Below are 71,661 nucleotides of genomic sequence, written 5' to 3' on the forward strand. Positions count from 1 at the left end.
AGGATTCTTAAGGGCGACCGGCAGTCACCCTACCCACAGACGATGGAGCCCCCGCCAAAGGACAGCAAGTTCCCAAAATACCACTAACCTCCCCTCTCACCCACATACAACCCACCCCTTTATCCCCAGTCGACTCTTTGTAATGTTCGGTATTCCAGCGTGGTTGCTTTGATCTACGACTGAAGAGTCACTTGCGGACCACCCGAGCACCCTGGCATTCAGTTCCTAATTGTCTTCACGCAAGGCAGATGGTCTTGACGGGCGGGGTCTTGACCTTCTAGCAGCATCTCATCCCTCTTCATCTCACTCTCTTCTTCCTCTCAACCCCAACTTGGAGCTGCTCCTCACTCCAGATTCCCTCACTCACCCTGCCGGCAGCCTAGAACGCTCACCCCCAACCGTCAGCTAAACTACAGCAATCCCCATATTCAAATCCCTCCTTAAACCTCACCTCCTCCAACAAACTATCCCTGTTTAATTTCCCAGCATACTGAGCTGGGTCATCCCTTCATCATCATCAATGGTATTTTTTGAGTGCTTACTGTGTGCAGAGGACTGTACTAAGCATTTGGGAGAATACAACCGAGCTGGTAGATACAATCCCTTCGGACAACTCTAGCATTTATGAATTTCTATGTGCCCTCCCTATCACTCCTGCATGTCTGCTTTATTTCTTTTTGATCCCCCTACTAGAAAATATTTGTATGTTCATCTCCCCTGTTTGAATGCAAGCTCTCGTGGGCAGGGAATGTGTTACTTCAATTATTCATACAGTGGATGGCACCAAGTGGGTACTCGATAGATGCTAGGACTACTACCAATCCAATAGATAGTAGCTCTCCCCTCCTTCAAAATCCTTCTTAAAATCCCACCTCTTCCAACAAACTTTCCCGGGATTAACTCAACACCCCAAGACACATCAACCACCTCTACCACTTATGTATTTATTTATACCCTGCACCCAAGCACTTAGGTATATAAGATTGATCAGTCAATTTATTCTGACTCCCCTATTTGCATATATATATATATATATATAGAGGGAGAGAGAGAGAGAGAGAGAGAGAGAGAGAGGGAGGGAGTTTTTCTTAAGCATTTACTATGTGCCAGACACTGTACTAAGTGCTGGGGTAGATACAAATTGGACAGAATCCATGTCCCACATAATAATAATAAGAATAATAATAATAATAATAATAATAATGGCATTTATTAAGTGTTTACTATGTGCAAAGCACTGTTCTAAGCACTGATGGGGCTCGCAGGACTGGGATTAGAATCCAGCTCCTTCTGACTCCCCTAGGCCATGCTGCTTCTCATTTCCAGGTTTTTTCCCCTTTAGAATGTAAGCTCCTTGTGGACAGGGAATCTGTATCATGCTTCTGGTGTACTTTCCCAAGTTTAGTAGAGTGTAATGCAGCCAGTGCGTGCTCCATAAATATCTTCAGTATTCCTGCCACTTCGGGGAATCCCAACTCTAACCGGATCCCGCTTCTCATGGCAACATGACTTCGGCAGATGTTGGCAGTGGCTGTGCGTAATATACAGAGTTTCAGGGTCTCTAGCTTGTTGGGCTGAGACTTATTGACATTTATTCCTTTATTGTCCTCTTAGAGAAAGGGCAATTTTCTTCCCCATACACACTCCCGCCGCTGAGCAGTTTACAGTGCATGAACGGTATTATCAATATTTCAAGGCTTTTAGCTTCCCTTCTGGAGTCTTCCTGGCTTTCTTCCACTGCATCCTACCTCTCTATGGGAAACAGATTATTTTTTAGTGCTGAGCCACATCATGTGAAACAATTCCCTATTTAACTATAAAACGTTATCCACGAACGGCATTTACCGAGCGCCGACTATTTGAAGAGCACTGGACTAAGCACTGATGAGAATACGATAGAGCTAGTAGACAGGATCCCTGCCCTCGAGGAGCTATAATGTAGCAGCACTGACAGTCACTCAAATAACTTACACCTAAGATATATGTTGCCAACTGGTACTTCCCAAGCGCTTAGTACAGAGCTCTGCACACGGTAAGCACTCAATAAATACGATTGAATGAAAGGAAAGAGAAATTGCATGTGTTAATGCTTAAACTACTGGAGAGGCAGTTGCTGAATTGTACTCTCCCAAGCGCTCAGTACAGTGCTCTGCACACAGTAAGCGCTCAATAAATACAACTGAATGAATGAATGATATGAACCTGAGTTCTACGGGAGGTTGTGATTGCACAAGTGCTTAGATGGCTCAGAAGTGCTGGAGTGGCAGTCAAAGGGAACAGAAATTGATTGAGGGAGGCCTTCTGGAAGAAAGGTGGTTTCAGGAGGGTTATGAAGATGTGGGGAGCTTCAGAAATTTTTAAAGGGATAAAAAGTTAGAGGGAAGAGGCATTAAATTTCAAATACTTTGCTTTCCCCCTTGGCCGAGGATGCTGAACTACCCCCATTCTCGCTCCCCTCCCCTCAAATAGCTTTGCGGTTCATTTTTAAAAATCATGAGCCTCACGGGGATTCTATTTATTAATAATAATAATAATGGCATTTGTTAAGCGCTTACTACGTGCAAAGCACTGTTCTAAGCGCTGGGGTAGATACAAGGTGATCAGGTTGTCCCACGTGGGGCTCACAGTCTTAATCCCCATGAGGTAACTGAGGCCCAGAGAAGTGAAGTGACTTGTCCAAGGTCACCCAGCTGACAATCGGCAGAGCCGGGATTAGAACCCATGACCTCTGACTCCCAAGCCCTGGCTCTTTCCATTGAGCCCCGCTGCTTCTCGGTCCACAATATTTGGTCCACAGTATTGACCCTGGCCCACTTCACATTTCCTAGTTGCCACATCCTCCACTGAACTGCACTCTCAGACCTGTCCCAAAGTGGACTGCAAATCCTGAAGAGCAGTGAGCCAAGCCCGAGCCAGAGAAGGGCAGCTAGACACCATCATTTTAGGCTTCTGTCCGGGAGAAGGGTGTCACTGTCTGAAGCGCTTCTGTGTGGGTGCAAAAAAATGTGCATTATGTGTACAGATTCGGAGTACGAGCCCCAACAACCCAGAGGCACAAAGATACACGCGTGACCACGGCCCCGCTGCTGGGAGAGAATCCGTTTTCGAGTCCTGGGACTCCGGCTCCCGTAGAGCCTATCCGACTAGACCTCCCAGTATTGCTCTGGTCTAGATCCTCATCCCTAAGGCTGCGCCTGAACTTCTGCAGCTGAGGAAGCAAGATGATATTCACCCAGGAGCACTATTTTTCATCTTTTCACAAGTCTAAATAACTCTGGGTTAAACACACTATAATAATATTTTTGTATAAAATATATATTATATATATGTATAATATATTATACATATATTATATTATATATATTATATATATTATAATATATTATATATATGTATAAAATATATTTGTACATATTTATTACTCTATTTATTTATTTTATTTGTACATATCTATTCTATTTATTTTATTTTGTTAGTATGTTTGGTTTTGTTCTCTGTCTCCCCCTTTTAGACTGTGAGCCCACTGTTGGGTAGGGACTGTCTCTATATGTTGCCAATTTGTACTTCCCAAGCGCTTAGTACAGTGCTCTGCACATAGCAAGCGCTCAATAAATACGATTGATGATGATGATGATGATGATAATAATAATAATAATGGCATTTATTAAGCACTTACTATGTGCAAAGCACTGTTCTAAGCATTGGGGAAGTTACAAGGTGATCAAGTTGTCCCCCGTGGGGCTCACAGTCTTAATCCCCATTTTACAGATGAGGTAACTGAGGCACAGAGAAGTGAAGCGACTTGCCCAAAGTCACCCAGCTGACAACTGGCGGAGCCGGAATTTGAACCCATGACCCCTGACTCCAAAGCCCAGGTTCTTTCCACTGAGCCACGCTGCTTCTCCATTTCAGTTGCAGGGAAAATTAATATCACTAAGTCATGGTTACTTATATCGAGTTGAAAAATCTTCTCTTCTAACAATACTTAAATGGAATTATTTGTAGTTTATGGGCAAGAGAGGTTTTATGTGAGGACAAAAAAATGGATAGTTGATGTTGTCATTAGGAGAAAAATCTGGTGCAAGATTTCCCCAAAGTAAGAGGTTCTGGGCTGGGCGAGAGAGGGGGTTTCAGTTTAGAACAGAACTACTGCAGAGGCAAGTACCTCTCCTTACCCTCTCCTCCTTTCTTTCTCTCCCTCTGCCCCTTACCCTCCTCCCTCCCCTAGTCCAAACCTGAAAATGGAGCCGCAAGCCCAGATGCTCTGGTCAGGGGCACCAAGCATCTAATCATCAGTTCTGTTCACAGGTGGGGAAAGTGAGGCACAGAGCGGTAAAGTGACACTCGAAAGGTCAGCCAGAAAGTCCGTTTTATGTGGTTTTGGGGTATGCGGTGGGACCCGAATCTAGACTGTAAGCCCGCTGTTGGGTAGGGACCGTCTCTATATGTTGCCAACTTGTCCTTCCCAAGCGCTCAGTACGGTGCTCTGCACACAGTAAGCGCTCAATAAATACGATTGAATGAATGAACCATTATAACGGGGCAGGACCACAAGGCCGTCTCGCTGCCCACCCCTTCCCCATGTCTTCCTCTGGCCTGGAACTTCCTCCCCCTTCATATTCATTCATTCAATCGTATTTATTGAGCGCTTACTGTGTGCAGAGCACTGGACTAAGCGCTTGGGAAGTACAGGTCGGCAACATATCTGTCAAGGCACCACTCTCTCCATCTTCAACACCCTCCTAAAATCACATCTCCTCCAAGAGGCCTTTCCCAACTAAGCAGCATCACTTATACGCTTGGGACCGTACCCCTTAAGCACTTTTATGATGGCATTTGTTAAGCGCTTACTATGATGTTCACCCCACTCCCAGACCTTAGTTACAGACCCTTATACTCTATTTCCCCTACCTGGGGTTTATTTGACGTCTCCCGCTCTAGGCCGCAGGCCCCTTGCGGGCAGGGAACGCGTCTACCCACACTGTCATAATGTACCCTCCCAAGCACTTCGTACAGCGTTCTGCCCATGGTAAGCTCTCGATAAATACAACCGACTGACCAACCCCAGCGGTGTTTCCGCGGGAGGCAAAATGGCATAGAGCGGTCGAGGTCTGTTGGTGAACAAAATCAAACCCCTTTATTTCAAACAGGCGCAAATTGTAAACCGTCAGTTCACAGGGGAAGAAAAGTCCAGTCCTGGATTCCCCACGCACAGACCAGCAATGTCTAACAAGACATCATATTATGTGGCACACCTTGAGGTGACGCAAGAAAAGAACCAACATTGCAAACAACACAGGTACACTGGTTATAGTAACTGTAGAGTTCCAATACCGCTCGTTCCAAAGGTCAGAAATAGAATCGGCAATCCGGGTCGAATAACCTATAAGAAAAAACAGTTTTCAGTTCGGCTCACAAAGCAGGGGACGATCGACATCGGCTGAGAAAGTAAAGGCTTCCTTCCACCGGGGTTTTCGTTTCTTGTCGAGCCCCCAGCTCCCAGGTTAGTAGTTTGGGCTACAGTACGAGATGGGACAACAACAGCTCGACGTGAAGGAGAAGCCTAAAAAAAGCAAATTACAAGCTTAAACGGGCATCCCGAGCAACGCCAGATTTGTTTTCTAGAACGCCTCCCTTTTCACTCCCCAAAGTCCTTGAATCGAATAGTACAAAGCATATCGAGAAGAATCAAACTCTCCGTTCCCCCTTCTCAATAAAAGGTTAAGCTTTTAATTATAAGACCTCCGACTATCATTTAGCGCAATTAGCAATTCAGTCTAATCCTTGCTGAGGGAAAGCAGACCCAGCTATTTCCCTCCTCTCTAGCAGCCTGGGTTATCCCAGTCATTTTCTCTTCCAGGGAAGAAAAACCACATGTGCGCACACATAAGCAGCCGAAGAAACTTTATTTTTAGTCCACCGGTCTTTCAAAGCTCCAACTTTGGCAGGCACCTTCCTCCCCAAGGGGGTCTTCTCCCCTTCTTCTCCCCCCATCCCGGGGGAAGAGGAGAGTGAGGATGAGCTTTGCACCTAGTAAGCGCTTAATAAATGCCATTATTATTATCAGTATTATTATTATGAGCGACCTATCGTCCTCGGGGCCCTCTGCGGGAGGGGAGAGGCCGGCAGCTGGGGAATGCCTGCTGACCCCTGGAAGCGGCGGGTCAAAAGCGGGCATCACCGGCTGGGAAGCGCCGGGAATTAGGCGCAGGTTCCCTGGATCAGGAAATTAGGGAGGGGGGGGATTAGGAAGACGCGAGCCAACCGGCGATTCCCGAGGGGCCTCCGGGCCCAGCCCCGGCCTCCACCGCAACCCCCCGCAACGCGGACCGGCGCGTATAAGAAGAAGAGGCCGGTGGGTGAGGGGGGGAGCCTTTTGCAGGCCCCTTACCTTCCTCCAAGCTGCCGGCTTCTCCTCCCTTTTTCTTTTTTCTCCTCCCCCTTTCTAGGCCGCTACTCCACTCTCGGCTTCTGTTCTTTCCCCTCCCTCCCTCCCGTCCTCTGCATCGCCCGCATTATTTGCAGCCCCTGCTTGCACCCAGCTGCAGCGGGGCCGGGGGGAGGGGTTGTGCAAGTGGGTGGTTAAAAAAAGCCGGGCTTTCTCCTCCTCCTCCCCTCTCTCTCCGCCCCCTTTTTTTTCCGAAAAAGCTGCTAAGTGGCGTGGAGGGAACGGCGGCTCCGGCGCTATGGGCTCGTCCTCGCTGGGGGGACTCCGGTTGCTGGTGGCTTTCTACTGCCTGGTTGTCCACGGTAAGTGGGAAGGCTATTTGGTGGCCACGCGTGGGGCTTCTCGTCCTTTTTTTTTTTTTTCCTCCCCCCCTGCCGCCTGTCAGCACCGAGGGGAAGGGAGGAGGAGGAGACAGCGGGGATTGCGTGGTCCTCAACGACCCTCCCCACCTGAATCCTCCCTCTCCTTCGTCCCAGCTGAAGCGATAATGGTCTCCCTGTTGCCCAGCAGGTTAGCCAAGGCGGGCGGGGGCTAGAGGAGCAGCTTGGCTAGGAGGGGAGCACGATAAACTAGTCTCTTCTCCATCTCCCTTTCCCCTTGCAAATCCTGTGGGAGGTGCGATTGGATCCCGGAGGATTGCCAAGGGCGAACGTCTTCCCAACTTCTTCCCCCCGAACGAGAATATTCCCAGCTATTTGGAAGGCCCTGTGTCCGACCTCCCCCGAAGTCCCTCTGGCTGGAGCTTTTCACACCTAGGGCTCGACCGGTTGAGCGGCAACCACCAGGCCGGTGAAATGTGCCAGTTGAAAGATCTGGCTTCTTCCCCCCTCAAGAACTGCAGAATAGATGGGAGGCTAACGCACCCTCATTGTCCAGGCGGGGAGGGGCAGGGAGAATTGCCTTGGCTGGGCATGTTGCTTCCATTACTCGTGTGTAGCTCTGCACGCCAGCCAAGCTGCCTGCTTCTAGTCACGTGCGAAATGGATACTATCACAGACTGGTGGAGTCACCCCTCTCCTCTCTGTAGATCTCGGAAGGGAATACACGCAAGTACCTGTGTCAAGACTCAGTTCCACCAGTGGGAAGGGAATATGCACAAGTACCTGTGTCAAGACTCAGTTCCACCAGTGGGAAGGGAATACGCACAAGTACCTGTGTCAAGACCCAGTTCCACCAGTGGGAAGGGAATAGGCACAAGTACCTGTGTCAAGACTCAGTTCCACCAGTGGGAAGGGAATAGGCACAAGTACCTGTGTCAAGACTCAGTTCCACCAGTGGGAAGGGAATAGGCACAAGTACCTGTGTCAAGACTCCGTTCCACCAGTGGGAAGGGAATAGGCACAAGTACCTGTGTCAAGACTCAGTTCCACCAGTGGGAAGGGAATAGGCACAAGTACCTGTGTCAAGACTCCGTTCCACCAGTAGGAAGGGAATAAACGCAAGTAACTCTGTCAAGACTCAGTTCCACCAGTAGTGACACTTCTGTGCCATGGTACCAAGCCCCATCTGTGGCCCCGCCTTTAAGTGGTCACTCAGCTGACTGTGTTTTGGGCAGCTCCTAAATCAGTGGTGATGGACTAGCCAAATGGGCAGAGGGCCTGATGGTTATGGAGACCAGCGGGGTTTCTTGGCCTCAGTGCTGCGAGGGAATCGATGCCTTTGAGTCTTCTCTGTCTGCAGATGGGATCACAGTCATTCAGTCATATTTACTGAGAGCTTACTGTGTGCAGAGCACTGTACTAAGCGCTTGGAAAGTACATTTCAGCAATAGACCATCCCTGCCCACAGTGGAAACTGTGGTGATCCTATATTCTTTCAGAAACCCTTAAAATAGTTTAGGTCAGCTAAGCTAGTGATCCTATATCCTTTCAGAAACCTTTAAAATAGTTTAGGTCAGCTAAGCTAATGATCCTATATCCTTTCAGAAACCTTTAAAATAGTTTAGGTCAGCTAAGCTAATGATCCTATATCCTTTCAGAAACCTTTAAAATAGTTTAGGTCAGCTAAGCTAGTGATCCCATATCCTTTCAGAAACCTTTAAAATAGTTTAGGTCAGCTAAGCTAGTGATCCTATATCCTTTCAGGAAACTAAAATAGTTTGGGTCAGCTAAGTTAGTGATCCTGTATCCTTTCAGAAACCTTTAAAATAGTTTAGGTCAGCTAAGCTAGTGATCCTGTATCCTTTCAGAAACCTTTAAAATAGTTTAGGTCAGCTAAGCTAGTGATCCTATATCCTTTCAGAAACCTTTAAAATAATTTAGGTCAGCTAAGCTAGTGTTTCTTCACCAAGGGACAAGACAGTAGTGGCACCTGGAACTGCTCTCCTTGGATATGAAGAATGCAGTCAAGTTCTCAGGATTCACATTCTGGTGTTATGAAAGCCTCCTTGGCCTCTTCTCTTCTCATTCTCCTTTCAAACTCTTTTTCCCCCCCCCCAATCTGGCTGCTAAAGCGTGCACTCAGTAAATCAAAGCCACTTTTTGATAATACTCCTCAGGGCTGTTTTGAGGAACTTCTGTGGAAGTTTTTAGCTAATGTTGAAACTGGTTTGAATAACACTAATCTATGTGAGATACTGCTCTTTCAGTCTAACAGGATAGCTAACTTGGAGTAACACCACTCTATGGGTAGATACGCTCAACTACTACGAACCCAGTAAACCGAGAGTGCTTGCGGGCGCTGACTCTTACGAAGGCACTTTTCTACAAATTCCTAGCATATTAGGCTTGTCTTAAAAAGCCAAACTGCTTATTGGAACACCTGAATGCCAAGTTGATGGAGCCTCTGAAAAGGAAACAGTTGGAGTTAACATCTGGAATTACTACTCATAGCTTCCATAACTTCATGGAACCAATCTTCCCTATACGTGGAAGCAACACTACTTCAAATGAGGGTTTTTTTTTTTTTTAACCTTTTTCTGAAAATCCGTAAAGATGTCTCTGAGGCTGGCGAAGCTGAGAAGTGCCAAACTGCTCCTAAGTGTCACTTTATAGACTTTATTCAAGTCACATTCAAATTATAGCTTTGTGGGCCATGCCTATCATAAGCAAGTACTGTGTCTTTTAATTTGGGGTGAAGGGATTTGTAGCAAATAATTCCAACTCTCCAATGTTCAATACATTGGCTATAACTATCTTCCGGGAATATTAGCTCTGTTGTGAGGTCTTCTCCCCCGCACCCCATAGACTAGATTTAAGAAATGTTACAGAACCTACTTGTGTGCTTCATGCTATGTTAAACATCACCAAGACAGGAAATCTTAAAGTAATTCAGAGCGTCACATGAAACTCCCAAGAGCTTAGTATGGTGCCCTGCCTAAGGTATACACTTGATAAACTCGATTGATTAGGAGCTGCAATCTGAGGCTGCCACAGAAGCCAAAGCTTTCTGCTAACTGGTGGTTATCTTTCAACTTTAGTGAGAAAGTAACCCAGCTGGAGTCAATGAGCCCCCTTTTCTGTTAATGATCTTCTGGCAGGCTCCCTCATGAATACGTCTGAATTCTATCCAATCCTCAATTTTATAAATTGATCCACTTACACTGGTACAAGACTCACTAACTGCCAAATTTTAGCTAGTGATGGAGAGACCACAAGTTCACCTGCTTCAGCATCTTGCAGTGTTGCATTGGATTGTCTATTGCATGTCAATTCATGTGGAACATACAATGCACCAATCCTTTGTAAATGAACTTCTGTCCCCAATTCACCTTTGTTGCTTCCCTGTTTAGGGGACTGTCCTATGTCTCAAACCTGGCCAATTGTGGATAAGGCTTTCAAGATACGCTGTTTAATCTCCACCCAGGTGGGGAGGAGACAGGGAGGGACTCACTAACCTGGAGACATGATCGATATTGCCCGATGCTTTACCCTTCCTAACCTCACTCTTCTTGCACAGCAATCCAGTCCACCCTTCAACCTAACACAAACCTACTTATTGTGCTTCTGTCTCATCTCTCTTGCCAGTAACCCTTTGCTCACATCCTCCCTCCTTCCCCCTTCATATGACAACCACCACTCTTCCCATCTTCAAAGCCCCACTTATATCTTGTCTTCAAGAAGCCTTCTTTGACTAACCGCTCATCTTCCCTCCCTTCTGCATCACCTATGCAATCTCACCCCTTAAGCAGTTATTTACTCACCCCAGCCACCCAGCACTTATATTCTGTTGCTTCCCTTACCTGTAATCTGAATGTTTTCCTGACTAAATTGTGAACTCCTTCAGGGCAGGGATCATGACTGTCAACTGCATCTCACAGGGCTCTGCACAAAGTAAGCAATCAGATACCAACCGTGGTGTGCTGGCATCGACTGATACTGGTGGCTGTAGTCTGGGGTAGGTAATAATAATAATAATGGCATTTATTAAGCACTTACTTTGTGCTAAGCACTGGGGAGGCTACAAGGTGATCAGGTTGTCCCATGGGTCGCTCACAGTCTTAATCCCCATTTTACAGATGATGTAACTGAGGCCCAGAGAAGTTAAGTGACTTGCCCAAAGTCACACAGCTGACAAGTGGCGGAGCTGGAATTTGAACCCATGACCTCTGACTCCAAAGCCCGGGCTCTTTCCACTGAGCCACGCTGCTTCTCTATGTAGTTTAACTACACTTGGGTCATACCGGTCAGTAGTGTTTTGTGTGGTGTTTTGCTTTGTTTTTGTAAATCAGTAGTTCTAAATGAGAAAAGATTGAATGGCTTAAAAACAAACAAAAAAATAGGTCCTTCTGAGACCCTCATACTTGGCTTTCCAGAAAGCTTAAATAGTCAACTGTCCAAATGTTCTTCAGTCCCTTAACTAGAGCTCATCTTAGCAACTTAATTGCTACAGCAGTAGAACCGATTACATTACTGCAGAAGAAATCCACCAAGCAGTCCAAAGAATTACTTTTTAGACCCTACAACTAACCTGGCTCACTAGCTTGTCACCCCTATAGATTGACAGCCCTGCCCATTCTGACGCTGTAAACTGCCTGCCCACTTCTAAATTCAGACTTACTGATCTTGTCGGCCTCCACGCCCTATCAAAGAGTTCTGGATCAAGTCACAGTGGTATTTATAGATTACCGCACTAAATGCTTGGGACAGTGTAATAGGGTAGGTGGACACGATCCCTCACCTCAGAAAGCTTGAAAGTGCTGTATGTGGTCCCAAGCTGTCTCTGGCATAAACCCCAATTAGTTTGATCAGTGCTCTGCACCCAGTAAGTGCTCAAATACCATTGATTGATTGTGTAAGTCGGGCTTGCACAAATACTGAACAGCATTTGAGTATCAAGTCCTTCAAACTGGATTGATAAATAACAGGGTGCAAGGCCAATGCATTTCAAAACCCAACTTCTTTCCTGAGAAAAGGAAAAAGCTTTGTGGAAGGTAAGTATTAAATATGAAGTAGTGGCCATGCTTACCATGGTGCCTTCTACAGACAGAGATTTTGCTCCAGAGGAAAGCCTTTTATCAAAACATTTTCTGGTCATTCTGAAATTCATTGGCACCCCTATATTTGAATTTCTTAAGCTATACTTGTTAAAGGGTTAATGGGTACTAAACTTCAGTACCCTACCTGAATTGCTTTAAGCAGCACCACTAGTCCTGAAAAGAATATTCAAGTCCTTAATGGTATTTGAGTACTTACTGGGTACAAAGCACTGTACTAAATGCTAGGGAGAGTACAATGCAACGGAAGGAGCCTTCCTTCTAGGGGAGGAGACAGACATTAAAACAAATTAGATATGTTCACAAGTGTTTAAAGGGTACAAATACAAGGGTGACACAGAAGAGAGAAGCAGTATGGTCTAGTGGAAAGAGCACGAGCTTGGGAGTCAGAGTTCCTGGGGTCTATTTCTAACTCCATCACTTTTCTGCTGTGTGACCTTGGGCAAGTTGCTTAACTTCTCTGTGCTTCAGGTCTCATCTGTAAAATGTGAATTCAGACTGAGAGACCCCTGTGTGGGACATGGACTGTATCCAACCCAATTAGCTTGTTTCTACCCTCCCTCTTCATATCCAACAGACAACTACTCTTCTCCCCCCCACCAACCACCCCCCAACCATTATTGAAGGCACATCTCCAAGAGGCCTCCTCTAAGCTCTCATTTCCTTTTTTCCCCACTCCTTTCTGTCACCCTTTGCTCCCTTTATTCACCACACCCCACAGCACTTACGTGTGTATCTGTAACACACACATATATATATTTATGTCTGTGTGCCCCTCTAGAATGTAAGCTTGTTGTGGGTGGGGATCGTGTCTAACAAGTGTTTATATCATACTCTCCCAAGCACTTAATGCAGTGCTCTGCATAGAGTAAATGCTCAAATATGATTGTTTTTGTATTTTAAGAGGAGGGAGAAATGAGGACTTTGTCTGAGAAGGCCTCTTGGAGATGGGGTTTTTTTTTTTTGTTTGTTTGGTTTCATTTTTTGTAAGGTTTTGAAGATGGTGAGAGTGGTGATCTGTCTTTTGAAGGGGAAGGGAGTTCCAGGCCATAGGGAGGGTATGGGCAAGGATTTGGTGGCTAATCAAGGTTCAGTGGGTAGTTTGGTGTTAGAGTGATGTGTAAAGGCTGCTTTGTAGTAGGAAATCAGTGAGGACAGGTGAGAGGGACAGCTGATTGAGTATTTACAGTGTGCAGAGCACTGTACCAAGTGCTTGGGAGAGTACAATGAAATAGAATATTATAAGGAATTTGTGGAGATAGGCAACCACCAGAGGTTCTTGAGGAGTGGGAAACATGGGCCTGGTCACTTTTCTGAGGAAGCATTCTGGCAGCAGAGAGAAGAGTGGGGTGAGGCAGGGAGGGCAGTCATGAGGTCGCAGTAGTCAAGACAACCTCTAAGTGCTTGGATTACTGCAGTAGTTGGGAGAGGAAAGGGTGGATTTTAGAGATGTCACGGTAGAACTGACAGACTGAATATGTGGGTTGAATGAGATGAGGTTAAGGGCTTAATTGCTTAATGCAGGAAATACCTAGTTCTGGTTGATATTAGCCATAGCGCTTCAAGAAGGCTTTTAACCTGTAGGCACTTGCTTATGGAAGAAAACACAGTACTTAATTGCCAGTATTTTTTTGTCTTTTGAAATCTCCAGATTTGTGAGGGGAAATAAGGCAACAGGGAGCAGGAGTAGGATGGAAAAGAGGGGAGGAGGAAGGGGAAGTAAGAGGACATTTTAAGACTCTGTTTACCAAGTGCTGCATATGATAGGAACTCATGAGAGCTTTAGTGTTTACCCTTCCTTCCTACCTGTTGTGCAGTGTTATCACTGCCTAGAGTAACCAGTGTGTGGTACAGAAGACTGCCAGTTCTTTAAAAATGGGAAGGAAAGTTCCGCAAGTAAAAAAGGTAGTTGGCTTCCACTTCAGAGAAGATATGATCTAGATGTTTATTGCAAGTCTCTATCCTGGACTCTGAGTGCTATACTTCCATTGCCGTCCATCCCTACTTGCGTGATGGTGGCTCAGTCCCTCTACCAAAACATTGAATGCAAACCGATGTAATCGGTCGACTCTTGCTATGTTCTGATCCGCTCCGCTATCTCATAGTCTTCTCCGGTACTCTTGAATGCTGTTTTCTGGGTTCAAGCGAGCATCCTAATCTCCATTTCATCTATGCGGAAAGCTGGGCGCCTAGCAAGTTGTAGAACCTACAAGACTAAAGAGAAAGTGTCCTTGTTTGATGCAAGAGCCAAAACAAACCTGCTGAGATGTCTCCACTGCCTTAGAGTATAAACTAATCAGGAAGCAGATAAGGGAGCGTAAAGTTTTCTATACTAGGTCACTGTGTCATCTTTGCCTTTAAAGTGTGACCTCTTGCTTACATGCAATGCAGCAGCTGTCCTGAACCTGACAGCAAATTCTAAAAGCTGTACTAGTTAGGCATAATATGAAGGATAATAGCTCTTAAACTTTCTGGCATAATCCGAAATCTTTTTATAAGTGAACAACTCAGTGAAACACTGGCAGTTGTGAAATGGACTGCAACTTCAGCCAAATTCACCTGTATCCAGTTCCAAGCTAATTGCTGAAAGCATAATTTAATCTCTTCAGTTCTACAGTTTTGATTTTTTTTTTTTCCAATTTCACTATAGTGCTTGCCATAATGCATATTCTTCAGTGAGCGGCATCACACTTTTAAGAGTCTGGGGAGGGAGGTTGTCCACAGTGCTATGAAAATGGAGCATTTTAAAAGCCGCTCATTATGGGATTCGCTCCAAGTATAAGTAGTCAGAGTATCCTAGGGAACCAACCTGCATGGCTTCAGGATTTCTTACCTCTGTTCTTTGCCGCTTTCTCTCTTCACCCCACTGCCCGCCAAACTCAGTCCCCTTGAAACCTTAATTAAGAAGCAGCGTGGCTCAGTGGAAAGAGCATGGGCTCTGGAGTCAGAGGTTGTGGGTTTGAATCCCGGCTCTGCCGGTTGTCAGCTGTGTGACTTTGGGCAAGTCGCTTCATTTCTGTGCCTCAGTTCCCTCTTCTGTAAAATGGGGATGAAGACTGTGAGCCCTACGTGGGACAACCTGATGGCCTTGTAACCTCCCCAACGCTTAGAACAGTGCTTTGTACATGTAAGAGCTTAATAAATGCCATTATTATTACTATTCAGCCTCACCACTTCAGCTGTGGAAGCAGTAATCTACTATGATCATTATTGGGTAATATGCAATAATAAGATTAACATTCCTCTAAACTTAAAGGTATGTTAGGCATCTTGTGGAAGCAAGACCTAGTCCCCATAATTAGCCACATCTACCACAGGTATTCTCAGCTTCCTCTACAGGCTGTTGCACCATACGTGATGACCAAGTATGAGTGTGCAGTGAGTTAAGATGAGGAAACCAGGATTCTTATGTTGTGGTGATAGGTGCCAAAGCCCTGTCTAGGTTTGAAATAACCTGATTTCTCTGTCCAAGGACCAATCTCCAATTTAAGTGAGGAGCGGCTCTGGGGAAAACAGAATCATCAGAGCCTGGCTTAAGTCTGACAACTCGTCCTGTAGACTGTAAACTCAGTGTGGGCAGGAAATGTCTACCAACTCTGCCGTATTGGATTCTCCCAAGTGCTTAGTATGGCGATCTGCACGCAGCAAGCGCTCAAATACCATCGATAATGGCAGCCTTACAGGTGTGCCGCTTATGGGAACAATGCCTCCGGTCTCCCAGAAACACTATTTGGGAGCTCTCTAAAGTCCTGTAACTAAAAATGCGATACTTGTCAAGGACAAATTGCAGTGAAGTGAGAGTGGGGCACTCAAAATTAAGATGCTAATGTTGAGCTAAATGATCAGGTGTAGAAATCACTTTACCTGTTTGGGTAGTGAAGCAGAGAGCTTCCAGAGAATGAGCCTAACTATAGATGCAGCACTCTTCCCAGTTTGTGGTACTTGGCAATTAAACAGCTGACACTACAACTTCAAACTTTAGGTAAACTAAGATGGCCAGACATTCCTGACACTCAGGGTTTTCCCTATTTCCTTTCACTGCCTTATTACATTTCCTGGAAGAGAATACCCGATTTGTCTCATGATGAACACAAGCCCTACCTCTCTAGGAGTAATAAAAATGCTGATGTTTGTTAAGCGCTTACTATGTGCAAAGCACTGTTCTAAGCACTGGGGAGGTTACAAGGTGATCAGGTTGTCCCACGGGGGCTCACAGTCTTAATCCTCATTTTACAGATGAGGGAACTGAGGCACAGAGAAGTGAAGTGACTTGCCCAAAGTCACACAGCTGACAAGCGGCAGAGCCGGGATGTCAGAGTAGTGAAGTAGGTGAAGCCAAGCCAGACTACACCCTGTGTCTGTTTTCAACTGTTATATTGTGATATCTAGTACCTTGAAGAACTCAATATTTTACCATAATTAACCTCAAATCCATCATTAGTAGCTGAGCGCTTTCTGGGTGCAGAGCACAGCCCTTGGGAGAGAACAATAGATTTGGTAGACACTTGGTTTCTTCAGGGAGCTTGGGGGAGATGGGCGTTAAAATAACAGATAAGGGGAGGCAATCAAGTGCTAGGATATATATATATATATATATATATATATATATATATATATATATATACCTAAGTCAGTCGGTGAAGGACTAGAGAGAGAAGGGAGGGGAATAAGAGCCTAGGAAAGGCTTCTCTAGGGGTTAGTGCAGACACCTATGTGAAAAAGGTATGGCACTGGAAAGAGAAATCTCCATTCTAGAGTATCTACTCTCCCAGTTGAGTGTCGGAGTACCCAGATTATATTTACATCTGGATTTCAAGGAAAGCCCTCTTAATTAATGATCCTGGCTCTCAGCTGGCACTCTTCCAAATAAAATGCCACCTTATCAGTGACATCTCTGACCCAGTGTTGTAGTGGTAGTAATAGCATTTAATGAGCACACAGAGTCCAATTGCACTCAAAGAACAGAACAAGTGACACATTTCCTCTCTTCCAGCAATCAAGGGTATGGGGTAATTAGTGGGTGCAGAGCACTGTACTAAGCACTTGCATGCTAATTGGGGGGGAGGAAGACAGGCAAAAGTTTGAAATGGTAATCAAAACAAATGATTGAGTGCATAATTTCGAGCTCATACAAGTACTAGAGATGGCTAAGTAATGTGGAGGAAGATATTAAATTCTAATTCTTAGAGACGAAAGGAATACCTACTTGAAGGGGAAGCTATTAAATTCTGATTCAATCGTATTGAGTGCTTACTGTGTGCAGAGCACTGTACTAAGCGCTTGGGAAGTACCAGTTGGTAACATATAGAGACAGTCCCTACCCAACAGCGGGCTCACAGTCTTAGAGATGAAAGAAATACCTACTTGAAGCACTCTAGGCATATAAAGATAGAAACTTTCTTCATTCTGTAACAGAGTGGATTTCGTGGTTCAGTGCAAATTTGTCTTCCAAGGCCTAGGAATTGCACCTGAAGCTGACAAAGCACTTTGCACCTGCTGAGTAGCTGATATTTATAATGTACATTCAGTGCTAGAGTGTGTATGCCTCTCACTAGTGCATTTTGGTACTTAAATATGTACCATAGCTGCAGATACTAGTACTTTTTTTCAGTTCTTGTTTAAAATGCATAACTTGGAAGCACTCCTGGAAAATCTAGCCACATAGTAGTGGGAAGAACACCGGCCAGAGGACTTGGGTTTTAATCCTGGCTCTGCCACTTGCCAGCTGGATGACCTTGGGTAAGTTACTCAGTGCCTTGGTTTCCTCATATGTAAAACAGGGTAGGGACCTGTTCTCCCGCCCCCTTAGCCTGTGCGTCACTTTCTGTGGGATAGGGCCTGGGTCCAAAATGCCTATATTGTATGTACCCTAGCTCTTAGTACAGTAGTTGGCCCACAGTAAGCACATACCAAATACCGTGAATATCAGATCAGATCTGTTCCATAAACCCCAATCTCCTCCCTCAAGTGTATCAAGCCCATGATCCAACCTGGGAGACCTCCTAGGGAAGGAGGAGGTGGCAGTGGTCTCCTAAGATTGGGTCTCAACAGTGCTTCTCTCCTGCCCTTCTTTTCCTCTCCCACCCTCCCCTCTACTCCCAATCTGTAGCCTAAAGACCCGTAAAATATGCATGCAACTGTTAAAGATTGGTAGACACTTTTGCAGCCCACAAGGAGCAGTTAAAGACTTCTTGGGGGTGGCTCAGTGCAACCTGAATTTGCATAATTGGTTGCTATAAAATAACTTCGGCTTCAGTGCATATCACCTCTCTGATCTTGTGAACTGCGGCCACTTCAAGCCCCATCAGCTATTAGGCAACTCATCACCAATGTTTAAATTAGGCTCAGTTTTTCAGGTCTCTCAAGCTTGGTAACCAGTTATGATTGCTTTATGCACCTGTAACTTGGCTTCTCTTGCCCATTAACTTTACAAAACTGCAGCAAGTGGTATCAGCCAAACTGCTGTCCGTCTTGAGGTTTGGACACCTAATGCAGAGGTGGAGGGGGTGGGTGGGAAAGATATGCGGCATTAGTCCAACTTGGAGCCTAGGTATATATCTAAATTCCATTTAAAGAAGGCCACCTTAAGTCAGATAAGTGTTTAGCTCTAAACTTACATACTACATGAGGGATCTTGCTAAAATGATCTTGATTTTTTTTTATATGAACTCCATTAGTGAAATCGTCAAGACTTTAGTTTGTCGACCCTCGTTAGATAAATGAAATCCCCCACCCAAGCCGTACTCAAATGTATCAGACTAATACATGGGTACACTCATGATTTCTTGATTCAGCTGTCTAATCTATCCAGTGTTATGCTTCTCTTTCTCACCCTAGGAGCAAGGGAAAAGTGTGAAGTCTCTCAGTTCCAGTGTAGTAATGGTCGCTGTATTACTCTGTTATGGAAGTGTGATGGAGACGAAGATTGTTCTGATGGGAGTGATGAAAGCTCTTGTGGTAAGTACCCTTGACTATCTCCACTGAAACGTTTCCACCTTAAATTTCAGGAAGTACTTCGCTGAAGCCTGACTCTGGTTGTTTTGGTTTGGTTTTTTTTAAACTAATGGCTCCTGTAAATTCATTAAGTGCGTGGGATGGGATGCTATCAGTGCCTTCCTGAGCAAGTCAGAGAGGCCACCATTCTAGAGAAAGTAGCTGTGGACAGATTGGTCTGGGATCAGTGGAGGCAAATGACCTCCAGACTAAATGGCAACAGGGGCAAACACTGAACAACTAACCCTCTCTCCCCCTCTCTCCCCCTCTCTCCCCCTCTCTCCCCCTCTCTCTCCCCCTCTCTCCCCCTCTCTCCCCCCTCTCTCCCCCCTCTCTCCCCCTCTCTCCCCCCTCTCTCCCCCCCTCTCTCCCCTTCTCTCCCCCCTCTCTCCCCCTCTCTCCCGCCGGTGGGGTGGGAAAAAGGGAAAGATTCATATTAAAAATACACCAGCAGTTTATTGAGCTCCTGCTGTGTGCAGAGCACTGTACTGGCTCTCTACTCCTTCTTTAAGGGAAAGCTGCCAAGCCACTTCCCACCTCCCTAAGGTGTTTCCTACCTAATCCCACATCATCCTAGTCGTGTCACTCCATCAGCGCCTTTGGCGCTCACACACCTCCTTATTTGCCTACTTTTTCACTTTTATATATCCATCTAGTCTCAAATGCTCACAACTCTTAGACCGTAAACTCCCCAGGGGCAAGGACTGTATCTCTTCTAGTCTATATTCCCAGTACAGTGCTCTGCCCATAGTAGACACTCAAATACCATTCTATAAGGAATTGATCGAAGGGATCCAAAAAAGTTTCGGGGCAAGGAGAAACTTACTGTGTAGATGCTTGTGTCCTACCACTCTAGCAGGAACTGAAACATGGCAAGAATATATCTGCCTTCACATCCTCAAATGGCTGGTCCCGTGCTCACCAGTATTTCACCTACCCAGGGACATACCTTTCTATGTCCCTGAAGGGGAGTGACAAATTGAGTCTAGTTCATCACCTGCTTGGAATCACTGTCTCTCTCTGTTGCAGAATTGTACTTTGAAGCATTTAGTACAGTGCTCTGCACATAGTAAGCGCTCAATAAATGCAACTGAATGAATTCCAGAGTGACAGTTCTCTATCTCCAATCCCCATACCAGGAGATTTCCCAGCCTAGAGTTCCCTAATGCTTAAATCACTGCAATGAAGTCCATTCCTTCTCTGATATGATATGACCTAGGACTCACTATCACCCATGCAATTTTCTTCTGCCAAATTGTGGTATAGTACCCAAAGGTTGAAGATGGTGGAAAAAGCGTTCTAGGTTATTAGAATGCTTTCCTTTCAAGCCCCAGTTCCCACTCGGCAAACTACAGTCCAGAACCACCACGGTATGCCACTTGCTGCTTTTCCTGGCGTAGCAAAGTCCTTTATGGTAGAAATTAATACCTAATGATTCTTTCTATTATTATGAATTATAAGCTCTTTCATTAGCCTACTATAAATATAGTATTACTCTATTGGCATTCCATTTCTACCAAGACTAATCATGTGAAGCAGCGTGGCTCAATGGAAAGAGCATGGGCTTGGGAGTCGGAGGTCATGGGTTCAAATCCCAGCTCTGCCAACTGTCAGCTGTGTGACTTTGGGCAAGTCACTTAACTTCTCTGTGCCGGTTACCTCATCTGTAAAATGGGGATTAAGACTGTGAGCCCCACGGGGGACGACCTGATCACCTTGTATCCTCCCCAGTGCTTCGAACAGTGCTTTGCACATAGTAAGTGCTTAACAAATGCCATAATTATTTTTATTATTATTGTTATGTGCTGGCTAATCCCGAACTAAATGCTGTAAACTTGAATGTTAGACTGAGGTTTACTCCACAGACTTGGTTAAATTTATTTGTGAAGAGGGCTCTACTAAATGCCAGTGTTTCACCACAGTGGGGTGGCATTCAAGTAGCTCAAGACTAAGCATTTAAGATGTCTCCAACCACTTGCTGTGATAGGATCAAGGAATATAGCTTTAGGGTATTAGTCTATCAACTAAGATAAAATCCTTGGGGAGGGGGTAGAGGGAGAAGGGAAAGTTAAAATTCAGTTCATTCATTCAATCATATTTATTGAGCATTTACTGTGTGCAGAGCACTGTACTAAGCGCTTGGGAAGTACAAGTCAGCAACATATAGAGACGGTCCCTACCCAACAACAGGCTCACAGTCTAGAAGGGGATTGAGAGCGATGCTCTCCTCCCCTCACAATCTTATCACCATAATAAAAACTGTAGTATGCATTAAGTGCTTACTATGTGCCAGGCACTGTACTAAACACCGGGGGCAAATACAAGCAAATTGGGTTGGATACAGTCCCTATCCCACGTGGGGCTCGTGGTCTCAATCCCCATTTTCCAGATGAGGTAACTGAGGTCCGGTGAAGTGACTTGCCCAGCGTCACAGAGTAGACAAGTGGCAGAGCTGGAATTAGAACCGGTGACCTTCTGACTCTTCGGCCCGTGTTCTGCCCACTACACCCTGCTGCTCTTCTCATCATGTGACGCTATTGCTTGATCCCAGAAAGGAGTTGTCGCTCAGTATCTAGAAACTGAGATTCATTCAATCGTATTTACTGATCGCTTACTGTGTGCAGAGCACTGGACTAAGCGCTTGGGAAGTACAAGTTGGCAACGTATAGAGACGGTCCCTACCCAACAGGGGGAGATAAGATTATTAAAACCACTCAATCTGATCATCTATTACTCCTTCGATCATGGGCCAGAGTAAGTTAGTAGTCTTCTCTACAGTGGGTCAGTAGTGGGTCCAATTTTCCCTGCCTCGTGAGCTGGGTGACTCATTTGCCAAACTCCTCAGACAGACTACTGCTGGTCCACTGACAGGTCCCTATTGCCTCCTCCAACATTTAGCATCATCATCATCAATTGTATTTATTGAGTGCTTACTATGTGCAGAGCACTGTACTAAGCACTTGGGAAGTACAAATTGGCAACATATAAAGTCCCTACCCAACAGTGGGCTCACAGTCTAAAAGACATAACTCTGGCTGCTAAATCATAGCTTCCCCCTACACATCTTAGAGCTAGGCTCCCAGATCTCTGACCAGACTGGAGAGCTTTCAAGGCTGAAGGACACAAAATGGTGCCTTTCTAGCCTGTTAAGCATTTGAAGCCTACCTCTCCCTAACCCCCTTAATTCCTGTGCTCAAAATTAAAATTTGGTCCCTATGCATTGAAGTCACTTAAAGAATAAAGAGATTGTACCCTTAACGCTTCAAAAGGTTCCTGGGGAGTAATCTCAAAGCTGAACCCCAAGAGGAAGAATTCTGTTCCCATGGGAATGAAACTGTAATTCAGCTCACTAAATCAGACTTGTAAAAGCATTGAAAAGACTTCAATAAATCGAAGTCTTAAACAAGTAAGTTCAGCCAGCAATTGCAGGAATCCAAGTTGCTCTAAGACAACTGTTTTCCAGAGCTGCATCTGCTTTGGGCCTTGAAGTCAGATCCAGAGCCTAAAATCAGAGTTCCAATTGCCTTTACTACCTCTGAATGGTTTGGCATCTAGGCAAGTTAACTTTTTTTTTTTTTTTCTTAACCTGGCTCACTTTCAAACCCTCCATATTTTCAGGCTTCATATAGAAATCACCTGCAAAACTTTTGGGAAGTAATTTCAACTAAGGCCAGAACCTTGTTTTGGAGGCTTGTTTTGTTGTTTGGGGTTTTTTTTAAGTTAACTTTACTCCTAAATTTCCTTTATAGTGAAGAAGACCTGCGCTGAGTCTGACTTTGTCTGCAACAATGGTCAATGTGTACCGAACAGGTGGCAGTGTGATGGGGACCCAGATTGTGAAGACGGTTCGGACGAGAGCCCAGAACAATGCCGTAAGTCACTCCTCTATCCAAACTGGACTCAAATTTGGACTCCGATTTATTTTACCGTTAGCTCACAGACCGTGAGTAGGACACGGATATCATCACAGAGTTGCGGGATGTAATGTTTAAACGCTATAGTAGGGACTCTGTATTTTCCTGAGATCTCTTTGCTACCCAGGAATCACTTTTACAAAGGTGTAGTAATCACTTTCTCAAACTGTTTGATATGATAGGTGATATCTTAGCTGGTGCAGTTGTATCTGGAATTGGCCGTATCTCTCTAAGACCCTGCTGTCTCAAAACTGTGCCTGTTTTGAATTGCTCAACAAGGGAGCCAAGAGTACCACTGTCCCCGTAAAATGTGGTAAACTCATCTATTTTGTGGAGTGGCACCAGCTGATGTTTGTGCCACAGGCTACTCCAGTGACTTGAAGCCCCCTCGGTTAGCACTAGACACTTGGCTACAAAGACTTACTTGCTCTTGTCCGGTTGTAGAGGAGGACTACCAAACCTAGCATCCCCTTACAGGGCCATCTCTAGAACCGGTTTTAAGTAGGAGCACTTAAAACAGTTACTAAAAGATGAATGAGATGCCTTAGGGTTCTGACACCCTTCCAGCTGCCAGTCCAAAAGTTCTGCATCTACAGCTCTCGATCTCTGGCTCCTGCAGGTAGGGGAAGCTTCTCTGGGGTTCAAGGAGGCCCCTGCAAAGCCCAGAGCACGTGGTACAGTGGTGGCTCTGACTTAAGTGCCCCAGATGCATAGAGCATAGTGATAATGCTCTTAAACCTGTGCTTGATATTTCAAGTTGCATCTCTGGCCATTTAATGCTTTGATTTACAAGCAGTTGGAAGACATTTCTAGAATATGCTTTAATTTGGAAGCCAAAGTGTTTCTCCTTCATGCCCAAGGGTGCAAGAAACTTTAAATCAACAGCTAGCACTGCAGATCTTATTTTTCTAACATTTCTTCTAGAGTTGAGCCTGTCTTTCCAGTTCATTCATTCATTCAATCGTATTTATTGAGCACTTACTATGTGCAGAGCACTGTACTAAGCACTTGGGAACTACAAGTTGGCAACAACCTAGAAACCCACACTACTACGTAGTTCCTATTTTAAAATGAACTTTGCTCTCTTCAGATGTAATGGTCCCCACCCTGAGTCTTACATCTTCTGGGTCCGTGTATCCTTAACAGATATGAGAACGTGCCGAATTAACGAAATTAGCTGTGGTGCTGGCTCCACTCAGTGTATCCCTGTGTCCTGGAAGTGTGATGGTGAGAGTGACTGTGACAGTGAAGAAGATGAAGAAAACTGTGGTAAGGTGTTGGGGAAGGGGAAACAAAAGTGAATTACTTATAGCAAGAGCTTCCTAGGGGTAATTGGTGCAATGCTGGGACCAGTAAAACAGTAATGGTGGCTTTAAAGGAAGGAAAAAAAATCACTAAAATAGTGGGGCGAATGCTCTTTTGTTCAGAAGTAGACAGCTTGCATTGACATCTCTCCAATTCCAAAGGTGGGAGGGACAAATTTATCTCTAAGCCACTTTCCCGCTTATCCAACCAGATTAGATGCTTTTCATATCCTAGCCAACTCAGTGCCTGAGACAGGTAGGCAATAACTCTGACATCTGCATTTTAATGAATGTCATTTTGACAGGCAGCCCTTCAATGAAAGGTTTTCTAACTTTGTGGTAGCCTCTACTCCCCTTCCCTTAAAGCCTGTTCAGTACACACCACCATATGCTATGTACCTCCTGGGAAGAGTGAAATGCTTCATCTAAAAGAGTGCTGTCAAGTTAGCAGTCTTACCTTTCTTCTCTTCTCTGCCTCTTTCTCTCCCCCCACCCCCCAACGCGCACACACACGCACTCTTTGTTCACTAATCTAGGCCCTTCTGTCTCACTCCAGCCCCTGAAAATGTAGTGCAATGTTGTGTATTTAAGGTGAGGCACTAAATAAACATTACCACCCTTAAGCAGACACTCACTTTAGAGGCCTTATAAAATTGTGCAGCTCTAACAACAAATCTGTCAAGCCCTTTGATGCATAACAGGCAAACATGTTTTAGGCACTCCAAACCAAAAATGAAAAGTGTTTCTCCTTCATGCCCAAGGATGCAAGAAGTTTTAAATCAACAGCTAGCACTGCGGATCTTATTTTTTTTAACATTTGTTGTAGAGTGGAGCTTGTCTATCCAGTGATGCTTCACTTTGCACTGACAACCCAGAAACCCACACTATTACCTAGTTTCTATTTTAAACTGAACTTTGCTCTCTTCAGATGCAATGTTCCCCACCCTGAGTCTTACAGTTGCATAAATACACGTGAGGATGTTCTTTTTGTGCAAATCGTTTCCTCCTACATGAGCTAGTCACTATTAGGATTGGCAGTGAATTAAGATCAGGATATAATCCCAGTCTTAACATTGAGTTTCTCTTGGGACTTGCAGAGTCTCTCCTTGCTTCCTGGCCTGTAAATTAAGGTTAGTAATATGGCCTTAATTTTACAAGATCATCCAGTATGCTCCCACTTGCCCTCAAGCATCACTACTCCCTTCCCACCCTTTCTTCCTCAGTCTCTACCCTGGCTTCAGATGGGGTAGCCATCAGTCTCAAGCTCACCAGTGATTCTGCATCCCCTCCCACTGAAACTGTAGGAGTGACTGCATTCTAATATTAACACTCACTGGAATAATAGAATCCAAATCTCTCTTGCTGCAGCCTAAGCAAACAGCCGCAAAATGAAAAGGTTGAAACATACAGATTTAAGATCATAGTCTTGCCTATGTTATTTTCTTATCTAGGCTAAACTTCTTCTCTCGCCTTTTACCTCCCATTCTTTGCCTTCTCCAACTTTTCCCCTCAACTCCCCCTGGCCCGCAACCTTTCTTGTCATCTTACCCACTAATTTTTTTCTTTTTTAAGCTCTCCCCTGTACCTCCTTTTCTATATCCCTTTAGTTGTAGCCAATTCGTGGTTCCACCCTTTTGGCAGAAAGGAATGACTAAATGGCTGGAAGGTACTCAGGAGCTGAGATCAATAAATGGTATGGCTTTGGAACAAATAGTGACTTCTACAGGGAGGAGTCACAGAGAGATGGAAACAACTAGCTAGTCTCATTCCATGCAATAAAATAGGGAGCCTAGCTTTTCCCATTCATTCAATTGTATTTGAGCACTTACTGTGTGCAGAGCACTGTACTAAAGTGCTTGGGATTGTTCAGTGTAACAGTAAGCAGACACATTCCCTTCTCAGGTTGCTCTTCTACTGAAAAAGGATTTGGCACACTCTCCTATCTATAGATTTAGGTGTTTGTAAAATGTGTGTGTGTGTGTGTGTAATGGCATTTATTAAGCGCTTACTATGTGCAAAGCACTGTTCTAAGTGCTGAGGAGGTTACAAGGCGATCAGGTTGTCCCATGGGGGGCTCACAGTCTTCATCCCCATTTTCCAGATGAGGTAACTGAAGCCCAGAGAAGTGAAGTGACTTGCCCAAAGTCACACAGCTGACAATTGATGGAGCTGGGATTTGAACCCATGACCTCTGACTCCAAAGCCCGGGCTCTTTTCCACTGAGCCACGCTGCTTCAATATATCGATATTTAAAAACTTGAGAGAAGCCAAAATGTTGCCTTTATCCTGGTGTTTCTTTTCAATCAGGTAATATAACTTGTAGCACAGAAGAATTCACCTGCTTCAGTGGGCACTGCATCTCCAAGAATTTTGTGTGCAATGGCCACGAAGACTGTAGCGACGGCAGTGATGAACTGGACTGTGCTCCCCCGACCTGCGGTGCCCACGAGTTTCAGTGCAGCACCTCCTCCTGCATCCCCTCCAGCTGGGTGTGCGACAACGATGCCGACTGCTCTGACCAGTCGGACGAATCCCTTGAGCGCTGTGGCCGCCAGCCCGCCCCGCACGCGAAATGCCCATCTAGCGAGATCCAGTGTGACTCGGGGGAGTGTATCCACAAGAAATGGCGCTGTGATGGGGACTCTGACTGCAAGGATGGAAGCGATGAGATAAACTGCCGTAAGTCACTCTCAACCCGTCTGCCTCTGTTGGGTCTGTTGGGCAATGCTGTGGAGAAACAGGACTAGCGCTGGAACCTTTTGGTGACACCAAATGGTTTTTCTCCTGCTAGCTTCTCTCACTTGCCGACCCGACCAGTTCAAGTGTGAAGATGGTAACTGCATCCATGGCAGCAGGCAATGTAATGGCGTGCGAGACTGTGTAGATGGATCCGACGAAGTCAACTGCAAAAACGGTAAGATCTCACTTTTCTCGGAGCCTGAAAGAGTGCAACGCTTTTGTTCCCTGTGCTAATGGCTTTCTTTTACTTTGCTTGGGGTCATCTCTCTCTAGCCAATCAGTGTTCAGGACCTGGAAAATTCAAGTGCAGAAGTGGAGAGTGTATAGATATAAGCAAAGTATGTAACCAGCAGCAAGATTGCAAGGACTGGAGTGATGAACCCCTGAAAGAATGCAGTAAGTGAGAGTGGAGAGACTTTACGAAGCTGAGTGTTGCGTATGACATCTCTCCTATTGGCTATTTTGCTGGCCCTGAGTTAACTAGTCTTCTAGTATTTGGTTAAATCAAAATCATATAAAGTGCAGATCAGATCTTATTTCTCTTGAAACCTAGTTACTGAATGTTAAACTGAGTCAGTGTTCATTGAATTGTATTCCCTGTAGTGTATGTAGCTTCGTCGGTGTCTGTTGTAGCAATGCCACAAAACTGCAGCAAATCTTATACTATAGCAGCTGTTGGTGGGCAAGGCAGACTAGAATTAGCTAAGTTTTTTTAAATTTTTTTTTTCTTTTTGGTGTAAGCAAAATGCTGCCACTGTGAATGAGTGTAATGAAATATAAAATCTGATATAGTGTAAGACTAATCACTGAGTGAAATTCAGGCTAACATGTTAATCATTTGATGTAAAAGCTTTGAAGAATAGCAAAATAGGAATATATTGACTTTCCTATTTGCTGGTGGTGGTGGGGGAAATAATCTCTAATATTAAATCTTTCAGATGTAAACGAATGCTTGCTTAACAATGGTGGATGTTCACATATCTGCAAAGACCTAGTTATAGGTTACGAATGTGACTGTGCAGCGGGGTTTGAACTGATAGATAGGAAGACATGTGGAGGTAAGACTCTAAATTATGTTTTTTTGGGGAGTGGGGAATGAATGGTATTTTTATTTTTTTTTATTACGGTATTAAGCACTTATGTGATGGGCACTGTTCTGAGTGCTGGGGTAGATACGAGTTTATCAGGTCGGACACAGTCCCTGTCTCACGTGGGGCTCACAGTCTAAGTAGGAGGGAGTAAGATTAATTCCTGTTTTACAGTTGTGGAAACTAAGGCATAGAAGTGAAGTGATTTTTGTCCAAGGTCACACCACAAGCAATTGGCAGAGCCATGATTAGAACCCAGGTCCTCCGACTCCCACGGTCATGCTCTTTCCACTAGGCCACACTGCTTCTCTGGTATTGAGTGCTTACTGTGTGCGGAGCACTGTACTTAAATACTTGAGTACAAAAGAACAGACACAATTCCTATCCTCAGGGAGCTTACTATACAGTGGGGAAGGGAGGATGACTACTGGGATTAGTAAAACTAATTCTAATTTCCCTCGTAGATATTGATGAGTGCCAAAACCCTGGAATCTGCAGTCAAATTTGTATCAACTTAAAAGGTGGCTACAAGTGTGAATGTAGTCGTGGCTATCAAATGGATCTTGCTACTGGAGTGTGCAAGGCCATAGGTAATAGCTTACAAGAGTGCTTTCCCAAATTTGATATAATATAGGAATAGCAAACATGAAACTGCAGCAGTACATGAATAATGTAGTAGCTAGAGCTTCTAACTTATGTGCTTTTATTGATGTATCTTAAAGTACGTTTTACAGATCTAGGTGGTCCATCCCATTTTTAAGAGGACTTACTATAAAGCCTGTCTTAGCTCTTTGCAAATTTCATATTGGGAAATCAACACTTGTGCATCCAACTCCCACTCCTAAACTTTTTTTATTTCCAAGCCCTGAGGAAAGCAAGTGACTTCACATCAGCTGGTCCAAATACCTATTCATTTGGGTAACTTGCATGGTGCTGCTAGTAAACCAGAGCCGCTTGATAGTGGGGTGGGGGGGATGGAGACTGGTTTTTTCGTACACTGAAAACACGCAGAGGGTACTGTTTTTAACAGGGTCTTTGCCTGAAACTCTGTGGTAAGAAGATGGTCTCGTTGTGAAGAGGCACGTGTCACCAAGTAAACCCTGAATCTCTGTTTGCAGGAAAAGAGCCAAGCCTAATCTTCACTAATCGAAGGGACATCAGGAAGATTGGCCTAGAAAGGAAAGAGTACATCCAACTGGTAGAACAGCTAAGAAATACTGTAGCTCTGGATGCTGACATAACTGCCCAGAAACTATTTTGGGCTGACCTAAGCCAAAAGGCCATCTTCAGGTAAATGGCCCTACACTTCACTTTAGGGCATGTCAGCAATAAGCTTTACTTCCACTTTTGGTGTTGGGTCAGAGTTTTCTGTCCCCTTTTGACTTGACTCTCTCAAGGAGTCATGAGCACCCTACTATGTATTGTTACAATAGTTGGCTTCTCTGCTCCATTTTCTCATTTGTCACCCTTCTGTTCTGTCACTCAAGCACTTTGATGGTCATTGATATTTGTCAGATGCCTTAGCAGAAAGGAGAAGCTTATAAACCTCCAGTTTTTAATTTAGTAAGAGGCTTGGTGTAGGGATGGTTCAAACACTCAACCCCTAACCTAATTTAACTTTGGGTGGACTTCATTTTACCCCTACTTTTTCCCTGCCCACCTTCTCTTCTCTGGGAGAGGTGAGGATTGAGTTGTGCTCGCTCTGTCTCTGCAGCTCTACGAATCCCAGTAGTGTTTCACGGTGTCAAATTTAAGCTAGAGCTGTTTTTTTTTTTTTTTAGAATTAGAGTAGCATTGAAAAATATAGAGAACCTGTATTAGCAACTGAGCTGAAGCTCTAATCATTAGTCCAGGGCTGGCAGTGGCCAAAAACTGACCTGGCTAGTAATCACGCTAGAAAAACGGAAAAATCTATTACTAGTTCAGAACTCTTCATAGTTTGAAGGCTTAAGTGTGACATTCTGGAGAGCCAACGATCTATCGCTGAAATTCTTAAACCTCACCCATGACCTGTTCTGTTTCAGTGCCTCAATTGATGCCCGGGACAAAGTTGGTAGACATGTTAAAATGATCGACAATGTCTATAATCCTGCAGCCATTGCTGTTGATTGGATCTACAAGAACATCTACTGGACTGATGTGGCTTCCAAGACCATTTCAGTGGCTAGCCTAGATGGAACCAAGCGGAAGATCCTAATTAATTCTGACTTGCGGGAGCCAACTTCCATAGCGGTGGACCCGCTCTCTGGGTTAGTTCCTAGTATTGTCTACTCCATAGGCGAGTGAGCTCGCTGAGTGTTCTCCTGAGTATCCTTGAGAGGGGTGATTCGTAAAAAGCCGCAATAGCTATACATGCTCAAGCTCTGACCGCGCAATTCCTAAGTAGCTTAGAAAAAGGTTCAGGCTGAGTTGATGCAACAGCAGGTAGGATGTACTTTACTGGCTTGGCTCGTGGGCTTCAGTCTATTTTTTCAGCCTGACCAGCTGGCTCAGTTGGGCAGACACTGAAGTAAGAATATAAATGCTGCTTCTGAGTCAGTCCGCTATTCTGCCTCTGACTGAGACGGCAGCATACTCGGAGGAGCTGTGATTTGCCCCTCTTGTCATCCGTTCTGTTTGAGATGTTGAATGAATGGCCTGACTTCCTCTCTAAGAACCAGTTACGTACCATTTGCTCAGGAACTTATTCTAATCTTCCTTGAACCTGTACAACTTGCTGTGGTAGTGAATTTCATCTGCTTGCCACCCTCTGTAAAGTCCCCTTCGTACACGGGCGTGCGGACTCCTGAAGCCATGCGACTCCACCTCCCACCGGGGAACTTGGGCTGCAGTTCGCCCCACGCTTCCACCTAGTTCGCCGTCATTTTAAGAAGGTGAGCTGCTAGCCGTACAGAAGGCTGACAAAGGGCCACTGCGCCTCTTCTTGCACCGTGTGCGCGTTCAAAAAAAACCCCGAGGACCTGGTTCTGTTTTGAGCCTGTCGCTTGGGGGTCCTGAGAGCTGCAAAAGTTCAGCTTGAAGAGAGTAACTCTCCTGACTTCTGCACATCGGGGCTGACCTGTCTAGTGGAGAGGTCCTCCAACAGATCACTATCACCCTGTTGGAGACTGTGCTGAGCTGTCTCTAAATCCTTGCTCCCCTTGCAGCTGCTTAAGTAGCCCGATGTCATCCATTCAACCCACACGCTTCACCCAGTGGAGCTGTGTTTGGTGTGTGCCTTGCTTCGGTGCTGGTGAGTTTGACTGCGTTCCTGGACAACTGTTGGTCCTCTTGGCTGCCGCTGGAGTTTTGAGTGCTCAAAAATCTAGATAAGTCTTCTCTTGTAGGCCTGTGCCTTGCAGCCGTATGGGAGGTTGGACGCCACGGCAACATTTTAAACCTTCAGCGTGGCACGAAGCTCGATACCCCGTTGTCACCGCTAGCGTCAACCTGTCAAAAGCCATGTGGGCTTTTTTGGTCGTCTTCTGCTGTCGCAGCATCTCTGGCTAATGGTTTGCCTGGATGGAATCTAAGGCAGCCACCAAGTTCTACTGTGTGGCAAGTGGTTGTGAGTGAGAAGTGGCCAGTCTCAGCTGATCCAGATTTAATCACTGGCAAGTCTGTAGGATTCTGAGTTCCCACTATCTCTCTAGAGAGAGACTTGTGTGCGCATCATAACCTCTCCCAAACCGTTGAGCGCAATATAGAAAATACTGCCCGAACACGATCACTTTTTAATCTTATTTTATTTTTTTAATTACGCTAAACACACTACTGATCTGGAAAGTCGTCTCCAAGCCCCTGCCGAACTCTGTGAGCTGTGCTAGATGGGCGATGGGAAGTCACTTCACAGTCACAATGTTCTGGTTGATTTGGGCTTAGTGCGAGGCAAGTGTCCATCACTTGGTAGCCAATTTTTAAATGGTTTGAAACAAAGTAATCCTCTGGACTATTTGTGTGAACTCTTGTGCTATAACTTGGCATTCTTTCTTCCCAGCAGCCTATAATTTAATGTTACTGATTGTGTTGGAAAATATTTGCCCCCTTAGAGCGAAGGCTTCCCAGGCTTTGGCATCCGATATGTAGATCATCGGTCGCTAGACAAATCTTAGGACGGTTCCTTACCTGAAAGGCCTACAGGTCATACTAAAAATTAGTGTTTTATTATCATTAAAATGGGAATTTTTCAGTTGGTCACCTATGCAAAGAGACCCAAGTATTCTAACTTTGGGCAACAAAAATGACTTTCAGATGTTATATTGGGTAGAAGCTTGGAGGTAGCATGAATTTCTGCTTAGTTTCACTTTTTTTAAATGCCTGCTATAACCCCACCTAGCATCCTGATGATGCTGAAGCAGAAGTTGCTTTAAGATTAAGCATGTAATCCTGACTCTCTCTTGGGAGGAAAGTAAAGGCCTGCATCTGAGCTGTTCTCAATCTGACACCAGTTAAAATGCTGAGACCCTGACTTCACAAGTAGTGGCTTTGGATTATGCTGAAGTAAAGTGGATGTTGGCATGTGTTTTAAGGCGTTGGGAGGAGGATAGAGCTCCCAAAGCAGTATACCTGTAGACGCACACTAGTTATAAGGGTTTACAGAAACTCTACAGTTCTATAACGCCTGGCATTCTATGTATAACATGCTTGGTAGAACTAAAACTTGAGCTGCACTCAATGGCTTGGTTTTGTAATGCAGACATAGGCACCGTAACATGCTGGCTTCCGGGCATTTCCAAGGTTTGGCTAATTCAATCTCAAAGCAGTGTGCAGATCTGTCCTAAAGCACGAGTCTCGCCACAATATGAAACCACCACACCTGAACTACTCCAACTATGGTTTGTATTTTAAGGTCAAAACTGTAGTTCAGAGCGAGGCAACTAAAATAGTGAGGAAAATGAGGTGGCTTTTGCACACGACGAAGTCCTGAAACTGCTCCAGTGCTCTGATTTCTTTCTAGAAAGAGGATGGTGGAGAGGACTTGGTTGACAGTCACAAGGAAGGTGTGGACAGGGTAAACCTACTGGTGTTTCACTCAATATCAGAACTAAGGCGCCTCTCCTAAAATATGAAGGTGGTGAATTGCGAGTTGAAGCTATAAACCTATGGAATTCATTACCACTGAAAGTTGTGCAAAGAAAAAATAGCAATAGGTTCAAGAAGGATGTTGATCTGTGGATGGGCGCTTTCAAAGCTAGGAATGTTAAAAGGCTCATTCATTAGGGTGGATGGCAAGTATCCTCAAGTGCCACTAAAATGGGCAGGCAGAATATTGGCTAGATGGCTCTTTTGACCTGACCCATGGCGCTTGTAGAATGCATCAACTGAAGTAACACTTTCTCTTGAAGAGCCACAGTGAGGCTCAAAATTGTGGCTCGGATCCTTAATCACTTAGTTTGGGCCACTGCCGTTTAGTGGATGCTAACTGGCCCCAAACTAAACTCTGGCTAACAAATTCTGAATCTTTGCAGCTTTGCTTACTGGTCCGACTGGGGAGAACCAGCCAAGATAGAAAAAGCAGGAATGAATGGATTTGACAGACGACAACTGGTGACAACAGACATCCAGTGGCCCAACGGAATTACACTTGGTATGCCCTCTCACCTCTGCATAGGACTAATTTAAAACGAAATGAAGAAAAATTTTTTTAAAAAAACCTCACTGCAGCAAATCCGAAGCTGATGTACTCCAAGTACATCTCTCAACCTGGGTGGAAATACCCCAAGACCTAAGGGAGCCCCATCTGCCATTCTTCAGAGCTCCATTTTCCCCCAAAGTATACTAGCCAAGTCCCCACCACAAATCTGTCGAGGTGCTGCAGTGAAGCTCTAGATCTGGGTCTCAAAATATGCATTTGAAGTTCAACTCTATACCTGAGACCAAGTTTCTAAAACATCCTGCTCTCCTCCCTTACCACGGTTCACATTTGCTGCTGTTTGGTGGGAGGAGACCTTTGACAGACATGTTGCACATATCCATTCTGAAATATACTTTGTCATAATGGCCAAACAAGCAAGTCTGAGGTACAGCAGGTAACCCCTAGTTCTCAGGTAGGGAAGATAGAAGCACTTGAACCTCTAGTCAAAGTGAGAATAGTAGCCTTCTCCCTTGGGTATCTCTCTTAATTAAATTTTCATGTGGCTTCTCTTGGGCTGGGATAATGGTATGTGATGTCAGTGGTAACTAAACTTTTTTTTCCCTTCTTCTAGACCTTGTAAAAAGCCGCCTCTATTGGCTCGATTCTAAGTTACATATGCTATCCAGTGTGGATTTGAATGGCCAGGATCGACGAATTGTACTCAAGTCGCTGGAATTCCTTGCTCATCCTCTTGCTGTCACTATATTTGAGGTAAGATTAAAACCCATAAGACTCGCTCAAACTGTTTTTGTGTGTTTCCCCCACCTCTTCTCCCTCCCTCCCACGACATAAACCTAAAAACCTCCCAGTACAATGAACTTGAGAAGCAGCATGATCTAGTGTCAAGAGCGTGGTGGACCTGGGAACCAGAAGACCTGAGTTCTAATGCTGGTTCTGTTATTTATCTGCTGTGTCCTTGGCCAAGTCACTCAACTTCTCTCTGCCTCAGTTGCCTTATCTGTAAAATGGGGATTAAGACCGTGAGCCCCATGTACAGGAGGGACTGTGTCCAACATGACTATCTTTTATCTACTGCTGTGCTTAGAATGGTGTCTGGCACATAGTAAGTGCTTAAATACCATTTTTTTTTTTTAAAACTGAACTCTGCAGATAGGACCATTAGGCTGCTCCTCACATTGAAGTAGACACACTTGTCTTGCTGCCTCTGCTTTAGACATTCAAGACTACCAGTTCACTTCTTAAAAGCTGCAGAACTAAGTACTCAACATTTTTTCCTCAGTGCTAACTTCACTGTTCTTGTAAAGACAAGCTCTGAGCAATATTCAATCAAACGTGTAAAACAAGCTGCATTGGATGTGGCAACGCAGAAGTCTTTAGACATACTGCTCAATGTTGGTCTCCTTTCTAGGATCGTGTCTATTGGATCGATGGGGAGAATGAAGCTGTTTATGGTGCAAACAAATTCACTGGATCGGAACTAGCTACTCTGGTGAACAACCTTAATGATGCACAGGACATTATTGTTTACCATGAACTAGTACAGCCATCAGGTAAACCACATTGAGCCTGAAGTTGTTATAGCACCATGACTACTCTTATTGAAGATCTATCTTGTGGGACGGCCAGAAACCTGCCTCCTGCTTAGAGCTGGGTAACTTCCAGATGGGCAATCTAGGCTGCCCTTGGGCTTAAAGCCCACCTGTAAGGCGAGGAAAATGATTTTTCTATCAATGACCGGTAACTCTGGAATATGTCTGCGGTTCTCTAAAGTCACACTTGTCTAAACTAAGTAGGGTTAAATGATCAGTGACTGTCAAAGTGGAACAACATCTGAAGCAGTGTAACTCTTCGCCCCTGCCCCAGGTAAAAATTGGTGTGATGAAGATACCCCGAATGGAGGCTGTGAGTATCTGTGTCTACCAGCTCCTCAGATAAATGATCACTCTCCAAAGTATACCTGCTCTTGTCCCAGTGGGTATAACCTCGAAGATGGCGGCCAAGGATGCAGAAGTAAGAACACCTTTATTTGAAAATGGGTATGCTTAGCAAAGGCCACCTGGTCTTACCTACCATAGGTGAGAATCTGACTTGTCTACAGGTGACAGACCAGAATGACACTTAAAAGAATCCAAATGTAATCTCAGTGTGTTAGGTCCCGCCTATTGGCTTAGATGTTTCTAGCCTCTCCTTACCCAAGACCTCTAAACTCTTAAACTGTGGTGTGACCATGTCCGAGTAGCTTCTGAAGCTTAAATCCTGCATTGTATGAAGCTTTACCAGGGTGCTGAATCGTGACTGCATTATCCAGTTGTCCAAAGTCACTTGTCATAGCTAACCCCTTGGTATCTATCAGCTGTAGAGCTATTGCCTGAGATGGGCAATACAGAGGGTGTGTAGTTGTATAACTGACCTACTAGCAATTCTCATGAGTGAAGGTGAACTTTCACTTTTCTGAAGCTGAAAGCTCTCAGTTCCTCCTACATCATACAAGACTTCTGGCTTGGTAGTCCTTTCAACGTGACACAACTGCTTGCTTCCCCAACTTACTGATCTTAAATCCGGATTTAACGTCTCCCCTCAGTGTTCTGGAAAGCTAACTTCCGGCATGATTAGCAGCTATTAAAACCTCTAGCTCAAAAGTAGGCATTTCAGAACCTCAGGAATAACTGGGTTCTTGATTTACAATTTAGGTACTGCAACTGTGGTTTATGAAACACGAGATACCAGCACCACAGAAAAATCACCAACTGTTGGACTAATTGCTGGAGGTATTGGTCCCAATGACTCAAAGCTCTTCCTCCTAAACCATAGCAAATTCTTAACACTGAAACTAGGCAATACTTTCTTGCCCTGTCTAAAAACTGAGCAGTAAAGTGGAAACAGCAGGTAACTCCTACTATATAGTTCGGCTTAAACTTTTAAGATTAACCGAAGAGCCCATTCATTAGTTCATTCAATCGCATTGATTTGCAGAGCACTGTACTAAATGCCTCTGACTAGCCACCTCACGCCATTAGACGGCCTTTGCGTGGATTCTGACTCTACGCAACAGTAAAGACTATGATCCTAGCATACCGTGAATTGAAGCACTTTGTGTCAGGGTTGTCTGAGACACTGACTTGGAAGAATTGAACTTGGGTGTAAAGCAAGCTGTGTGCAGGGGTGATCCCTTATGGACTACGAGACACAGGGTTTTATTGCTCAGACTCTGACAGACAGGAGATGTTTCCTTGTCCCTCTACCTCTTCTCCTCACTAACACCCCCACGACCACTATTCTTGGGAAGGGTGTTCTCTTCTTTTACCACTAAAATGCTTGCAGGGCTATCTACAATGGTAACTCCAGAGGCAGGTGAGTGCCAACAAGAGCTAGCATGTCATAATTTAAGTCCCTTAAGTTAACCAGGGGGATACCAAGGAAGAATGACAGCAGTTCCCTCAAAATATCATTTGCTGCTCATTTTCTGAGTATCTGGCCCTGCTGAAATGGTCCTCCACCCCTTAAGACATAGGCGATCCTTAGCAACAGACCCTCTGGAAGAAACGGCTGATGACACAGGTTTCTGCCTGTGTTAATTGAAAGCTGTAGCTACCTGTATGGTTTTTGAGAACTGCTTCTTTAATGTAAACAGTCTGCAAGGAGTGACACTAGTACTGTTTTTCAGGAAACACTGCTCTGCTCGAATGAGCAAGCTTTAAACTTTTCAGCTCCCGAGCTTCAAAGGTAACACCTTTCCTTTCCAGGAGCCAACGTCACTACTACGGTATCAGAAGTCAGTGCGTCTCCAAAGGGAACTTCAGCAGTGTGGGCTGTGATTCCTGTGTGTAAGTAGTCTGCTAGTGTGTGCAATTAATAATCATGGTACTCAGCACTCTGTGCCAAGCACCGTACTAAGTGCTGGGGGTGGGGTGGGGGGGGATGCATGATAACTGGGGTTGATGTCCTAAAGTAAGGCGGGAGAACAGGTATTGAATCACCATTTTGCAGATGAGAACTGAGGCACAGAGAAGGGAAGTGACTTGCCCACGGTCACACAGCAGACAAGTGGTGGAGCCGGGATTAGAACCCAGGTCCTCCCAGGCCCGTGCTCTATTCACTAGGCCGCACTCCTTCTCAGCTACCAACACAAATGCCATCTCTAAAGGAGTTTGATCCCTAAGATTCTACAGAACGTGATCCATCACGTTTTTGTCACCTGAATTGAGGAAGCTTCTGAAAGTGTTTGATTCCCATAGTAAAACATCTACCCCAGACACTCAACTCTGGATTAATAAGACTCCTCTGACAGCATTTAAGAATCTAGCATATGCAGACCGCTGTACCAGGTGCTCAGGAAGCCACTGCAGCCTTCAAAGAGCTTAGTCTAAAAGAGGAAATGAGTAGTCAAATTGATAAATACGAGGGAGCTCTTCAAGTTCTAAAGAGACTGGTGGCTAATAAGAGGGATCTACCTTAAGGTTGGTGGTTGGGAGTATTTTTTTTTTCCTTTTTGCCTTGTAAAGGCTGTAAGAAGTAGTGTAACTACAGAGCTATTGGTTCCCTCTGAAGCGTAATAGCCACAAAGCCAAAAGGCTGCAGCTCCTGGGTCCTAGACCACCCGTGGGAGAAAGGGAAGCTGGCAATCACCCTTTCTTTCCCTTCAGTGACCCCCTGAAGGGCTTGAGACCACCAAAGCACTCTGTAGAACACACTGTAAATCCTTAGGAAGCTTTGACAGCACCTCCAGCTCCCCATGTACTCTGGCTACACGTCCGTCTTCGGAACGGCTGGAGTGGAGAATCTCTCATCCAGATTTGGGTTACTGTTACTAACAAACTCTTGACTTTCTAGTGCTGTTGACAATAGCAGCAGCAGGTGGCTACTTCATGTGGAGGAACTGGCAGCACAAGAACATGAAAAGCATGAATTTCGATAATCCCGTTTACTTGAAAACCACTGAAGAAGACCTCACGATTGATATTGGCAGGCACAGCTCTTCCGTTGGACACACTTATCCAGCGGTAAGTTGACCCTAAACTCTTGACTTCCCTAAAACAGATCAGTCATTCCATGGTATTTATTGAGTGCCTCATAATAATAATTGTGATATTTAAGGGCTTACTATTGGCCAGGCACTGTTCTAAGCACGGGGGTAGATGCAAGATAACTTGATTGGACACAGTTCCTGCCCCACGCAGGGCTCAGAGTCTTAATCCCCGTTTTACAAACGAGGGAACTGAGGCCCAGTGAAGCGACCTGCCCAAGGTCACACAGCGGACGAGGGGCAGAGCTGGGATTAGAACACAGGTCCTTCCGATTCCCGGGCCCGTGCTCTAACCACTAAGCCACACTCCTTCTCGGCTACCAACATAAATGCGATCTCTAAAGGGGCTTGATTCATAAGCTTCTATAGCTCTATCCACTAAGCCTCGCTGCCTTTCTCTGAGCCTGCCTAACTATAAAGACATCACCACCGCTCACTCTGTCATCCCTGCCAACTGTATCGTCTTCTCCCCTTCCTCTTCGCCGCCGCCCGTCCGCCGCACTCACATAGTGCAGTGAATGGGCAGGCGTGGTTGTGGAGCACTTGAAGTACGTCGTCCGAGGCATAAAGTTCAAATAGAATGAAATATGCTACCTTCAAAACTTGATCTAGAGCAGAAAGCTTCTAGAGGTCGTAGCTGCTGAAGCTGAGGTTTAGCTAGCAGTGGGCCGGGAATCTTAGCTGTGACATAGGCATTTTCTATTCATTCGTTTATGCACTCATTCAATTGTATCTATTGAGCACTTACTGTCTGCAGAGCACTGTATTCATTCAATCGTATTTATTGAGCGCTTACTGTGTGCAGAACACTACTAAGCGCTTGGGAAGTACAAGTTGGCAACATATAGAGACGGTCCCTACCCAACAGCGGGCTCGCAGTCTAGAAGGGGGAGACAGACAACAAAACATGTAGACAGGTGTCAAAACCATCAGAATGAATAGAATTACAGCTATAATACATGTATCTAGCACACAATAGAGTGAACAAACCTCACTCCTTATGTTTAAACTCCTTACAAACATAAAACAAATCCAATCTGGACTGGACTCTTCATCCTGGCTCTTGGCTGAAGAACTTGTTGGCCAGGTATCAATTACAGCATTGTTTAGTATCCATTTCCGGATTATTTGCTTAGTCTCTGTAACGGATTATATCATTTGCACTGCTTTAACTTTGAGCAACAGATGTACTCTACGCACAGCTCTTCTTCTGTGGGACAAAATCATCAACAATAAGATGGCAAGCTTTCCCAAATAGTCGTTCTGTCTAGCTCTTTTTTTAATAATGTACACACACCTAAGGCATCGACTTTATTTCTTTCAGATATCAGTCGTGAGCACAGATGACGATCTGGCCTGATGCCTCTGCCACAACCTGTTCCCGTCTACACTTAAGTTTTGAAGATTTTTTTTATGGTAACCAAGCTAGTGGCTGAATAAGACTTTCTTCCTCAATTCTAGAAGAAGAACCTGAAGATGTGTGGAGCAAGTCCACATACCTTTTTTTATCCTACTTCTGTCCACAGTGTAGTTCAGCTTCAGATGAGGTTACCAACTACTGTAACCCTCAAATTTTTAGTCAGTATTGCCATCACTGGCCAAATATGCACTTTCCATAGAAAGCCATATTCCAGCAATGAAAACTTGTGCTATAGTCTACCACCTGTACATAACTTGTATAGGCCATCTGTAAATATCCCTAGAACAATCACTATTCTTAAGCACTTTGAAAATATTTCTATGTAAATTATTGTAAACTTTTTTCAATGGTTGGGGCAATAGGAGCAAACGGGTTACTAAGATGAAATTGCCAAAAAAAAATTTGTAAACGAGTAATTTTTGTATGTGTGAATGAGAACAAATCTTTGTGACACTTATGGAGGTATGCAGAGTGTGTGTTCAGTAAAACACTGTACGACTTTTTCCAAGTGCTAAAATTAAACCAAGCAGCTTAACAATGCCTTGTCCGCCTCTCTTCCTCAACAGTGTGAGCTAAGATGTTGCCAAGGCCTAGGACTAAAAATTACATAGTAATAGGATTCATTCATTCAATCGTATTTATTGAGCGCTTACAGTGTGCAGAGCACTGTACTAAACGCTTGGGAAGTACAAGTTGGCAACATATAGAGACGGTCCCTACCCAACAGTGGGCTCACAGTCTAGAAGGATTGAGTACCTCCTTGTATTTTCCCAAACACTTTGCTCCCTGCCCACAAGGATCCTACCCTCTCTAATGTGGATGTTTAGAAGGGGAGTAAAAGAAATTGAATAACATTCAAAAGCAGGGAGGAGGGGTATAGACAAGTGCTGGAGAGAGCCAGTTTGTGTGTGTCTCTGTTTTGGGTTACAGGGACTTAAGGCCTGGTGGAGGAAGTGGGATTTTAGGAGTTTGAGCAGGAGGAGGGTGAGAGTTCATCAAATTTTGTTGAGAGACCAAGCCAAGGGCCCAGCTGAGAGCAAGGTGCAGTTAGAAAGCGAAAAGCAGTGGGGCCTAGTGGAAAGAGCAGGGGCCTGGCAATCAGAATCTGGGTTCTGTAGTGTAATCTTGGGCACTTAACTTCTCTGTGCCTGTTACCTCATCTGTAAAAGGGGGTTAAGACTGTGAAATGGGCAGGGACTGTGTCCAACCTATCTTGTATCCACCCCAGTGCTTGGCATATAGTAAGCACTTGAATACCACTTTAAAAAAACAAAAAAAGCTTGAGTGGAAGTGTGTGAACTGGTGCAGAGCCCCTCTGAAAAAGGGGAGGATGTGTTGCTTGATGTGGAGAAACTCTTGCCGGAAGATGATCTGAGCAGCAGCATTTACTAGAGTTTGGCCTTGGTGGAGGATGAAAATGTCAAGAAGGCCAATATGATGACTAGAGCAGGGTCCTATCTGCTTAGGTGGAGAGAAAGGGGGTGGTCCAGAAGATACTGAGGAATAAGAAGCAGCGGTGTTGGCAGAGTGTATGGGAGAATTGAAAGATGGAGTGGCTGGGATGAGAGGTTGCAAGGTGAGGGTGGTAATTGAGAGGGGTATACTTGTCATCTGCAGCTATGCAACTATACTTCTGTGAGCAGTTGAGCTCCCTGAGAGACTTAGGAAAATCAGATCAGAGCCTTGCAGAAGGATCACAGTAAGAAGAGGCAAAAAGAACCGAGTGAGAAGAGATCAAAGGATGGGGTAGAAAGTCCCAACTTCTACTGGGAGGGGAAGGGGTAGGAATGGGGCTTCCTTTGCCCCATGCGGTGTCAGGCACGAGAAAGGATGCTGCCTGGGCCACTAGCTTATGGAGCTCATGGTAGTGATGATTTAATTAAAAAGCTTAAAACCTTACATTTGTGGCCCAAACCTGCTTGGCTTGACAAGGGACTCTGTGTCTCTGTGATCCACTACCTCAGCAGGAGGTTTAGGGCCTCATTTATTTGAGTGTTAAACAGTATTTGATGACACCTGGCTTTTTTATCCATTACTCTCAAATATAGTTTTGGGTATCAAAATATCCACTATGCCATGCTGCTTCTCTATGAGAAGTCCCGGTACATGAACCCAAATTGTTAACCTCAGGACTTAAAACCTAATGATGTTATAACTGGGCAAATCATGGATTGAAAAGACTTCAGTCTGTTGCCCTTTCATCTTCCTGCAAGTTAAGTAAAATATTTTTAAGGAACCACATCACCATGAGTGGCTTTCACATCACTCCAAAAGGCTACTTCAGTTATCTAGCGAGGCTCAGTATGAAGCTGGAGCATTGATTCTTTTAATGATACTCAAGTGCTTACTGCTTCCCATGTTCTGGGGAAGATACAAGGTTTTAAGATCGAATTCAGTCTCTGAATAGGGCTCCCAATCTACTTATCCCCATTTTACAGATGGGGAAACTGAGACCTAGAGGGGTTAAGTGACTTGCCCAAGGTCACACAGTGGGCCAGGGGTGGGTCTGGTACTTATCCAAGTCTTCTGACTCTCAGTTCCCTGCTCTTTCCACTAGTCTCCTGTGCCCCACCCCACTGGCATTTATTATTTATTTTGAATTTAGCTCTGGCCTTGAAGAGAAGAATGCATTTATAATTCACCACTGTTTTGATCCCCCCCAGAAACCAAATGTCTACGCACCAGTCATGATTGAGTCTGATCTATGAGGCGGGGCTAACCCAGTATTGAGGAAGTAAGGAAATACCTGCATTTCCTATTCAACCAACCTGACTGTATAAGGTATTTAATGTATTAATAGGTTATTAGGAGTTTAAAGTTCACTTTTAACCACTATGCCAAGGGAAGGTTGGGTAAAGCTAAATCTGTGTAGTTATTTAAAATGCCTATAGCAATATTGTCTTCAAAACAAAGGATGGCTCTATTCTTTTTGTTAAACATTTTTGGGCCTATAGTTCTGATCTGAATTTTTTTTCAGTAAAATCCCAATTGGAAAGATGTTAATTGTCATATTGTTACATAAATTACCTTTGAATTTTGAACGCTTATTCTAAAAACTGTGCAAATTAAGATGTTATCAGTCTGCTGTTGTGCAGTTGGTCAATCTGACAATCAATGATATTTATTGAGTACTTACTATGTGCAGAGCACTGTACTAAGCGCTTGGGTGAGTATAATGCAACATAGTTGGCAAATTCCTTCCCTGCCCACAATGAGCTTACAGTCTAGAGAGGGAGACAGACTAATTCCTATAACTAATTTCAAATATATAATTTAAAGAAAGAAGTGGAGTTGAGTGTGGGGTGAATATCAGGTTCCCAAAGGTCACAGATCCAAGTGCAGGAGGGAGAAGGAGCAGGATAAATGAGGGCTTAATCAGGGAAGGCTTCTTGGAGGAAATGTGACCTTAAGAATGCTTTGAAGGTGTGAAGATTGGTGGTGTGGCGTACATGGAGGGGGAGGGAGTTCCAGGCTAGGGTAACTGGCTGAGTTTTTAAGACCCTTTAGGAACGCGGGACTTAGAATACATAATTGGTCAGTAATTCACAAATGGAACGGTACTTAGGTTGCTGAATTTTAGCCTTGGCCCTTTAGGTAGATCTTTGACCTTTGATTCATAGAAATTTTTCGCACAAACGTATTGATAAAAAAAATCAATCAACCAATGGTATTTATTGAGGACTTACTGTGTGCAGAGCACTGTATTAAGTGCTTGGGAAGGAACAGTACAATCGAATTGGTAGACAAGCTCCTTATCCACAAGGACCTTGCAGTCTAGAGGGGCAAATAGACATTAAAATAAATTGCAGACGAAAGTGGCAGAGCATAAGGATAGGTAAATAAGTGCTATGGGGCTGGGGGGTGGAGTGAGTATCATAGTGTTTAAGGGGTCCACACCCAACAGCATAGGCAATACAGAAGCAGTGTGGCATAGTGGAGAGAGCCCGGGCCTGGGACTCAGAAGGTCATGGATTCTAATTCCGACTCCTCCGCTCGTCTGCCGTGTGGCCTTGGGCAAGTCACTTCACTTCTCTGTGCCTCAGTTGCCTCGTCTGTAAAATGGGGATTGAGACTGAGCCCCACGTGGGACAGAGATTGTATCCAACCCATTTTGCTTGTATGTGCCCCTATTATTAGAAGGGAAGGCAAATAGGGGAAACGATGGCTTGGTTAGGGAAGGTGTCTTAGTGGCAATATGATTTTAGTAGGGTTTTGAAGATGGGGAGAGTGGCGAACTGTTGACTATTAAAGGGGGACGGAGGGAAGTTCCGTGGGCAAGGGGTTGGCGGTGAGACCGGGGAGCTGGAGATACAGTGAGTAGGCTGGCTTTAGAGGAGCAAAATGTGCAGGCTGGGGTAGACTAGGAGATCAGTGAGGTTAAGGTAGAAGGAGAGCTGCGGTGGTGACTTAGTAGTGGTCAGGTTTTTCTATTCGATGAGGACAGGAATGGGTCATCGTGGAAGGTTTGTGAGGAGTAGAGACATCAATCAATCAATCAGTAGTATTTATTGAGCACTTACCGTGTGCAGAGCGATGTACTAAATGCTTCGGAGAATACAAAACTGAATCAATAGGTGCGTTCTCCGCCTAAAAGGAACGTACGATCTAGAGGGAGAGACGGGCATTAAAATGAATTACAGATACGTACATTAGCGCTGGGGGATTGAAGGTGGGGTGAATGTGCGCAGAATGGTGTTTGAGAATGATGATCTGGGCATAAAAGTGAAATACGGCCTGGGGAGGGGGCTGGAAGGAGGAAGGCTGGTAAGGGGGTTGATGCAGTAGTCGAGCTGGGGCATGATGAGCATCTGGATCAAAATGGTGGTCCTTGGATGGCGAGATTGTGGAGGAAAAACCAGCGTGATTTAATGGCAACCTGCATATGGGAATTAAAAGAAAGGGACAAATCAGAGATAATCAGGTTAAGGGCTTAGGAGACGGGGAGGAGAGTGATGTCAAATGAGTTGAGAAAATGAAGTAGAGGAGAGGATTTTGAAGAGAAGATGAAGAGTTCAGTTTGAGCGTTCAGGAGGAGTAGCCTGGCCTGGTGGAAAGAACGCAGGGCTGGGAGTCGGAGGACCTGGGTTCGAATTCTGCTCTGCTAGTTGCCTGTTGTGTGACCTTGGACGGGTCACTTAATTTAGCTGTTCCTCAGTTTCCTTATCTGTAAAATGGAGATTCAATGCCTGTTCTCCCCCCATTTAAGACCGAGCCCCCCATGACACAAGGACTGCATCCAACCTGTATCTATCCCAGTGCTCAGAACGGCACTTGACAACACAGTAAGTGTTTAACCAATGTAATAATGAAAACGATAATGATAACGTATTGACCTGAAGGCGGAGTTGGTTCTGGAGGCAAGAGGAAAGGAGAGATTGCAGAGAAGATGAGAGGTCAGGGCTGGTGAGTTAGGTTTGGGAGACAGATTCAAAAGAGGTGGTAGCTTAAGCCGTGGGAACAAATGAGCATTCTGAGGTAGTGCATGTAAAGTGAGAAGAGGAGGGGATTAGGTGTTCTACATTTAAAATATTTCCAGGAATCTTGCTAGTGCCAGGACACTATTTTAACAGAATGTGGATTATCTAGGATTTTTGTTAGCCAAGCTTTTTTAAAGAAAGTTAAGGCAAAGGAAGGAAGAAAAATCTCTTCTGTCAAAGAAGCTAATTCAATAAACTGCAAAGACTTGCCTAATTATAGGAAATGAGCACAAGGTTTAAAATATGCATGAGAAAACTAGTTACTGCATTGGTTTCTTTGCACAAAGCGAGGCTCTGCTACATAAGGGAAATTGATTTTGTGCTGTTAATTATAAAGATGATTCACTTCTTTTATTTCTCTTAAGAGTCTCATTATGTGAAAAAAGTGATCTGAAACCTTCAGGCTTTCCTTTCTTACATAACTTCTGTCATTCTACAAAGGATGCTATAAGCTTACTCCGGGGCTGGCATTTTAAAAGGTAAGTGTCAACACAGGAGAGATTGATTCAATTGAATAATAATCCCTGGCACCAAAGATAATTTTCCAGGAAAACGCTGGCAGCCTCTTAATAGTTACTTTACAAAGCCATGGTCTGTCTCAAGCTATTGGGTTTTTCAGAAAAAGTATCACTTTCCACTTCTAACTTTTTACTCTACAGGGGGTTTTCACAACACCGGGCAAGAATCAGCGAGAGTAAAGTTAGTTGCGTTTAAGCGATAGGTGTAGGAAATTTCAAGAAGGTGCTTTAGAGTTTTAAAAACCCTTCGCCTTTCTTCTCTATGAAATGGCAAGCCAACCATTTAGATACAGTGATACGACCCAGGATTCTCCGGTGTGAAGTTAAATATAGTGGTAGTAACAGTAGTAGCAGCAGCATTTATAGAGTACCACTTGGTGCAGTGCACTACAGAATAACGAAATGACACGTTTCCTGCCCACAAGGCGCTTTCATCTGAATGGGGGAGACAAATGTAAAAATATTTCACTAAACTATCAAAATAAATGGAGCAGACATAGAAACCTGAGTGCAAATGATCAATCGATCACATTTATTGAGTGCTTACTGTGTGCAGAGCACTGTACTAAGCGCTTGGGAGAGTTCGATATAACAGAGTTAGTAAACTTGTTCCCTGCCCAATAAGAGCTTACAAGTTCTTAAGTGCTCCGGTTGACTGAAGAACTGATATGGTTCAGAGCACTGAGAAATTTGGAGAAAGTTTTTGGAGGAGGTGAGATTTTAGGAGGGATCCAAATGAGGAGAGGGCTGCGGTCTGTGTGTTGTGGGGAGGGAAGGAGTTCCAAGCTGGGGGAATTATGTGAGCAAGGGGATGGAGGCGGGAGAGTCGAGATGGAGGTACAACTCAAAGATTGGTTTGTGAGAAGCAAGATGGAAATGTGAAGACCTCTGGGACAAAGGGAACTATTTTGAAGTGAAAATGACCAAAGTTCTAAGGAGTCAAAGCCGACCACGCTGAATTACGCGGTCAAAACAAAAATTTTCTTTGAATATCATCAGTATAAGTAGCAATGGTATTCACTGGGGGTCAACTGGGTAAGTCGAGCACCATAGAGGGTGCTTACGAACCACACGCAAAAAAGCCAACGATGTGAAACCAGACCTCAAGGAACTTTCTAATGAGGATCAAAATAGCTGCTAACAAGACTACCATAATTTAGGACCAACAGAGATGGATTCTGGCAAGTCTTAAATAAGTTTGACTGCCCTGAGAAAAGCAAAGCAGAGTTTGTCAATCGGTGGTATTTACTGACTGCTTCCTCTGTGCAGGACACTATACTAAGCATCTGTGAGAGGGCCATAAAGTTAGAAGACACGATCCCTGTCCTTAAGGAGCTTCCAGTCTACCAGGAGTTGGGTAATAGGTCATGCTGATGACCCGAGTCTGAGGGCCAAGTTAGAATATGCTTCTAGGGAAACTCTTCAAACTCTAGCTACAAGCTCTATCAAAAGTTACTGAATTAATGAAACGATGGCATTCCGGAAGCTCAGACACACCCTTAAGAAGGCATAAATGATGATGAAATGCCTAGGGGAATGAGAGGACTATAAAAGAGAAGAAGTCTGAGCACCACCTTGCAACCCGGAAACCCTGCATTCAGCCTGGTGAAGGCTGTCATTGAATTTTACTTCCTTACTAATACGCTGTCTTCGGCAATGGTCGTTACTGATTGCTCTCTGTGTCCAAAGCTCTGTACTAAACACTTGTCTTATGCTGTCGAGTTGTTTCCGACCCATAGTGACACCACAGACGCATCTCTCCCAGAACGCCCCGCTCTCCATCTGCAATCGTTCTGGTAGCGTATCCGTAGCGCTTTCTTGGTAAAAATATGGAAGTGGTTTACCATTGCCGCCTTCCGCGCAGTAAACTCGAGTCTCCGCCCTCGACTCTCTTCCGTGCCGCTGCTGCCCAGCACGGGTGAGTTTTGACTTGTAGCCGATTGCCTTCCACTCGCTAGCCACTGGCCGAGCTAGGAATGGACTGGGCAGGCCTCTGCTTGACTCTCCCTCCCATTGCCGAGACTCCAGGTGCGACCCTGAGAGGGGAACTAAAAACTTAGCACTGTACTAATGGATGTTTGAAGGACGGGATGCGAAAACCAACTCAAGAAAATCAGCATGGCTTTGGGGAGTTAGGCAAAGCTTTACTGGAATCGAGCTTTATTGGAATTGAAGGTCCATAGAGCAGTGACTGACTAACATTCTATAGACCTGCAAACCTGGGTTTGCTGCAGATATCCCGTCGGACGGGTGGAGTGAATCCGGATTCTAACGGCATCACCTCCGAGTCGCTCAAAAGCAAGAATTCTTACTTAACGTTGGATGCGTGAGAAGAACAGGTGACAACTGGATGCCGTCTGATGAGTTGAAGTGGGGAGATGGTCAACAAGGAGAACAGAAGACGTTTTAAAGGCATAAGGAAATGAAAACCTCGAGGCCACGTAGCATCTGGAAAACAGCCGCAGATACTTCGGCGTGACAGGTATGAAGTGACTCCTTTAGAACAGGGGCTCCAAGAATATCACAGTTCCAAGTGGCAGAAATAAAACAGTCAGTCTCAGTCAGTCAATCGTATTTATTTATTCATTCATTCATTTGTATTTATTGAGCACTTACTGTGTGCAGAGCACTGTACTAAGCGCTTGGGAAGTACAAGTTAGCAACATATAGAGAAGGTCCCTACCCAACAGCGGGCTCACAGTCTAGAAGGGGGAGACAGACAACAAAACAAAACATATTAACAAAATAAAATAATAATGATGGCATTTATTAAGCTCTTACTATGTGCAAAGCACTGTTCTAAGCGCTGGGGAGGTTACAAAGTGATCCGGTTGTCCCACGGGGGGCTCACAGTCTTAATCCCCATTTTACAGATGAGGGAACTGAGGCCCAGAGAAGTGAAGTGACTTGCACAAAGTCACACAGCTGACAAGTGGCGGAGCCGGGGTTTGAACCCATGACCTCTGACTCCAAAGCCCATGCTCTTTCCACTGAGCCATGCTGCTTCTCAATAAATAATAATAAAATAGAATAGTGCTTGCTGTGTGCAGAACACTGTACTAAGCGTTTGGGAGAATGCGGTATAACAATATAATAGATACATTCCCTGCACGCAACGAGCTTACAGTCTAGAGAGGGAGACGGACAGTAATATAAATAAATGAAATCACGGATATGTGTTAGTGCCGTGGGGCTCGGAGGGGGGATAAATAAAGGGAGAAAGGGTGATGCAGAAGGGAGTGGGAGAAGAGGAAAGAAAGGCTTAGGGAAGGCCTCTTGGAGATGTGACTCAGTAAGGCTTTGAAAGGGGGAGAGTAATTGTTTGTCGGATATGAGGAGGCATATCTGGCATGTTCCAGGCCAGAGGCAGGACGTGGGTGAGAGGTCGGCAGTGAGATAGACGAGATTGAGGTACAGTGAGAAGGTTAGTGTTAGAGGAACGAAATGTTTGTGCTGGCCGGGTTGTAGTAATAATAATGATGATTGCATTTATTAAGCACTTACTATGTGCAAAGCACTGTTCTAAGCGCTGGGGAGGTTACAAGGTGATCAGGTTGTCCCACAGGGGGCTCACACTCTTAATCCCCATTTTACAGATGAGGTAACTGAGGCTCAGAGAAGTTACGTAACTTGCCCAAAGTCACACAGGTGACAAGTGCGGAGTCAGGATTTGAACCCATGACCTCTGACTCCAAAGCCCGGGCTCTTTCCACTAAGCCACGCTGCTTCTCTAGTAGGCGAGTAGCGAGGGGGGCGGGGGGTGGGAGGGGGCAAGGTGACCGAGTGCTTTCAAGCCGACGGTAAGGAGTTTCTGTTTGACGCGGTGGTGGATGGGCAACCGCTGAAGGTTCTCGAGGAGTGGGGAAGACATGGCCTGAAAGTCGGTGTCAGGCCTTGCAGTTAGCAATTGTTTCACATGCGTATGACGTGAAAGGATGGTTGTTCACATGCGTTGGTCTTTTCTACCCAAGTTACACCACGGGTAAAATCTCGCCATTGGTGGAATTATCTCTGAACAGGTGGAGTAGCAAAGAGAGAGTGGCAACTTTGTCTTATGAGAAGGGGCATGGCTAAATCCTAAGGAAAATGATGAGCTTAAGAGATCAAATAGGCAGTAAAAGAAGTGCATTAACTCTAACTTTAGGCCACTACAGCGCCATTCAACACGCTACGCATTATTCACGTTTTTGCTTTGTTCTGTTGAATTCATATACCTAAAACCCAAGGTTTACAAAACTGTTGCTCTCAGACTATGTCATTCCCTGCTCTTTGTGCCGTCTGGTTCTTAAATCTGAGATACTGGTATTCAACCCTGAATTATTTCCCACTCTTCCCTTTTAGGGAAACTCTAGAAATTATATAATAATAATAATAATAATAGCATTTATTAAGCGCTTACTATGTGCAAAGCACTGCTCTAAGCATTGGGGAGGTTACAAGGCGATCAGGTTGTCCCACGGGGGGTTCACAGCCTTAATCCCCATTTTCCAGATGAGGTAACTGAGGCGCAGAGAAGTGACTTGCCCAAAGTCACACAGCTGACAAGTGGCAGAGCTGGAATTTGAACCCATGACCTCTGACTCCAAAGCCCGTGCTCCTTGAACTGAGCCACGCTGCTAGTGTCCAGGTATCCCAGTCATAAAGAAGGTTGGACACCACAATTTTACGGTAGATATTTGGTTCGGTCTGAATCCATAAGCCATAATGGCAGTACAATCTATCCTGTCAGACTGTCAAAGGTCATATTAGCCGTATTGAGTCCGTTTTTCTACCTCCCTATCTATCGTTGTAAGTTCCTGAGGGCAGGGATCTTTTTTTGTTGGCTTTTTTATGGTATTTGTTAAATGCTTATTATGTGCCAGGCACTGTCCTAAGCGCTAGGGTAGATACAAAGTAAGCAGGTTGGACACAGTCCCTGACCCACGTAAGGCTCACAGTCTTAATCCCCATTTTATAGATGAAGTAACTGAAAGCACAGAGAAGTGAAGTGACCTGTCCAAGGTCACACAGCAAACAAATGGCGAAGCCGGGACTCGGGCCCAGGTCCTTCTGACTCACGGGCCCGCGTGCTTTATCCACTAGGCCTCGCTGCTTCTCGTGTCTACCAACGCTATTGTAATTCACTCTCCCAGGTGCTTAGTACAGTGCTCTGCACACAGTAGGTGCTCAATAAATACCATTGATTGATGGAGTGAACCGTGTCCTGCATAGGGAGCAGAATTCGGAGTCAGCATTCAGCTCTGTTTTGCCAATGGCGATTTTTGACTGTGCGTAGAGTTTATCAGGTTTGGGCCGGGATTTCTTCCTTTTTTTTTTTATCAACCAATCGTATTTATTGAGTGCTTACTGTGTGCAGAGCACTGTACTAAGCGCTTGATTTCTTCAGTCTAATTGTCAACCCGAAGAGCTATGTTGATCCCAAGAAGCAGTTCATAGTCATCTTCATGTCTTCCTGCTATGCGGCTCTGGAGTAGAATCATCAATTCAATCGTATTTATTGAGCGCTTACTGTGTGCAGAGCACTGGACTAATCAATCTATATACAGTGACTCCCGAATGAAGGTTTCAAAGGTTTTTGAAGATGCTCTCAGACTTTTAAGTCAGATGAGTTTTCCAGAGGATCGGAACCATATTCTGATCTCCTTGAGCGGTTACACGGCCCTTCTTTACTCCATCGGTGATGGGAAAGAACCAGACTAGGCCCCTCCGATCTTAGGGTCTCCTCAGGGCAACCAGACTTTTTTTTGTAGTTGTGGATTCTTATGGTTTTCCTTCTTTTAACCTTTATAATTTGTGACATAATTTTTACAGTTGAGCAGAACATCTGTGATACTAAAGGATATGTAGCATACACAGTTTTATTTCCCTTTACGGGGAATCCTCAGATTTAATGTCACAATTGGTGTCTGAAAACTGTCTGAAGTTGAAACTTTGTAAATGGGAGCCAATTTTCTAATTGGAAAAATGTTCTAAGTAGGGGGCTGATTCCTGGACCTGTCAGACGCCCTATTTTGTCCCAAATTACCCAGAATTGTGTATGTGAGCAAATTATAGATGAATAATGTAGCTACATTATGTATTTATATTGAGTCAGAGGTGTTCCATGGTAGGATAGCCAACTTTTACTTCACTAGCAGAAAGGTGGACTCGTCAACTCTCCCTGGTGACTTGGCCTGGTGATCAGATAACCTCCCCGCTCACCACTCCCTGGCTTCTCCCATTCCTTTCCCTTCCTGCCCTCTTTAAGCTTCCCCCCTCTTCTTATTCCCCCCCTTCCCAAATCGTGGCTTTTAAAACCATTTCCCCATTTCTCCCTCACTCCTGTGGGCTCCCTCACCTGCCCGCGCCCCTAGAACCACAGAGGAGGCTTCCGCTGGAAAGCCAAAACCGGTATTTTTTTTTTATGATATTTGTTAAGCGTTTGCTATATGCCACGCACTGCACTAAATACTGGGGTAGATACAAGATAATCATGTTGGCCACAGTCCCTGTCCCACAAAGGGCTCACAGACTTCATCCCCATTTTGCCAGATGAGGTAACTGAGGTACAGAGGCGTGAAGTGAGTTGCCCAAAGTCACACAGCCGACAAGTGGCAGATTAGAACTCGGGTCCTTCTGACTCCCAGGTATATTATAAAGCTGAAACATGATATAAATTTAGAAATGCTGTAAGTGCCTTCTGTCGTAACTCAAAACGTCGTACTTCTTTAGTTGTGGTATTTATTAATCATTTACTATGTGCCAAGCACTGTGCTTAGCACTAGGGCACTTACAAACATAACAGATCAGACAGAGTCCCTGTCCCACATAGGGCTCACATTGATTAATATCAGTTTAACTATCGCGATGACAGAGGATATTTTCCTCATTAGTTATTTCCACTGCCATTATATTTCTTCAGGTTCTTCGTAAAGAGTGAATCTGGAACATACTGATTCCTGAATTTCTGTAGGGTTTGCCCTGCCGCAAAGAGCAGGGAATGTTCTGTATCGGGCCTTAGGAGAGTCTGATGACATTTCTATATCCCAGAGTTGGCAACTGCCACAACCCGGGATGTCACGGTGGCAGCAGCAGTTTGGACAGGGTGTCCAGCTCCCAAGGTGCGTTCAGAATGAGAGGAAGGAGAGGCGTTTTTTCCCCCCACCGGCCTTCTTGTCCCGTTGTCCTCCCCAACCCAGAGGAACCCTAGGAGGTCAGGGACCCGATTTAAAAGGCGGATCGATCCCTCTAGACCTTAAGCTCGTTGTGGGCCGGGAACGTGTCTTCCAACTCTGTTGCGTTGTACTCTCCCAAGCGCTTAGTACAGTGCTCTGTACACGGTAAGCCCTCAAGAAATGGTAGCATTGGTGGATTGATGGATCGTCGCCATAGCTGTTGCTCAGGCGCCCTGAATTGCACTGTGAACATAATTGGCGGTCCCCATTCCGACTTCAATTTATGGTCCCAAAATGGCAGGCAGTCCCCGGCACCAGTGTGCCCATCCATAGCCTCTTTTATCCTGACGATGGCTGGAATGTTGACCCCTCTCATTTCCATTTCCAGCCCCCACAGTCTTTCCAGGTTCATGAGCCCTATGTGGGCCGTGGTTCTTCTAACAGTTGGATTTCCCCCTGAAGCTACGGGAAGCACGCACTAAATTCCAAGCCGAATCACCTGACTGAACCCTCCCCCTGGTTACAGGATTATAGAAAAAGCAAATAGAAACAAGTTTATGAATACAGCACCTTGTACAAAATCACCACAGACCTGCCACGGGACTTATTCTCCGCCTATCGAGGAACAGTCAGAGGAGTGAATTCTCATTGAATCTTCATTCCACCTATAGATAGAATGAAAAGAAAAGGAGAAGCATCGTGGCCTAGTGGATAGAGCGTGGGCCTGGGCGTCAGAAGGACCTGGGTTCTAATCCCGGCTCTGCCGCTTGTCAGCTGTGTGACCTTGGGCAAGTCACTTACCTTCTCCTGGCCTCGGTTACCTCATCTGTAAAATGGGAACTAAGACTGTGAGCCTAATGTGGGACTGTGGCCAGCCTGATTAGTTTGTACCTATCCCAGCACTTAGTACAGTTCCTGGCACATAGCGCTTAACAAATGCCATCTCTTTCTTGTCCCAAGTATCCTGTTCAGGGAACATGTCTACCAAGTCTGCTGTATTGACCTCTCCCTTAGTGCTTAATACAGTGCTCGTTACTTAGTAAACACTCAATGAATACTATTGATTGATTGATAGCTATATCTTATAATGACTCAATCATTAGCATTTATTCAGCGCCTACTGTATTGTACTAATACAGTAGGATTCATTAAGCGCTTACTATGTGCCAAGCACTGGGGTAGATACAAGGTAATCAGGCTGTCCCACGTGGGGCTCACAGTCTCAATCCCCATTTTCCAGATGAGGTAACTGAGGCCCAGAGAAGTCAAGTAACTTGCCCAAAGTCACACAGTTGATAAGCGGCGGAGCCGGCCTTAGAACCCACGACCTCTGACTCCCAAGCCCGACTTCCTCTTCCTCTTTGCGGAGCAACTGGGTCAGTCTCTTTTCTGGCTCACATGAGCCATGCGCACGAAGCCCTAGGAAGAAGGAAGAGCAGATAGTCATCGAAAAGACTCAGAGGCTGTAGAGACTGGAAAAAGCCCGGGCTTTGGAGTCAGAGGTCATGGGTTCAAGCCCCGGCTCCGCCAATTGGCAGCTGTGTGACTTTGAGCAAGTCACTTCACTTCTCTGGGCCTCAGTTACCTCATCTGGAAAATGGGGATTAAAACTGTGAGCCCCCCGTGGGACAACCTGATCATCTTGTAACCTCCGCGGTGCTTAGAACAGTGCTTTGCACATAGTGAGCGCTTAACAAATACCATTATTATTATTATTAAGACTAGGGAACGCTAGGAAAGGAAAGCTATGAATCGATCAGTGGTATTTTGGGTATTCATCAATTGACTCAGGAGCAGCGTGGCTTAGAGGAAAAAAACACTGGCATGGGAGTCCGAGAGCCTGGGTTCTACTCCCCGCTGTGCCTCTTCCCTGCTGTGTGACCTTGGGCAAGTCACTTCACTTCTCTGTGCCTCAGTTTCCCCATCTGTAAAATGGGGATTCAATGCCTGCTCTACCTACAACTTAAACTGTGAGCCCATGTGGGACAGGGACTGTGTCCGACCATATTTAACTCCTTATTAACCCCAGGGCCCAGAACAGTGCTTAACACATAGTAAGCACTTAAGGAATATAATAATATTGATGATGATAATAATATTGATGATAATAATAATAGTTGAGCACCTACTGTGTGCAGAGCACTGAACTAAGTGCTTGGAAGAGTGCTCGGCGATTTGGTAGACACGATCCTTGCCCTCAAGGATTTTACAGTCTAGTGACGGTATCTCGGGGTCCCGTCACCTGAGACGGGACTATAAACTGAACGAGCAAGGGTAGAATTTAATTTTAGTAGAGATCCTTTTTTCCGTATCTCCCAAAAGAATGTAATAACCGCCTTGAAAGCACACGTCTCCGAGGCTTTCCCTTATAGATTCATTGCACAAGGATAAGAGCAGGTGGTTACAGGTAATAAGAGAACCAAAGCCTAATAATTAATCCAGTCTTTAGGACCTTTGGGATTGCTTTTCCCTTAGTCTGGCTCCGGTTCAGACGGTGAAAAACGTCACCACTACAAGAGGTGGGCGAGAGGGAGAAGAGGAAAAGGTCAGAGGGGTGAGGGTGGAGGGAATACAAGAATTATCCAGCAATTGCAAATATTGACTGGACTGAAAGCATTTGAGCCCCAGGAGTTCTGATTATCTTCTGGCCCGGGTAGTGTGGTTAATCATCAAGTAGTTAAAATTTCCATTGAGCTTGCATCAGCTTCCTGCTGAACATGTGGGCAGGGCAATGAACAAATACCGCATCAGTGTTTCTTTATTTTAGAGGCAGTTCCATAGCTGGAGGGGGCGGGGAAGGGGGTGGCGAGGGAGGACTGCTATGTTTGCATTCAGGCCCTTGTTGATGGTGTTACCTCATCCCCGTGAAAGAGAATTCCATCTATGAAAGTATTCCGGAAAGTATCAAGTTTCCCAAAAGCCCAGGAGAATCTGTGTAACCTGCTGGAATAAGACATGATAAAATCAACTGGCTTTACCCATACGGGACAATTAGCCGGGTATTCAAAATGTAAAATGAGAATTGGCCCTGCCCTCATTTCAGTTCCAGCCCCTCCTGGGCATTTTATCCTCCTTCTTTGGCTCCAAAGAGAACACAAGCAGGCACCTGCATCCGCAAACTCTTTCCCCACTAACACAGATTCCCAGTCGGAGCCTACAGAAAGACCTTTCTGGCTCCTTCCGTAGGCAGCGCCACTTGGCTTGCTCCATTTCTTCCATCAGAATAAATAGAATTCTAGCTAATAATTGATAAATTAATTATTATTTTTTATAAAATAATAGCAGCACCACTTGGCTTGCTCCATTCATTCCGTTAGAATAAATAGAATTCTAGCTAATCATTGATAAATCAATTATTAGTTTTAATAAACTAAACAATAGCAGCACCACTTGGCTTGCTCCATTCATTCCATCAGAATAAATAGAATTCTAGCTAATAATTAATAAATCAATTATTATTTTTAATAAAATAAATAATAGCAGCACCACTTGGCTTGCTCCATTTATTCCATCAGAATAGAATTCTAGCTAATAGTTAATAAATCAATTATTATTTTTAATAAAATAAATAACAGCAGCACCACTTGGCTTGCTCCATTTCTTCCATCAGAATAAATAGAATTCTAGCTAATAATTAATAAATTAATTATTATTTTAAATAAAATCAAAAATAGCAGCACCACTTGGCTTGCTCCATTTCTTCCATCAGAATAAACAGAATTCTAGCTAATAATTGATAAATTAATTATTATTTTTAATAAGATAAATAGCAGCACCACTTGGCTTGCTCCATTCATTCCATCAGAATAAATAGAATTCTAGCTAATAATTGATAAATTAATTATTATTTTTAATAAAATAAACAATAGCAGCACCACTTGGCTTGCTCCATTTATTCCATCAGAATAAATAGAATTCTAGCTAATAATTGATAAATCAATTATTATTTTTAATAAAATAAACAATAGCAGCACCACTTGGCTTGCTCCATTTCTTCCATCAGAATAAATAGAATTCTAGCTAATAATAAATTATCATTTTTAATAAAACAAACAATAGCAGCACCACTTGGCTTGCTCCATTTCTTCCATCAGAATAAATAGAATTCTAGCCAATAATTAATAAATTAATTATTTTTAATAAAATAAATAATAGCAGCACCACTTGGCGTGCTCCATTGCTTCCATCAGAATAAATAGCATTCCAGCTAATAATTAATAAATTATTATTTTTAATAAAACAAACAATAGCCGCACCACTTGGCTTGCTCCATTTCTTCCATCAGAATAAATAGAATTACAGCTAATAATTAATAAATTATTATTTTAAATAAAATAAACAATAGCAGCACCACTTGGCTTGCTCCAGCGCGTGGAATTAGTACCTCAGCCCACGTTTATGTGAGCCAAAAATTTTTAGAGCCCTGCATAGGACAGAGAAGTTTCTAAAGTTTAGCTTACCGGATACAAACAGCAAACAAAATGCATCCCTCCCCCTTGACGAACACACATCTGTAATTGTTATATAGCTGTAATTGATTTATATATCTGTAATGTGTTTATTTATATTAATGTCTGTCTCCTCCTCTAGACTGTAGGCTTGATGTGGGGCTCTAAGCGGGGAAAACAAATCTCAGGCGGCACCCCCAGAAATAAGTGCTCCGAGCCTGAGCAGCGTATGGAGCAGAGCGAATATACGGATAAGTCGTTCCCTCTGCTCTACCCACCTCCCCATCTCACAGCACTAGTGTATGTCTGTACATATTTATTATTCTATTTATTAATGATGCGGATATATCTATAATTCTATTCATTTATATTGATGCCCGTTTACTTGTTTTGTTGTCTGTCTCCCCGCTTCTAGACTGTGAGCCCGTTGTTGAGTAGGGGTTGTCTCTATCTGTGGCTGAATTGTATTTTCCAAGCGCTTAGTACAGTGCTCCGCACACAGTCAGCGCCCAATAAATACAATTGAATGAATGAGTGAATTCCGTTCCTTAGAGCTTCTCTTCCTCCGACGAGGGTGAGTAGTGGAAGGGCCTCCACTCCACAAAAGTCGGCCCGCTCTTTAATTGCCTAGTAAAGATGCAAGTAAAACCTCAGTTGGCAGTGGAGATGCAGTAGAAGCAACGGATGCATGTTATCTAATGAGCACTTTGAGTTCCCCAAATCAAGCAATCAATGGTATGTATTGAGCACTTACTGTGTGCAGGGCACTGTACTAAGCAGCTGGGAGAGTCCAATGTAATAGAGTTGGTAGATCCGTTCCCTGCCCACCACGAGTTTACAGTCTAGAAGGGGGGAAAAAGTCCATGACATTCCGATGAGCCATCCCTTTGGCTTTAATTTGGAGAATGAGGTTAGACGGCCGCTGGGTCGGGGGTTTTTACCGGACTTGCCGATTCCAACCCAGGCTGCTTTTGTTTGGAAAAGTTTTCACCGGCCAAGCTCAATTAGGATTATCCAAGCGGTTTCCCCGCTAGGAATTGAGCCAGTGGTGAAAGTTTTCAAACGGCCTCTGATCTGTTACAGATGTGAAACTGCCATATGTGTGCATATTGTTCATTCAATCGTATTTCTCGCGCACCTACTGCGTGCTAAGCACTAGGGACAGCACAATATAACAATAAACAGGCACATTCCCTGCCCCAAACGAGCTTTCAGACTAGAGATGAGCTCAGGTTAACACGTCTTTGAGCGCCAGGATCCCTGATCTAGCTGTACTTTGCCTTCCTTTTTTTTTAATGGCCTTTGTTAAGCACTTAACGACGTGCCAGGCACTGTACTGAGCACTGGGGTAAGCTCATCAGGTTGGACACAGTCCCCGTCTCGCACGGGGCTCCCAATCTTAATCCCCATTTTACAGGTGAGGTAATTGAGGCCCAGAGAAGTGAAGCGACTTGATCGAGGTCGCACAGCAGACAAGTGGCAGAGATGGGATTAGAACGCGGGTCCTTTTAACTCAGTCCCGTGCTCTTTGTCAGCCCTGCAGGTGGTCCAGTGGTTAGATTCAAGCGCTTAGTACAGTGCTCTGCCCACAGTAAGCGCTCAATAAATATGACTGAATGAATGAATGAATAGAGCCCTGCTCTGGGAAGCCAGAGACCTGGGTTCAGGTTTCGCCCATAGCTGGGTAACGTGGGCCAATATGACTGGCAGGTATTAGAGAGGCGGGGGGAGGGTGTTGCGTGGGCCATTAGAGTCTCTTTTTATGGTATTTTTGTGGTATTAGTCTAAGCACTGGGTAATACAGATTTATCAGATCAGACACAGTCCCTTTCCCACATGGGAAACACCAGTGTAAATTGGAGGGAGGGGGATTTAATCCCCATTTTCCAGATGAGGTGACTGAGGCACAGAGAAGTTAAGTGACTGGCCTAAGGTCACACAGCAAGCGATTGGCGGAGCCGGGATCAGAACCCTGGTCCTCTGACTCCCGGGCCTGTGTGCCCTTTCCATTAGGCCACACTGCTTCTCCAGTCACTTGCCTCTGGGAGAAGCAGCGTGGCTCAGTGGAAAAGAGCCCGGGCTTTGGAGTCAGAGGTCATGAGTTCAAATCTAGGCTCCGCCAATTGTCAGCTGTGTGACTTTGGGCAAGTCACTTCACTTCTCTGGGCCTCAGCTCCCTTATCTGTAAAATGGGGATTAAGACTGTGAGCCCCCTGGGGGGCAACCTGATCACCCTGTTATCTCCCCAGCGCTTAGAACAGTGCTTTGCACATAGGAAGTGCTTAATAAATGCCATAATTATTATTGTTATTATCAAGTTCTCTGAGCAGGTTCTCAGCCTTGAAGTCTCAGGACCCAAGCTCAACCGTTGTTCCTGATGGGAGACTCCAGCATCATCCTGAGCAGCGTGGCTCAGGGGAAAGAGCCCGGGCTTTGGAGTCAGAGGGCATGGGTTCAAATCCCAGCTCTGCCAACTATCAGCTGTGTGACTTTCGGCCAGTCACTTCACTTCTCCGGACCTCAGTTCCCTCATCTGTAAAATGGGTTTGAAGATTGTGAGCCCCACGTGGGACAGCGTGATCATCTTGTACCCTCCCCAGCGCTTAGAACAGTGCTTTGCACATAGTAAGCGCTTAATAGATGCCATTATCATCATCATCACGGTCACAATCCTTGTTCTTGTCCATGCTGGGAAGCAGCCTGCCCTAGTGGATAAAACATGGGCTTGGGGGGGAGGGGGTGTCAGAGGGCTTGGGTTCTAATCCTGACTCTGCCAGGTGCCTGCTTTGTGACCTTGGACAAGTCGAGGCTCGGTGGAAAGAGCCCGGGCTTTGGAGTCAGAGGTCATGGGTTCAAATCCCGGCTCCGCCACTTGTCAGCTGGGTGGCTGACTCCGGGCAAGTCACTTCACTTCTCTGGGCCTCAGTTCCCTCCTCTGGAAAATGGGGATTAAGACTGTGAGTCCCCCGTGGGACAACCTCATCACCTTGTAACCTCCCCAGCGCTTAGAACAGTGCTTTGCACCTAGTAAGCGCTTAATAAATGCTATATAAAAAAAAAATCCCAACTTCTCTGGGCCTCAGTTTCCTCAACTGAAAAATGGGGTTCAATACCCGTTCTCCCTCCTACTTGACTGGGAGACAGGGACAAGTATCTGCCCTGATTAGCTTGTATCTACCCCAGCCCATAGAATAGTGCTTGCCACATAGTGAGCGAGCAGCCTGTACCTGCGAAGCAGAGGACCTGGGTTCTAATCCCAGCTCTGCCGATTGTCTGCTGTATTACCTTGTCCAAGTCACTTCAATTCTCTCTGCCTCAGTTACCTCCTCTGTAAAATGGGGGTGAAGACTGTGAAGCCTCCGTGGGACGGGGACTGTGTCCAACATGACTATCTTGCATCTGCCCCAGTGCTTAATACAGTGCGTGGCACATAGTAAGCACTTGACAAGAGCAGCAGCGTGGCTCAATGGAAAGAGCACAGGCTTGGGTTCTACTCCCGGCGCCCCCACATGCCTGCTGTGTGACCTTGGGCAAGTCACTTCACTTCTCCGAGCCTCAGTTCCCTCATCTGTAAAATGGGGATTAAGACTGTGAGCCCCATGTGGGACAGCGTGATCACCTTGTACCCTCCCCAGCTCTATTTATTTGTGCATATTTCTTCTATTTGTTTTATTTTGTTAATATGTTTTGTTCTCTGTCTCCCCTTTCTAGACTGTGAGCCCGCTGTTGGGTAGCGACCGTCTCTATATTTGCCAACTTGTACTTCCCAAGCATTTAGTACAGTGCTCTGCACACAGTAAGCACTAAATAACTACGACTGAATGAATGAATGCTTTGCGCACAGTAAGCGCTTAACCAATGCCATCATTATTATTTCTAACAAGCGCCATTAAAAAAAAAGGCACTTGGCAAAATACCATAAAATAGGGATCCACAATCTTTGCCAGCTCCTTCCAGGATCCTGTTAAACAGCCGTAACCACCAGAGTTCTGCCATTAAGACTCTCCCCCTCTGCCGTAGAACGACGTCTTGTTCCCCACCTGCCTCTTGTTTCATCATCATCATCATCAATCGTATTTATTGAGCGCTTACTATGTGCAGAGCACTGTACTAAGCGCTTGGGAAGTACAAGTTGGCAACATATAGAGACAGTCCCTACCCAACAGAGGGCTCACAGTCTAAAAGGGGGAGACAGAGAACAAAACCAAACGTACTAACAAAATAAAATAGAATAGCTATGTACAAGTAAAATAAATAGAGTAATAAATATGTACATATGGAGATGTACATACATAAATATGTACATACAGGAACGGAGTCCCGGGCGTCTATGGCGGCGTGCTGAGGAGAGGAGCCTTCCGGGAGCAGCGGGGGCCACGTGGTGTGATGGCGGGCGGTTGGGCCTCTCGGGAACGGAGTCCCGGGCGTCGATGGCGGTGCGCTGAGGAGAGGAGTTTCATCCCCTTCCGCGCCCCATCATCGCATGGAAGGGGTTCCGTAGTAACTGGAGACCCTTGAAGACAGGAACCCCGAACCCCAGCTGAAGGGAAGAAATGACGGACGAAAGGTCACTCTGCCCCAAGAAGCCGGAACCACTGGGCCTCTGGGAGAATCACCAGTGCCTCAGGTCAACCTGAAAGAGCCCAGCTCCCGTCCCGTAATTAAGAGTCAAGTCGTTTCAGAACAGAGCCGAGGCTTTCCCCATTCTGAAGAGGAATATGACATTCCCCGGAATGTTCCCCAATAAGGTGTCCCGTCGTCTGGTGATGGTAGGCGAGGTGGGAGAGGAGGAGGTTAGGAGGGAGTGGGGGAAGACAGAAAGGAGCTTAAATAGCCAAACTACTTACTGCTGCAGTTGTTCTCCCCCTTCTAGACTGTGAGCTCACTGTTGGGTAGGGTATGTTGCCAGCTTGTACTTCCCAAGCGCTTAGTACAGTGCTCTGCACACAGTAAGTGCTCAATAAATACGATTGATTGATCGATTGTGATGTGCAGCGTGGCTCAGTGGAAAGAGCTTGGGCTTTGGAGTCAGAGGTCATGGGTTCAAATCCAGCTCCGCCACTTAGCTGTGTGACTTTGGGCAAGTCATAACTTCTCTGTGCCTCAGTTCCCTCATCTGTAAAATGGGGATTAAGACTGTGAGCCCCACGTGGGACAACCTGATCACCTTGTATCCCCCCAGTGCTTAGAACAGTGCTTTGCACATAGCAAGCGCTTAACAAATGCCATCATTATTATCTTTTAGACTGTGAGCCCACTGTTGGGTAGGGACTGTCTCTATATGTTGCCAGCTTGTACTTCCCAAGCGCTTAGTACAGTGCTCTGCACACAGTAAGCGCTCAATAAATACGATTGATTGATTCTGCCTGGAAGTGTCCTGTCTTGCTCCAGAACCCAAGGCTCCAGGGGTAATTTGGTCTTGCATGGGGGCTGACACCAATTGCCCTAATCCAATCCTACCCTAGGAATGACCCTCGTCTTTCCCAAAGTGACAAGGAGTTCATTCATTCATTCAATCGTCTTTATTGAGCGCTTACTGGGTAGGGACCGTCTCTATATATTACCAACTTGCACTTCCCAAGCGCTTAGTACAGTGCTCTGCACACAGTAAGTGCTCAATAAATACGATTGATTGGGAAGTCCAAGTTGGCAACATCTGGAGACGGTCGCTACCCAACAGCAGGCTCACAGTCTAGAAGGGGGAGACAGAGAACAAAAACAAACATATTAACAAAATAAAATAAATAGAATAAATATGTGCAAATAAAATAGAGTAATAAATTGCCACGCTTCCTTTAAATCCTTAATTCAATGCAATTATTAATTCTTCTATTATATTCTAAACTCCTTGAGGGCATTTACTGCACCTTTGACTCACTGTACCAATTGATCGACCAATCGCTTCTAGACTGTGAGCCCACTGTTGGGTAGGGACCATCTCTATATGTTGCCAACTTGGGCTTCCCAAGCGCTTAGTACAGTGTTCTGCACACAGTAAGCGCTCAATAAATACGATTGAATGAATGAATGAATCGAGGGCACTTACTGAGCTCTTGCTGTGTACAGAGCACTGTACTGACGGTTGTGGGCAGGGAATGTGTCTACATATTGTCGCACTGTACTCTCCCAAGTACTTAGTACAGTGCTCCACGCACAGTAAGCGCTCAATAAATAGGATTGAATGAAGAGCTTGGGAAAGCACAAGGTTGGTAGAGTCAATCCCTGCCCACAAGGAACTTAGAAGCGTGGCTCAATGGAAAGAGCCCGGGCTTTGGAGTCCGAGGTCAGGGGTTCAAATCCCGGCTCTGCCAATTGTCAGCTGTGTGACTCTGGGCAAGTCACTTCACTTCTCTGGGCCTCAGTTCCCTCATCTGGAAAATGGGGATTAAGTCTGTGAGTCCCACGTGGGACGACTTGATTACCTTCTCTACCCCAGCGCTTAGAACAGTGCTTTGCACATAGTAAGCGCTTATTAAATGCCATCATCATCATCAAAGAGCCCGGGCTTTGGAGTCCGAGGTCAGGGGTTCAAATCACAGCTCTGCCAATTGTCAGCTGTGTGACTCTGGGCACGTCACTTCACTTCTCTGTACTTCAGTTCCCTCATCTGTAAAATGGGGATGTAGACTGTGAGCCCCCCGTGGGACAACCTGATCACCTTGTAACCTCCCCAGTGCTTAGAACAGTGCTTGGCACATAGTAAGCGCTTAATAAATGCCGTCATAATTATTATTATTATTACAGCCTTCGGGGTGTGCCGGGACAGACAGACATTAAAATAAATTACGCCTGGGGGAGGCAGTGAAGTCTAAAGATATTTACATATTCTGTAGGGTTCCACTCTTAAAGATTCAATCATTCAATCATACTTATTGAGCGCTTACTATGTGCAGAGCACTGTACTGCGCGCCTGCAAAGTACACGTCAACAACGTCTCAGATCACGAATCCAAGACTCGGATGTTTAATTTACCGTGCGGGAAGAGAAGGCTGAACCGGATCCTAATTGCTCTGCACTCCTAGACGGACGGGTTTCTATGAACACACAAACGAGTCTATAACTTCACAAGCGCAGTGCTTTAGATACACAAAAGTTCTGAGCGGGTGTACTCACGAATGGCGCGTGGCAGGGCCTGCGACATGGCTTCCACCTCAGCTCAACTGTAAGGCAGGGAGAGGGTGGGAGAAGGAAAAAAGGGAAAGAGAGGGAGCGATAAAAAGAGAAAGAGGGGCAAGAGATGGAGGAAAGGAAAGAGCAGTAGAAGTAATTACATCTGTTCGGCACTTACTGTGTTTAGTACAGTGCTCTGCACATAGTAAGCGCTCAATAAATACGATTGATGATGATGCAGAGCACTGTACTAAGCGCTGGGCGAAATCAAACGCGATTGCCCGGGCTCGCAATCTAAAAGTGGGCCGAGGGGACTGGAGACAGACGCATCAGGAGTGATGAGACGTCAAAACACAACATCAATAAATACACAAAGCAGGCACAAAGCCTCAGTGGCGACGGAAGGGTCCGAGGGAAAAGAAAGGGAAAGAGTGGGAGGGAAGACAGGAGAGGGAGAGAGGCCGTTCGACCATGCCAATTTGTTGCCAATTTGTACTTCCCAAGCGCTTAGTACAGTGCTCTGCACATAGTAAGCGCTCAATAAATACGATTGATGATGATGCAGAGCACTGTACTAAGCGCTGGGCGAAATCAAACGCGATTGCCTGGGCTCGCAATCTAAAAGTGGGCTGAGGGGATTGGAGACAGACACAGCAGGAGTGATGAGACGTCAAAATGCAACACCAATAAACACACAAAACAGGCACAAAGTCTCAGTGGCGACGGAAGGGTCCGAGGGGAAAGAGTGGGAGGGAAGACAGGAGAGGGAGAGAGGCCGTTCGACCATGCCAATTTGTACTTCCCAAGCGCTTAGTACAGTGCTCTGCACATAGTAAGCGCTCAATAAATACGATTGATGATGACGATGATGATGCCCCCCTCGCCTGAATTTTAAAGGCTCCGTCCAGCTTGACTAGCTCTGATTTCCAGATGACCCTGGGAAACGTAGGCCTCCGTCTTCCGGGAAATGCAGTTCTCCGCTCGAGTTCCTTACTCGGCTATATTTCCAATAAGGGCCCAAATCGTTTTGGTTTTTTCAAACAGCGGCTGCTGCTCCTCCCGAGGCTTCGGTTCTTGCTTTCTGGGGCCGCAAAACGGGGAGTCCGGGCGCAAGCCGGGGCGGGACGTGGGGAGGGAAGGTCGCGGCGGCTGTGGCAAGGAAGATGAAGGAGGCCTGGAGGAAGAACCCACCCCGCCACTTTCAGCTCATCCTGGCCCGACCTCGGCTCCGCAGCCCCAGAAAACAGGAACCGCAAGCCCAAGAAGGCTCTGGAGGGGATGTTGCTGGTGGCGGCGGTTGAAACTAGAAATAAAATAGATAAGTAAAAGTGTTTTTAAAAAAAAATAGAGAAGTCACAGAGGTGGAGAGGTATAATGATAATAGTTGCATTTGTTAAGTGCCTATTATTGTGTGCCAGCCATTGTACTGACAGTCTTCTAGACTGCGAGCCCACTGTTGGGTAGGGACCGGCTCTACATGTTGCCAACTTGTACTTCCCAAGCGCTTAGTACAGTGCTCTGCACGCAGTAAGCGCTCAATAAATACGATTGAATGAATGAATGACACGGTCCCTGTCCCACATGGGGCTCACAGTCTCAAGCCCTGTTTTACAGATGAGGGAACTGAGGCATGGGGAAGTGAAGTGCCTTATCCAAGGTCACACCGCAGACAAGAGGTGGAGCAGGATTAGAACCCATGTCCTCTGTCTCCCAGGCCGGGGTTCTATCAACGGCACCACACTGCTTCTCTAAGGGTGGTTGAGAAGAGACGGGGGAATACCTGGGGTGCTGAAAGTCAAGAATTATAGTTATCGATATCATTCATTCATTCAATCGTATTTATTGAGCGCTTACTGTGTGCGGAGCACTGTACTAAGCGCTTGGGAAGTACAAGTTGGCAACATATAGAGACGGTCCCTACCCAACAGCGGGATCCATCTCCAAAAAGAGGAACCCGAGCCTAAAAATCACTTTGAGAGGAAGTGATTTCCTCCCAGATAACGTGGAACATTACAGTCTATTTGGGATTAAACCGCTCTCTGCTAATGACGTTTCACCGTACATGCAAATCTTGCACTAAGCACTCTGTTCGGACAATGACTTGGCAAGCCATGTATTCTGGGGTTTGGGAAATCATTTCAGTCCCCACCCCTTTGCCGTTTTCTCCGTATCGCTATAAAATGTAACATTTAAAAGCCAATTGAATTGAGAGAGAAATAATCCCAGAGTAATCCCAAATAACAGCTGGCAGCTCTTCAATCAATGCTGCTTACCTATTTGCCACTCTATTACGCATGCTGTATTTGCTATTTTCTGGTTTAAATCACTCTGTATTTCGGTTAGGTGCGGCAGATGAAGCAAAACAAGCGGATGTTTCGTGACGCTGAAGGGAAGCATTTTAGCCTGAGGGCAGGTCTGCCAACCCACGGTGTATTCCCCGTTAATATTGCGATCGTGCAGCGGTTTGGAGCACCATTAAACAGCGTGGGTCCTCCGCGGTGTCGAAATGGAAGCAGCGGCCCGGATTTAAGGTCGAAGAGGTGGCCGGGAAAGACCGTGCAAAACTCAGTCAACTCGGGTAGTCCTGAGGCGCTTCGGACTCGGACACTTTGGATTTGGCGGCGCACGGCCGTCGGCTCTCCTTGGCCCGGGGGGTTCTTCCCAAGTGCTTAGTACAGTGCTCTGCACACAGTAAGCGCTCAATAAATACGATTGATTGATTGATTGATTTGGATTAGAGACAGTGCCGAAAAGAACCCGGGACCGACTGTAGCTCCACTCCGGTTAAAGAAAAAGATCGGGACCGGTCATTTTGGCACGAAACTACCTCGCCACTTCCCCCATCCTTCCACTCTAGACTGTGAGCCCACTGTCGGGTAGGGACGGTCTCTATGTGTTGCCAACTTGTACTTCCCAAGCGCTTAGTACAGTGCTCTGCACACAGTAAGCGCTCAATAAATACGATTGATTGATTGGTTGACAACCTGATCACCCTGTAACCTTCCCAAGCACTTAGTACAGTGCTCTGCACACAGTAAGTGCTCAATAAATACGATTGATTGATTGATTGACAACCTGATCACCCTGTAACCTCCCCAGCGCTTAGAACAGTGCTTTGCACATATTAAGTGCTTAACAAATGTCATTATTATTATTATTATTAAAACATTACCTAAAGTATTCTGGAGCACAAAAACACAGTCAACTATTAATGTGATTTAAATGCTCAGCCAACACAACAAATGAAAATACAAGCACAAATGCTCTTCTTTCTCTTTGATTAAACAAAGCAGAAGCAGTCCCAAGATCAGCATAGCCTAGTGGCAACATCATGGGCTTGGGAGTCAGAGGTCGTGGGTTCTAATTCCAGCTCCGCCACGTGTCTGCTGTGTGACCTTGGGCAAGTCACTAAGCTTCTCTGGGCCTCAGTTACCTCATCTCTAAAAATGGGGATTAAGACTGTGAGCCCCACGGGGGACAACCTGATTACCTTGTATCTATCCCAGCGCTTAGAATAATAATAATGATGGTATTTGTTAAGCGCTTACTATGTGCGAAGCACTGTTCTAAGCGCCGGGGGGATACAAGGTGATCAGGTTGTCCCACGTGGGGCTCACAGCCTTAATCCCCATTTTACTGATGAGATAACTGAGGCCCAGAGAAGTGAAGTGACTTGCCCAAAGTCACACAGCTGACAAGTGGCGGAGCCGGGATTTGAACCCATGACCTCTGACTCCCAAGCCCGGGCTCTTGCCACTGAGCCACGCGGCTTCTCGATAGTGCTTGGCACATAGTAAGCGCTTAACAAATACCATAATTATTATTATTGATGCAACTCTCTGTTAGGACAGCTTGGCACTGACATTTCCAAAGTTGTTTTGCCTACCAATTGGCAGGGAACATGACTGCCAACTCGGTTATACCGTACTCTCCCAAGCTGTCTGCTGTGTGACCTTGGGCAAGTCACTTAACTACTCGGAGCCTCAGTTACCTCATCTGTAAAATGGGGATGATGACTGTGAGCCCCACGCGGTACAACCTGATCACCTTGTATCCCCCCCCAGCGCTTAGAACAGTGCTTTGCACATAGCAAGCACTTAACAAATGCCATCATCATTATTATTATCATTATTACAGTGATCTGCACGCAGTAAGCGCTCAATAAATATGATTGAATGAATGAATAATAATAATGGCATTTATTAAGTGCTTACTATGTGCAAAGCACTGTTCTAAGTGCTGGGGAGGTTACAAGGTGATCAGGTTGTCCCACACGGGGCTCACAGTCTCAATCCCCATTTTACAGATGAGGGAACTGAGGCACAGAGAAGTGAAGTGACTTGCCCAAAGTCACACAGCGGACAATCGGCAGAGGTGGGATTTGAACCCTTGACCTCGAACTCCAAAGCCAGGGCTCTTTCCACTGAGCCACGCTGCTTCTAAGTTCCTTGTGGGCAGGGATTGACTCTACCAACTTTGTGCTTTCCCAAGCTCTTCATTCATTCATTCAATCCTATTTATTGAGCGCTTACTGTGCATGGAGCACTGTACTAAGTGCTTGGGAGAGTACAGTGCGACAATATATAGACACATTCCCTGCCCACAATGGTCAGTACAGTGCTCTGTACACAGCAAGAGCTCAGTAAGTGCCCTCCATTCATTCATTCAATCGCATTTATTTATTTTTTTATATAGCATTTATTAAGCGCTTACTAGGTGCAAAGCACTGTTCTAAGCGCTGGGGAGGTTACAAGGTGGTGAGGTTGTCCCATGGGGGACTCACAGTCTTAATCCCCATTTTCCAGAGGAGGGAACTGAGGCCCAGAGAAGTGAAGTGACTTGCCCAGAGTCACCCAGCTGACAAGTGGTGGAGCCGGGATTTGAACCCATGACCTCTGACTCCAAAGCCCGCTCTCTTTCCACTGAGCCATGCTGCTTCTCATAAAGCAGCATAAAGCAGCAGCATAAATGGTATCAATAAATACCATTGATTGATTGATCGATTGAATTGAATTGAACTGAGAAGCAGCGTGGCTCAGTGGAAAGAGCCCGGGCTTTGGAGTCAGAGGTCATGGGTTCAAATCCCGGCTCCGCCAATTGTCAGCTGGGTGACTTTGGGCGAGTCACCTAACTTCTCTGTGCCTTAGTCACCTCAACTGTAAAATGGGGATGAAGACTGTGAGCCCCCTGAGGGACAACCTGATCACCTTGTAACCTCCCCAGCGCTTAGAACAGCGCTTTGCACATAGTAAGCGCTTAATAAATGCCATTAAAAAAATATTGTTTTCACTTGCCCTGGCTCTAGTGATCAATGCTATCTCCATATCTTTCCTGGGCACACTCCCACCTGCAGCTCCCCGTTCTCCTGCACAGGACTCACAGTCTACGTAGGAGGAAGTAGGATTTACTCCCCATTTTACAGATGAGGAAACTGAGGCGCAGAGCAGTTAAGTGACTTTCCTACGGTCACACAGCCGACAAGTGGCAGAGTCTGGATGAGAACCCCGCTCCTCTGACTCACAGGGCCGGACTCTTTCCACTAGGCCATGCTGCTTCCCTTACCTTTAAAAAAAGCTGCGTCAAAACGATTCGCACCCTAATACATTATTACCATCGTGGGTAGAATGAAACGAAATGTGAAATGGGTAGATACACGTAGTAATAATAATTGTGGCATTGCTTAGGTGCTTACTAGGTGCCAAGCTCCAGACACAGATCCTGTCCCACACTCCAAAGGGGGCGGAGGGGGGAGAAGAGGTACCGAATCCCCATTTTACAGATGGGGAAAGGGAAGTGAGGAGAAATGACTTGCCTAAGATCCTATTGCAGGTGAGGGATGGAGGCAGGATTAGAACCCAGGTCCTCTGACTCTTAGGCCTGTGCCGGTATGCCATTCTGGTCACTGACGGGCAACGCGTTAGAGTTTGCTTAAGTCAACGAGGCCTGTAAGTAACATCTGCTGCCTGAGAGACCCGAGACTTTATGGGTCTTTGCATTTTTCTCCATTTTAGACTAGCATTTTTACGTTCATTGCAACCGTCTTCGTCAGCCGGTGAGAGCTGAGTTTTTGATTGCAGATTAGCCATCGGAAAGATGGCGGTGATAGGCAGAGACATCAGAACCATGGAGCACGAATAATTCCCTTCCAGGATCTTGCCTGCGATGCCGATTGAAAACTAAAAATAGGTAATTATCTGTCTTCCACTTCTTCCTGATTTTCGAAAGCAATTCAGCAGTCTGCAGTGACGGTCACTGAGCTCAAGTCATGATAAGCCTCCCTGTTGGGGATCTGGGCCATTATCATTAACAATCACAGCAATAACGATATTTGCCACCTCCTTTGCAGGCAGGCTTTGCAAATAAATGAGATGTTTACAGAGTGTTTCGAGATTCCTGGAGACCAACCGTAAAAGGAAAACCAGCCATATCCTGAAGTAGGTGACGGGGCTTAAGCTGCCTCCTGGGATCTGTAGGCTGAATATAAAGAATAATTCCCCAACAATGGTGCCAAATATTCTAATGTTAGAATAATAGACTCTCCCTGGAGTAACTTTGGGAATTTCCTCCCCTAGAGCCTTTAAAATCAAAAAAGAGTCTCATCTTCTTGGGATGGCTTGGGCTTGGGCCTCCTCTCCATTAGAATGTAAGATCTTTGAGACCAGGGTCTGTGTCTTCTATTTCCTTTGGACTACTTTAGCATTCTACATGCAAGAGATACTCGATAAAAGCCATTGATTGATTGATTAATTGATTGAGATGGAATTCCATGAAATAAGGGGGTTGGTCGGGATCTCTAAATGTCTCCCCACTACCTCAAAGCTTTTCTGGCAAGAGGAGACACGAATCTTACTTACTGACCTCCAGAACAGGTACATAATAATGACGGCATCTGTTAAGCGCTTACTATACGCCAAGCACTGTTCTAAGCGCTTGGGGGGGATACAAAGTAATCAGGTTGTCCCACCTGGGGCTCACAGTCTTAATCCCCATTTTACAGATGAGGTGACTGAGGCCCA

The 71,661-nt window shown here is 45.3% G+C and overlaps 1 protein-coding gene and 1 long non-coding RNA gene across 3 annotated transcripts; one reads left to right on the forward strand and one right to left on the reverse strand.

Annotated features, from left to right (window-relative positions):
• Positions 1–5,114: 5,114 nt before the first annotated feature.
• On the reverse strand, positions 5,115–6,594 carry LOC119948010. The gene is made up of 2 exons (XR_005456612.1): positions 6,392–6,594; positions 5,115–5,563 (listed from the first exon to the last, which is right to left on the reverse strand). It is a non-coding gene; the product is annotated as an uncharacterized LOC119948010 (long non-coding RNA).
• A 58-nt stretch (positions 6,595–6,652) lies between these two features.
• Positions 6,653–40,469, forward strand: VLDLR (very low density lipoprotein receptor). Of its 2 annotated transcripts, XM_038769794.1 has the most exons (19): positions 6,653–6,750; positions 18,720–18,839; positions 22,625–22,747; positions 23,936–24,058; positions 26,401–26,772; positions 26,885–27,007; positions 27,106–27,228; positions 27,771–27,890; positions 28,385–28,510; positions 29,039–29,210; positions 29,945–30,169; positions 33,368–33,486; positions 34,106–34,245; positions 34,904–35,045; positions 35,359–35,505; positions 36,186–36,263; positions 37,239–37,319; positions 38,326–38,495; positions 39,843–40,469. In XM_038769794.1, exons 1-19 carry the CDS (start codon positions 6,687–6,689, stop codon positions 39,876–39,878), a joined length of 2,604 nt encoding a protein of 867 aa, XP_038625722.1. In that variant the 5' UTR covers positions 6,653–6,686; the 3' UTR covers positions 39,879–40,469. The 2 variants fall into 2 exon arrangements, with proteins under 2 accessions (XP_038625722.1, XP_038625721.1); XM_038769793.1 differs by lacking the exon at positions 36,186–36,263 and having other exon boundaries at positions 6,677–6,750.
• Positions 40,470–71,661: the final 31,192 nt, after the last annotated feature.

Source organism: Tachyglossus aculeatus, chromosome X4 (assembly GCF_015852505.1).
Source record: "Tachyglossus aculeatus isolate mTacAcu1 chromosome X4, mTacAcu1.pri, whole genome shotgun sequence".
NCBI classification, from domain to species: domain Eukaryota; kingdom Metazoa; phylum Chordata; class Mammalia; order Monotremata; family Tachyglossidae; genus Tachyglossus; species Tachyglossus aculeatus.

Bases quoted from the DNA above. Each gene is read 5' to 3' on its own strand.
- VLDLR (XM_038769794.1), top strand. From the start codon at position 6,687: ATGGGCTCGTCCTCGCTGGGGGGACTCCGGTTGCTGGTGGCTTTCTAC. The intron at 6,751-18,719 runs GTAAGTGGGAAG...TTCTCACCCTAG, and splicing joins CTACTGCCTGGTTGTCCACG to GAGCAAGGGAAAAGTGTGAA. The intron at 35,506-36,185 runs GTAAGAACACCT...TTTACAATTTAG, and splicing joins TGGCGGCCAAGGATGCAGAA to GTACTGCAACTGTGGTTTAT.